Here is a 69,684-nt window from a genome sequence, read left to right on the forward strand (position 1 = left end):
ATTATTAATCTAACTTTTTATTCATTAACTTTACTCCATTTATTTTATATTAATTTAACTTCATTTATTAACTTTATTGTATTTTATTTTAACTTTATTTTATTTATTTAATTTACCTTTACAGTAATTTAGATTTATTTTATTTTATTTTATTTATTTTTTTTTATTTTATTTTATTATTTAATTTAATTTCATTATTTTATTAAGTAAAATTTATTTTATTACTATTTTATTTTATTATACTTTATTTTACTTTATTTTTATTTTATTGTACATTATTTTACATTATTTTTATTTTATTTTACATTTTATTTTATTTTATTTTATTTTATATATTCATTTCTTTTATTTTCTATTATTTAATTTTATCTCATATTAATTTTTTTTTTCCGGAATTTTTGGAGGACTTTCCGTGTTATTTATTGAATTTATTTTTACAAAACTGGTTTTTTTTTAATTTTAAAACATTTAAATATCTATTTATGTATTTATTTATTTGGGGGATTTTATTTGGGAGTTTATAAAAAAATTTTTGGGGAGTTTTTTTTTTTTGTGAGGAATTTTTTTAAAATTTCTTTTGGGCAATTTAAAACTTTTTTTTTTTTTGGAAATTTTTTTGGAATTTTGGGGGGATTTTTTCAAAGTTTGGTGTTTTTTGGGTTTTTTTTTGGTTTTTTTGGTTTTCCCGGCGTTGGATCCGAGACTTTTTTTGGTAAAAAAACAAAAAAAAGACAAAATAACAAGAAAAAAAAAGAGAAAAATCCCGGGAAATTTTTTGTTTCTGAATCCAGCTGGGAACCCCCTCAGGATCCTGGGATTCCCTAAAAAAACCAAAAACAAAAACAAAGCTGGAATTCTTCATCGCTCCGAGGATTTGTTATAAAAATTCTTAATTTCGCAATTCCGAGTGGATTTCTGGGGGGGTTTGGGGTGGGGAGTTCTGAGAGGTCCTGAAATCAAAATGGGAGTGGGGAAAATGGGGAAAAATTGGGGGAAAATTTTGGGAAAACTGAGAAAAAAAATGGGGAAAATTGGGGAAAAATGAGGGAAAAATGGAGGGGGACACCCAGGGTGGCACCAGGGACCCCAAAGGTGACACCAGGGCCAGGTAAAGTGGCACAGGGACACCAAAGGTGACACTGGGGACACCCAGGGTGGCACTGGGGATATCAAAGGTGACACTGGGGACACCAAAGGTGACATTGGAGACACTCTGAGTGGTACAGGCACCCCAAAGGTGGCACAGGGACCCCAAAGATGGTACCAGGGACCCCAAAGGTGGCACAGGGACCCCAGAGGTGACACAGGGACCCAAAAGGTGGCACAGGGACCCCAAAGATGGTACCAGGGACCCCAAAGGTGGCACAGGGACCTTAAGGGTGGCACAGGGACCCCAAGGGTGACACAGGGACCCAAAAGGTGACACAGGGACCCCAAAGGTGACACAGGGACACCAAGGGTGGCACTGGGACACCAAAGGTGACATTGGGACACCAAAGGTGGCACAGGGACCCCAAAGGTGACATTGGGACCCCAAGGGTGGCACAGGGACCCCAAAGGTGACACAGGGACCCAAAAGGTGGCACAGGGACACCAGAGGTGACACAGGGACCCAAAAGGTGGCACAGGGCCAGTTAAAGTGGCACAGGGACCCCAAGGGTGACACCAAGGGTGACACAGATGTCACCGTGCGGTTTTATTGCCCACGTCCTGCGCCAACCTCCTGACGCCGGGGTTGGGGTACTCGGGGTTCTCGATGGCCCCGGGGGTGGCACAGGGACCCCAAAGGTGACACAGGGACCCCAAAGGTGACATTGGGACACCAAAGGTGACACAGGGACCCAAAAGGTGACACAGGGACCCCAAGGGTGGCACAGGGACACCAATGGTGGCACAGGGACCCCAAAGGTGACATTGGGACACCAAGGGTGACATTGGGACACCAGAGGTGACACAGGGACCCCAAGGGTGGCACAGGGACCCCAAAGGTGACACAGGGACCCCAAAGGTGGCACAGGGCCAGGTAAAGTGGCACAGGGATCCCAAGGGTGGCACAGGGACCCAAAAGGTGGCACTAGAACCAGGTAAGGTGGCACAGGGACCCCAAAGGTGACACCAGGGCCAGTTAAAGTGGCACTGGGACTTCAAAGGTGACATTGGGACCCCAAAGGTGGCACAGGGACCCAAAAGGTGGCACAGGGACCCCAGAGGTGACAGAGGAACCCCAAAGGTGACACCAGGGCCAGTTAAAGTGGCACAGGGACCCCAAGGGTGACATCAAGGGTGACACAGATGTCACCGTGCGGTTTTATTGCCCACGTCCTGCGCCAACCTCCTGACGCCGGGGTTGGGGTACTCGGGGTTCTCGATGGCCCCGGGGGTGGCACAGGGACCCCAAAGGTGACATTGGGACACCAATGGTGGCACAGGGACCCCAGAGGTGACACCAGGGCCAGGTAAAGTGGCACAGGGACCCCAAGGGTGACATCAAGGGTGACACAGATGTCACCGTGCGGTTTTATTGCCCACGTCCTGCGCCAACCTCCTGACGCCGGGGTTGGGGTACTCGGGGTTCTCAATGGCCCCGGGCCCGAATTTGAGCTCCAGGAAGGCCCGGGGGTCGTTGGGCGCTTTGGCCAGCACGCCGGCGAAGGGCACCGTGCCCAGGGGCACCAGGAAGCTCTCGGGGAACTCCACGTCCTGCCGGTGGCCCAGCCACGTGTCCTTGGTCATGACGGCCGAGCCGGGCCGCACGTAGAACGGCCACAGGTCCACGTGCAGCCGGTTGGCGCGGCTGAAGTGGACGCGGAAGAATTCCCCCTCGGCCGCTTTCTCCCAGAGGAAGCCCTGGGGATCCTCCACGGGCCCGCCCGAGGCCACCACCTCGGCCAGCCAGCGGCACATGGGGACGTCCTCGCGGTAGAGCCCCACGTCCACGTCGTAGTCCCAGGGGATGAGGTCCCCGAGGCGCACGGCGCCCAGGAGCGTCCCTCCCTCCAGCCAGTGGCGGATGCCGGCGCTCTCCAGCTGCGCCAGGACGTGGCGGGCGGTGGCGCGGAGCGCCCGCAGGCAGCACGGCGGCGTCCAGCGCCCGGCCAGCAGGTACTCGGGGGTTTGCCAGCGCACGGTGCCGAAGCAGCGCGGCGTGTCCTTGGCGCAGCCGTGCCAGCGCCGCGAGCCGTCGGGCAGCACCTCCAGCTTGACGCCGAAGCGCTCCAGCAGCGCCCGGCGCTGCGCGTCCCAAGCGCTCTGGGCTCTCCACAGGGCGTGAGGGGACAGAGGCGGCCGCGGGGACGAGGGGAAGGCGGCGGGGAGGAGGAGGAGGCGCCAACCGCGCGCGGCGGCCTGGAGGGACAGCGAGGTGACGATGGGGCGGGCGAGCGGGAAGGGGAGCGCGAAGAGGTCGCGTGTGCGGAGGAGGAGCACGGCCGGGGCGCCGTCCAGAGCGCCGCAGCGGTCACCGTGATGGTCACCGTGCTGGTCATTCCTCTGGTCACTCTGCTGGTCAGCGTGGCCGTAGCGCGCCGTCCACGCTTTGATGTCCACCTCCAAGGTCAAACAGCGCGGCCGCCGCTGCCCCACGGCCGCCGCCACCACCTTGATGGTGGCATCTGAGGTGGCTTCCAGGACGTCCCTCATGCGCCTCAGCAGGCCGGGCACGGCGCGGGCGCCGTCCGGCACCAAGGCCACGTGGCGAGTGCGCACGGCCAGCTCCGGCCGCGGGGGCGGCCGGTGAGGCTCCGGCCGCAGGGACAGCACGGTGACACCGGCGGGGAGCGGCACCGGCGGGTACGGGGACACCTCGGCGGCCACCAGCACGGGGACGCCGGGCAGGGCGGAGAAGGAGCGGGCGGTGGCGGCCACGTCGTGGTCAGGGCCGTCAAAATCGCGGAGGATGACGGTGACACCGGGGACGGCCTCGGGGACAGCGCCGCGCCGGGGGTGGTGGCACTGAGGGGACGCGCCGGGGAGCAGGCGGGAGCAGAGGAGCAGGAGGAGGTTGAGGGCGATGGCGGCGGCCAGGGCGGCCTGGCAGGGGGTGATCCTCATGGTGTGGGTTAATAATTCATGAATTAAGTGGTTAGTTAGTTCATTGGGTGGTTAATTAGTTAATTGGTTGGGTAATTAGTTCATTCGGAGGCGTTGCTGCGCTCGGTTCTTTGGCGGTGGTGGCGATACCAGCGGTGACCACGCGGTGGCGCTGTGGGGGTGGAATTGTTAATGAGGGGTTGTTAATTAATTCCCGATAATTAAATCCCCTCTAATCTTCCAAACACCCCCCGCAAAGTCCTAAAACCCCCCAAAATCTCTTCTAACCCCAAAAAGAACCCTAAATCACTCAAGATTCCCTATAAATCCCCAATGACCACCCCTAAAAATGTCTGAAACTGCCCGAAATCCCCTCTAATCTTCCAAACACGCCCCGAAAAATCCTAAAACCCCCCCAAAATCTCCCAGAACCCCCAAAGACCCCCCGGAAAAAACCTAAAACCCTCCAAAAAAGCCCAAAATCCCCTCTAACCCCACAAAAAACCCAACCCCCCCCCAAAACCCCCTCTAACCTTACAAAGACCCGCGGAAAAACCCTAAAACCATCAAAAAAAACCCCAAATCCCCGAAGATCCCCCAAAAGACCCCCACAACTCCCAAAGACCGCCTCAAAAAATCTTAACCCCCCAAAAAAACTCCCTCTAACCTTCCAAAGACCCCCGGAAAAACCCTAAACCCCCCCAAAAATACCCTCTAACCCCACAAAAAAAACCAAAACCCCAAAAATTCCCCAAAAAACCCCCAAATTCCTCCACAGCTCCCCCCCGTTGTCACGGCAACAACGCCTCCTCTTGGCCCCGCCCCTTCCCGCTAACTCCGCCCACTTTCGCATCACCACGCCCCTCTCGTTGAAACCACGCCCCTTTCTCCGCCCCCTTGCCGGCTCCCTTTGTGGCAGGAAGCCGCTGCCGCCTGTGGCTCCCTTTGTGGCAGCCGCCATGGCGGCCGAGCGGGCTCCGCCGGTCCGGGCCCAACCTCCGCCCCCCGGCCCCGTCCCCGGCCCCTCTCCGGGCCCCGCTCCGGGCCCCGAGCCCGCGGCACGAACCGGCCTCAGCCTGCCGGGCATCCTGCACTTCATCCAGCACGAGTGGGCGCGGTTCGAGGCGGAGAAAGGGCGCTGGGAAGCGGAGAGGGCCGAGCTGCAGGTAATGGCGGCGGCGCTGCCCTCATGAGGGGAGGGAGGCTGAGGGGACACTGAGGGGACACTGAGGGGACACTGAGGGGACAGCGGGGGTCACCGGGGTGGGGTGGCCGCCGCTGGCGCCATCTTGGGAGGAAATGGCGGCCGGGGCGGCGGGGAGGGGGTGGGGACACCGGGAGGGGGCGGGGGAGGCACCGGGACGCGGCACCGGGGATACTGGGGGGGCACTGGGAGCGTACTGGGGATACTGGGGGGGCCTGGGAGGGCACTGGGGATACTGGGATGGGCACTGGGGATACTGGGGGGGCCTGGGAGGGCACTGGGGATACTGGGATGGGCACCGCTGGGGATACTGGGGGGCACCGGGGATACTGGGATGGCACCGGGGATCGCACTGGGATGGCACCGGGGATACTGGGGGGGCACTGGGAGCGTACTGGGATGGGCACCGCGGATACTGGGGGGCACCGGGGATACTGGGATGGCACCGGGGATACTGGGGGGGGCTGGGGATACTGGGATGGGCACCGGGGATACTGGGGGGGGCTGGGGATACTGGGATGGGCATCGCGGATACTGGGGGGCCTGGGAGGGGTACTGGGGATACTGGGGGGGCCTGGGAGGGCACTGGGGATACTGGGATGGGCACTGGGGATACTGGGGGGCACTGGGGATACTGGGGGACTGGGGCACTGGGGATACTGGGATGGCACCGGGGATACTGGGATGGGCACTGGGAGGGCACTGGGGATACTGGGATGGGCACTGGGGATACTGGGATGGGCACTGGGAGGGGACTGGGGATACTGGGATGGGCACTGGGGATACTGGGATGGGCACTGGGAGGGCACTGGGGATACTGGGGGGCACTGGGGATACTGGGGGGCCTGGGAGGGCACTGGGGATACTGGGATGGGCACTGGGGATACTGGGGGCACTGGGGATACTGGGGGGGCACTGGGGATACTGGGATGGCACCGGGGATACTGGGATGGGCACTGGGAGGGCACTGGGGATACTGGGATGGGCACTGGGGATACTGGGGGGGCCTGGGAGGGCACTGGGATGGCACTGGGACACGTACTGGGGATACTGGGATGGCACTGGGGACACTGGGAGGATTATTGGGGACCCCCCTGGTGCCACCTCCTTGTCACCGCCAGGGCTGGGGACACTCGCTGGCTGTCCCCAAGGGTCCCTGCGTGTCCCTGTCACTGACGCCACCCCCATGTCACCCTCCGTGTCCCCAAGGCACAGGTGGCCTTTGTCCAGGGCAGGAGAGCCTGGGGGTGTCCCTGGTGTCCCCAATGTCCCCAATGTCCCCGATGTCCCCAGTGTCCCCTCTGATGTCCCCAATGTCCCTTTCGGTGTCCCCAAGGCGCAGGTGGCGTTCCTGCAGGGCGAGCGCCAGGGCCAGGAGAGCCTCAGGGACCCCGAATGTCCCCAGTGTCCCCGATGTCCCCAATGTCCCCAATGTCCCCAATGTCCCTGATGTCCCTGAGTGTCCCCAGTGTCCCCAATGTCCCCAATGTCCCCAATGTCCCTGATGTCTCCAATGTCCCCGATGTCCCCAATGTCCCCAGTGTCCCCGATGTCCCCAATGTCCCCGAATGTCCCCAGTGTCCCCAATGTCGCTTTTGGTGTCCCCAAGGCGCAGGTGGCGTTCCTGCAGGGCGAGCGCCAGGGCCAGGAGAGCCTCAGGGCTCTGAGTGTCCCCGATGTCCCCAATGTCCCCAGTGTCCCCAGTGTCCCCAATGTCCCCAACGTCCCCAGTGTCCCCAATGTCCCCAGTGTCCCCAATGTCCCTGATGTCTCCAATGTCCCCAGTGTCCCCAGTGTCCCATCTGATGTCCCCTCTGATGTCCCCAAGGCGCAGGTGACGTTCCTGCAGGGCGAGCGCCAGGGCCAGGAGAGCCTCAGGGCTCTGAGTGTCCCCAATGTCCCCTGATGTCCCTGATGTCCCCAATGTCCCCAGTGTCCCCAATGTCCCCAAGTGTCCCTGATGTCCCCAGTGTCCCCAGTGTCCCCAATGTCCCTGATGTCCCCAATGTCCACGATGTCCCCTCTGATGTCCCCAATGTCCCTTTCGGTGTCCCCAAGGCGCAGGTGGCGTTCCTGCAGGGCGAGCGCCAGGGCCAGGAGAGCCTCAGGGACCCCGAATGTCCCTGATGTCCCCAACGTCCCCAGTGTCCCCAATGTCCCCGAATGTCCCCAGTGTCCCCAATGTCCCCTGATGTCCCCAATGTCCCCGACGTCCCCAATGTCCCCAATGTCCCCTCTGATGTCCCCCATGTCCCCAAGGCACAGGTGACGTTCCTGCAGGGCGAGCGCCAGGGCCAGGAGAGCCTCAGGGCTCTGAGTGTCCCCAGTGTCCCCAATGTCCCCAATGTCCCCGATGTCCCCAATGTCCCTGATGTCCCCAACGTCCCCAATGTCCCCAGTGTCCCCTCTGATGTCCCCGATGTCCCCAAGGCGCAGGTGGCGTTCCTGCAGGGCGAGCGCCAGGGCCAGGAGAGCCTCAGGGACCCCCAATGTCCCCAGTGTCCCCAATGTCCCCGATGTCCCCAATGTCCCCGAATGTCCCCGATGTCCCCAACGTCCCCAGTGTCCCCGATGTCCCCAATGTCCCCGATGTCCCTAGTGTCCCCAATGTCCCCGATGTCCCCAATGTCCCCAATGTCCCCGATGTCCCCAAGTGTCCCCAATGTCCCTTTCGGTGTCCCCAAGGCGCAGGTGGCGTTCCTGCAGGGCGAGCGCCAGGGCCAGGAGAGCCTCAAGCTGGACCTGGTGCGCCGGATCCGGATGTTGGAGTTCGCCCTCAAGCAGGAGAGGTGCGGGAGGGAAAAACAAACCCGAGAAAAGATCGGGAAATAATCAAAAATCCCCCAAACTACCCAAAAATCATCCCCCCCACAAAAATCTCCCAAAAATCTTCAAAAAACCTGCCTCAAAAACCTCAAAAATCACCCCCAAAAAATTCTTAAAAACATCAAGCTCTGCCCCAGAACCCCCGAAAAAACCCCAAAAATCACCCCGAAACCTTAAAAACCTGCCCCCAAAACGTAAAAATCACCCCCCAAATAATCCTAAAAATACCAAACCCTCGCCCAGAAGCCCAAAAATTCCCCAAAAATCCCCCCCAAACCCCCAAATCACCCAATGAACTCGCAAAAATCGCCCCAAAAACGCCCAAAACCTTAAAAACCCCTCCCCAAACCCCTCAAAAATCACCCCCAAAAAAATTCCTAAAAACCCAAAACCTTCTCCCAAGACCCCCACATCCTCCCCAAAAATCACTCAAAAACCCCCAAAAATAATAATAAAAAACCCCCAAAAACCAAACCCCAAAACCTTTAAAACTTTGTCCCAAACTCCTCCAAAATCACCCCCAAAAATTCCCCTAAAAACCCCAAATCCCAAAAAAAACCCCAAAAAGCCCCAAAAATCCCCAAATTTTCCCTGCCAGGTCCAAGTACCACAAGCTGAAGTTCGGGACGGAGGCGGCGCCGGGGGAGAAGCGCCCGGAGGAGGCGGGTGAGAGCCCAAAATTGGGGATTTTGGGGGATTTTGGGGGATTTTGGGGGATTTTTGGGATTTGGGGTTTTTGAGGGGGATTTTGGGGGGGATTTTGGGGTTTTTGGGGTTTTTTTGGGGGGGATTTTGGGCTCTTCTGCGTTTCTTTTGGGGGGATTTTGGGGTTTTTTAGGGGGGGAATTTTGGGGATTTTTGGGGGGAAAATTCCAATTTTTTTGGGAATTTTGGGGATTTTTGGGGGGATTTTGGGCTGGTTTTGGGGTATTTTGGGGTTGTTTTTGGGGTTGTTTTTGGGGTTCTTTTTGGGGTGGTTTTGGGATATTTTTGGGTTGGTTTTGGGGTATTTTTGGGCTGGATGTGGGGTATTTTTTGGGTATTTTTGGGCTGGTTTTGGGGTATTTTTGGGCTGGTTTTGGGGTATTTTTGGGCTGGTTTTGGGGTATTTTTGAGTTATTTTGGGGGGTATTTTTAGGTTGGTTTTGGGTTATTTTTGGGCTGGTTTTGGGGTATTTTTTGGGTATTTTTTGGGCTGGTTTTGGGGTATTTTTTTGGTTATTTTTGGGCTGGTTTTGGGGTTATTTTTGAGTTATTTTGGGGGGTATTTTTAGGTTGGTTTTGGGGTATTTTTGGGGTATTTTTGGGCTGGTTTTGGGGTCATTTTTGGGGTATTTTCAGGTTGGTTTTGGGGTTATTTTTTGGTTATTTTTTGGGGTATTTTTGGGCTGGTTTTGGGGTATTTTTTGGGTATTTTTGGGGTTTTGGGGTTTTTTTGGGGGTTTTTGGGGTTATTTTTTGGGTATTTTTTGGGGTATTTTTTGGGCTGGTTTTGGGGTATTTTTTGGGTATTTTTGGGCTGGTTTTGGGGTTATTTTTGGGGTATTTTTTGGGTATTTTTGGGCTGGTTTTGGGGTTATTTTTGGGGTATTTTTGGGCTGGTTTTGGGGTTATTTTTGGGGTTATTTTTTGGGGTATTTTTGGGCTGGTTTTGGGGTTATTTTTGGGGTATTTTTGGGTATTTTTGGGCTGGTTTTGGGGTTATTTTTGGGGTATTTTTTGGGTATTTTTGGGCTGGTTTTGGGGTTATTTTTGGGGTATTTTTGTGCTGGTTTTGGGGTTATTTTTTGGGTATTTTTGGGCTGGTTTGGGGTTATTTTTGGGGTATTTTTGTGCTGGTTTTGGGGTTATTTTTTGGGTATTTCTGGGCTGGTTTTGGGGTTATTTTTGGGTTATTTTTGGGCTGGTTTGCGGTTATTTTTGGGTTATTTTTGGGTTGGTTTTGGGGTATTTTTGGGTTGGTTTTTGGGTATTTTTGGGGTATTTTTGGGGTATTTTTGGGCTGGTTTTGGGGTTATTTTTGAGTTATTTTGGGGGGTATTTTTAGGTTGGTTTTGGGTTATTTTTGGGCTGGTTTTGGGTTATTTTTGGGCTGGTTTTGGGGTTATTTTGGGGTATTTTTGGGGGTTTTTTGGGTTATTTTTGGGGTATTTTTGGGCTGGTTTTGGGGTTATTTTTGGGGTATTTTTGTGCTGGTTTTGGGATTATTTTTGGGGTATTTTTGGGTTGGTTTTGGGGTTATTTTTGGGTTATTTTTGGGTTGGTTTTGGGGTTATTTTTGGGTTATTTTTGGGTTGGTTTTGGGGTTATTTTTGGGTTATTTTTGGGTTGGTTTTGGGGTTATTTTTGGGTTATTTTTGGGTTGGTTTTGGGGTTATTTTTGGGGTATTTTTTGGTATTTTTGGGCTGGTTTTGGGGTTATTTTTGGGGTATTTTTGTGCTGGTTTTGGGGTTATTTTTGGGGTATTTTGGGCTGGTTTTGGGGTTATTTTTGGGGTTATTTTTGGGGTGTTTTTGGGGTTATTTTTGGGGTTATTTTTGGGGTGTTTTTTGTGCTGGTTTTGGGGTTATTTTTTGGGGTATTTTGGGCTGGTTTTGGGGTTATTTTTGGGGTATTTTTGGGCTGGTTTTGGGGTTATTTTTGGGGTATTTTTGGGGTTTCTCACCCCCATTTCCCCGCAGTGTCCAACGGCCCCGTGGAGCTGGAGGGAGCCTGGAAGGAGGGGAGGCAGCTCCTGCGCCAGTGAGTGACGGAAATTTTGGGGTTTTTGGGGTTTTTTGGGGGGGGATTTGGGGACAGGGAGGGTTTGGGGTTTTTTGGGCAATTTTTGAGATATTTTGGAGTGATTTTGGGGGAATTTTTGTGGAATTTTTGCGGGATTTTTCCAGGAATTTTGTGGGATTTTGCAGGATTTTTGTGGGATTTTTGCTGAATTTTTCCATGATTTTTTGGGGGGATTTTTGGGGGATTTTCCCCAGATTTTCCAGGATTTTTGTGGGGATTTTCCAGGATTTTTGTGAAGATTTTTTGTAATATTTTTAGAGGATTTTTGTGGAATTTTTTTCAGGATTTTAATGGAATTTTTGTAGGATTGTAGCTAAATTTTCCCATTATTTTTGTGGGATTTTTTGCAGGGTTTTCCAGGATTTTTGTGGGAATTTTTGGCCAATCATCATGGACGATTTTGGGGATTTTCAGAGAGGATTTTTACACAATTTTGAGCTTTTTTGGACCATTCTCACAGAAATTTTTCACATTTCCACAGAAATTTTTAAAATTTACACCCCAAGATGATTCTTTAGGATTTTCCACCCCCAATAATCCCATTTTTGGGGGATTTTTTGGGGGATTTTTTTGGGAATTTTTGCAGGAATTTTTTGGGACTTTTTAGAATTTTCCACCCCCAATAATCCCATTTTTTGGGGGATTTTTTCGGGATTTTTTGGGAATTTTCTCAGGAATTTTTAGGGGATTTTTAGGATTTTCCAGCCCCAATAATCCCATTTTTTGGGGGATTTTTTGGGAATTTTTTTGGAATTTTTGGAGAATTTTTAGGATTTCCACCCTGAGACAATTTTTTAGGATTTTCCACCCCCAATAATCCCATTTTTTGGGGGATTTTTTTGGGATTTTTTGGGAATTTTCGCAGGAATTTTTTTGGAATTTTTAGGATTTTCCACCCCCAATAATCCCATGTTTTGGGGAATTTTTTTGGAATTTTTAGGATTTCCACCCCGAGATTATTTTTTAGGATTTTCCAGCCCCAATAATCCCATTTTTGGGGGGATTTTTAGGGGGATGTTTTGGGAATTTTCGCAGGAATTTTTGGGGAATTTTTAGGATTTTCCAGCCCCAATAATCCCATTTTTAGGGGGATTTTTAGGGGATTTTTTGGGAATTTTTTTGGAATTTTTAGGATTTCCAGCCCAAGATTATTCTTTAGAATTTTCCACCCCCAATAATCCCATTTCTGGGGGATTTTTTTAGGGGATTTATTGGGAATTTTTCGCAGGAATTTTTGGGGAATTTTTAGGATTTTCCACCCCCAATAATCCCATTTTTTGGGGGATTTTTTGGGGATTTTTGGGGTATTTTCACAGGAATTTTTGGGATTAGGATTGCACCCGGATAATTTAGGATTCAGCCCATAATCCCTTGGCAGGGTTTTTGGAATTTTTGCAGGAATTTTTAGGGGATTTTTTGGGAATTTTCACAGGAATTTTTTGGGGAATTTTTAGGATTTCCACCCCAAGATGATTCTTTAGGATTTTCCAGCCCCACTAACCCCATTTTTGGGGGGATTTTTTGGGGGATGTTTTGGGAATTTTCACAGGAATTTTTTAGGAATTTTTAGGATTTTCCATCCTCAATAATCCCATTTTTGGGGGTTTTAGAGATTGGGATCTCAGGAATTTTTGGGGTTAGCGGAATTTTTGGGGAATTTTGGGATTCCAGCCAATAATCCCATTTTTAGGGGGATTTTTTGGGGAATTTTCGCAGGAATTTTTTAGGAATTTTTAGGATTTCCACCCCAAGATGATTCTTTAGGATTTTCCAGCCCCAATAATCCCATTTTTGGGGGATTTTTTGGGAATTTTTTGGGGAATTTTTGCAGGAATTTTTGGGGAATTTTTAGGATTTTCCACCCCCAATAATCCCATTTTTGGGGGATTTTTTTGGGATTTTTTGGGAATTTTTGCAGGAATTTTTTGGGAATTTTTTGGGAATTTTCGCAGGAATTTTTTGGGAATTTTTAGGATTTTCCAGCCCCAATAATCCCATTTTTTTGGGGGATTTCACCCCAACTCAGGTACCTGGAGGAGGTCGGCTACAGCGACACCATCCTGGACATGAGGCTCCCAGAATCCCATTTTTGGGGATTTTTGGGGATTTTTTTGGGAATTTTTGGGGAATTTTTAGGATTTGCACCCCGAGATGATTCTTTAGGATTTTCTACCCCCAATAATCCCATTTTTAGGGGATTTTTGGAAATTTTCGCAGGAATTTTTTGGGAATTTTTGCAGGAATTTTTAGGGGATTTTTTGGGAATTTTCAGCCCCAGGAATCCTTTTTGGGAATTTTAGGATTTCCACGCCCGAGATGATTCTTTAGGATTTCCCAGCCCCAATAATCCCATTTTTTGGGGGATTTTTGGGGGATTTTTTTTGAATTTTCACAGGAATTTTTTAGGAATTTTTAGGATTTTCCATCCTCAATAATCCCATTTTTGGGGGGATTTTTAGGAGATTTTTTGGGGAATTTTCTCAGGAATTTTTGGGGAATTTTCGCAGGAATTTTTGGGGAATTTTTAGGATTTCCCAGCCCCAATAATCCCATTTTTGGGGGATTTTTAGGGGATTTTTTGGGATTTTTTGGGGAATTTTTAGGATTTCCACCCCGAGATGATTCTTTAGGATTTCCCAGCCCCAATAATCCCATTTTTTTGGGGATTTCACCCCAATATCAGGTACCTGGAGGAGGTCGGCTACAGCGACACCATCCTGGACATGAGGCTCCCAGAATCCCAGTTTTTGGGGGATTTTTGGGGATTTTTTTGGGAATTTTTGGGGAATTTTTAGGATTTCCACCCCGAGATTATTTTTTAGGATTTTCTACCCCCAATAATCCCATTTTTAGGGGATTTTTTGGGAAATTTTCGCAGGAATTTTTTGGGAATTTTTGCAGGAATTTTTAGGGAATTTTTTGGGAATTTTCGCAGGAATTTTTGGGGAATTTTTAGGATTTCCACCCCGAGATGAATTTTTAGGATTTTCCAGCCCCAATAACCCCATTTTTGGGGGTATTTTTGGGGGATTTTTTTTGAATTTTCACAGGAATTTTTTAGGAATTTTTAGGATTTCCCATCCTCAATAATCCCATTTTTGGGGGGTTTTTTAGGAGATTTTTTGGGAATTTTTCACAGGAATTTTTGGAGAATTTTTAGGATTTCCACTCTGCCATTATTCTTTAGGATTTCCCAGCCCCAATAATCCCATTTTTGGGGGATTTTTAGGGAATTTTTTGGGATTTTTTGGGGAATTTTTAGGATTTCCACCCCGAGATGATTCTTTAGGATTTCCCAGCCCCAATAATCCCATTTTTTTGGGGATTTCCCCAATATCAGGTACCTGGAGGAGGTCGGCTACAGCGACACCATCCTGGACATGAGGCTCCCAGAATCCCAGTTTTGGGGGATTTTTGGGGATTTTTGGGGAATTTTTGGGGGTTTTGGGAATTTTCAGAATTTTTTAGGATTTCTAGCCCAACATTTTGGGTTTTTGGGAAATTTTGGGGTTTTTGGGGATTTTGGGTTTTCCCCCAATAATCCCATTTTTTGGGGGATTTTGTTTTGGGTTTGAGGATTTTTTTTAAGGGGAATTTTTGGGGGAATTTTGGGGATTTTTTTGATTTTTCGAGCCCCAATAATCCCATTTTTGGGGATTTTGGGGATTTTGGGGAAAATCAGGGATTTTTGGGAATTTTGGGGAAATTTTGGGGATTTTGGGGATTTTTGGGGGAATTTTAGGATTTTGGGGACCCTGGGGATTTTTGGGAATTTTGGGGCAAATCCAATTTTTGGGGAATTTTTGGGGATTTTTTGGGGATTTTCGGGGAATTTTGGGGGAAATTTTGGCGGGAAATTCTGGGAATTTTGGGGAAATTCTGGGGATTTTTGGGAATTTTGGGGGTTTGGGTTTTCACAGGAATTTTGGGGAATTTTGGGGGGATTTTCACTTTGGGGTATTTTTGGGGATTTCGAATTTTGGGGATTTTTAGGGGCATTTTGGGGGATTTTTGGGGAATTTTGAGGAATTTTTGGGGCCAATTTGGGATTTTTTTTAGCCAATTTCCATTTTGGGGGGATTTCCCATTTTTGGGGGAAATTTTTGGGGAATTTTGGGGAATTTTGGGGGATTTTTTGGGATTTCCGGGGATTTTGGGGAATTTTGGGGGAAATTTTGGGGATTTTGGGGGAATTTTGGTTGGGAGGATTTTGGAATCGATTTTGGGGATTTTGGGGAAAATTTTGGGGATTTTGGGGGAAATTTGGGGATTTTGGGCCCGGGGGATTTTGGGGATTTTTTGGGGGGAATTTTGGGGAATTTTGGGGGTTTTTGGGGGAATTTGGGGGGTTTGGGGATTTTGGGCAGGGAATTTTGGGGGAAATTTTGGGGAATTTTTGGGGATTTTGGGGGGGAATTTTGGGGATTTTGGGGAATTTCTGGGGATTTGGGGAATTTTGGGGGAAATTTGGGGATTTTGGGATTTTGGAAATTTTTGGGGGGAATTTTGGGGGATTTTTTGGGGTTTTTGTGGGGAATTTTGGGGATTTTGGTTTGGGGGGGGGGGAAATTTTGGGGATTTTGGGGAAATTTTTGGGGAAATTTGGGGATTTTGGGAATTTTGGGGAAATTCTGGGGATTTGGGGAATTTTGGGGGAAATTCTGGGGATTTTGGGGAATTTTGGGGGAAATTCTGGGGATTTTGGGGAATTTTGGGGAAATTTGGGATTTGGGGAATTTTGGGGAAATTTGGGGATTTTTTTGGGGGATTTTTTGGGGAATTTTGGGGGATTTTGGGGAAATTCTGGGATTTTGGGGGATTTTTGGGGGAAATTTGGGGATTTTTGGAATTTTTGGGGATTTTGGGGATTTTTGCGGGGGAATTTGGGGATTTGGGGATTTTGGGGATTTGGGGAATTTTGGGGATTTTGGGGGGGAATTTTGGGGGAATTTTGGGGGATTTTTGGGGAAATTTCTGGGGATTTTGGGGGAATTTTGGGGAAATTTTTGGGAATTTTGGGGAAATTCTGGGGGGTGGGAATTTTGGGCAAATCCTTTTTGGGGGATTTTGGGGAAATTCAGGGGGATTTTGGGGATTTTGGGGAAATTTTGGGGATTTTGGGGAATTTTGGGGATTTTGAGGGGGAATTTTGGGATTTTGGGGATTTTGGGGAGGGGGAATTTTGGGGAAATTTTGGGGATTTTGGGGAATTTTGGGGAAATTCTGGGGGATTTGGGGAATTTTGGGGGAAATTCTGGGGATTTTGGGGATTTTGGGGGATTTTTGGGGATTTTGGGGGGGAAATTTTGGGGAATTTTGGGGGAATTTTGGGGGAAATTCTGGGGATTTTTGGGGAATTTTGGGGGAATTCTGGGGATTTTGGGGAATTTTGGGGGAAATTCTGGGGATTTTTGGGGGTTTGGGGGGATTTGGGGATTTTGGGGGGGGGGAATTTTGGGGGAATTTTGGGGATTTTTGGGGAAAATTTCTGGGGATTTTGGGGGAATTTTGGGGCAAATTTTGGGGATTTTGGGGATTTTTGGGGCAAAGTTTGGGGATTTTGGGGAATTTTGGGGGAAATTTTGGGGGATTTTGGGGAATTTTTGGGGGATTTTGGGGAATTTTGGGGCAAATTCTGGGGATTTTGGGGAATTTTGGGGAAATTTGGGGATTTTGGGAATTTTGGGGGAAATTCTGGGGATTTTGGGGAATTTTTGGGGGTTTGGGATTTTGGGGGGATTTTTGGGGAAATTTTTGGGGAATTTTGGGGAATTTTGGGGGAATTTGGGGATTTTGGGGGAAATTTGGGGATTTTGGGGAATTTTGGGGGAAAATCTTGGGATTTTGGGGAATTTTGGGGAAATTCTGGGGTTTGGGGAATTTTGGGGAATTTTGGGGATTTTGGGGGATTTTTGGGGGGAAATTTTTGGGGGATTTTGGGGGATTTTGGGGGAATTTTGGGGATTTTGGGGGATTTTGGGGGAAATTTTGGGGATTTTGGGGAATTTTGGGGCAAATCCCGGGGATTTTGGGATTTTGGGGCAAATTCTGGGGATTTTGGGGAATTTTGGGGGAAATCCTGGGGATTTTTAGGGGAAATTTTGGGGAAATTTTGGGGATTTTGGGGGGGAATTTTGGGGAAATTTTGGGGATTTTGGGATTTTTTGTTTTGGGGGAATTTTGGGGAATTTTGGGGATTTTGGGGGAATTTTGGGGGATTTTTCAGGAATTTTGGGAATTTGGGGGCGGGAAATTTGGGGATTTTGGGGAATTTTGGGGGAAATTCTGGGGATTTTGTTTTGGGGAAATTTGGGGGATTTTGGGGATTTTTGGGGGAATTCTGGGGATTTGGGGAATTTTGGGGGTTTGGTTTTGGGGATTTGGGGGATTTTTGGGGAATTTTGGGGGGAAATTTTGGGGAATTTTGGGGGAATTTTGGGGAAATTTGGGGATTTGGGGAATTTTTGGGGGGGAAATTCTGGGGATTTTGGGGTTTTAGTTTTGGGGATTTTGGGGGTTTTGGGGGAATTTTAGGGAATTTTTGGGAAATTTTTGGGGATTTTTGGGGAATTTTGGGGGGATTTTTAGGGATTTTGTGGAATTTTTTTGGGAAATTTGGGGGCAAATTCGGGGATTTTGGGGATTTTGGGGGATTTGGTTTGTGGGTGGCATTTTGGGGGATTTTGGTGGAGAATTTTAGGGAATTTTTTGGGGATTTTATGGGGAATTGAAGATTTTTCAGGAATTTTTGGGGAATTTTGGGGAATATTTCTGGGGATTTGGGGAATTTTGGGGGAAATTCTGGGGATTTGGGGAATTTTGGGGCAAATTCCGGGGATTTTGGGGGGATTTTGGGGGAAATTTTGGGGGGATTTGGGGTTTTTGGGGAAATCCTTTTGGGGAATTTTGGGGAAATTGGGGATTTTGGGGAATTTTGGGGGAAATTCTGGGGATTTTGGGGATTTTTAGGGGGATTTTTGTGGGGATTTGGGGGAATTTTGTGTGGGGATTTTTAGGGAATTTTTGGGGAATTTTGGGGAATTTTGGGGAATTTTTGGGGAAATTCTGGGGATTTTTAGGGAATTTTGGGGGTTTGGGATTTTTGGGAATTTTGGGGCAAATTCCCAGGGGAATTTGGGGTTTTTTTTGGGGGAAAATTTAGGGATTTTGGGGGGGGAATTTTAGGGATTTTGGGGGATTTTTGGGGGAAATTTTTCAGGGGGAATTTTTGGGGGATTTTTGGGGAATTGGGGATTTTTGGGGGATTTTGGGGAATTTTGGGGGAAATTCTGGGGATTTTGGGGAATTTTGGGGAAATTCTTTGGGGGATTTGGGGGAATTTTGGGGGATTTTTGGGGGATTTTGGGGGGATTTTGGGGGAAAATTTTAGGGATTTTTTGGGAATTTTGGGGATTTGGTTTTTGGGGGAGGGATTTTGGGGAAATTTTGGGGATTTTGGGGGAATTTTTGGGGGAAAATTTTGGGGGGATTTTTGGGGAATTGGGATTTTGGGGAATTTTGGGGAAATTTGGGGATTTTGGGGAATTTTGGGGGAATTTTGGGGAATTTTGGGGAATTTTTGGGAATTTTGGGGGAAATTTTTTTGGGGAAATTTTGGGGAAATTGTGGGATTTTGGGGAATTTTGGGGGAAATTCTGGGGATTTTGGTTGGGGGAAATTTGGGATTTTGGGGAATTTTGGGGTTTGGGGAATTTTGGGGGAATTTTTAGGGATTTTATTTTGGGGGAATTTGGGGGATTTTGGGGAATTTTTGGGGAATTTTTTTTGGGGGAATTTTGGGGGGAATTTTGGGATTTTGGGGAATTGAAGATTTTTTGGGGATTTTTTTGGGGATTTTTGGAATTTTGGGGATTTTTGGGGGATTTTGGGGATTTTTCGGAATTTTGGGGGAATTTTTGGGGGAATTTTGGGGCAAATTCTGGGGATTTTGGGGAATTTTGGGGGAAATTCTGGGGATTTTGGGAATTTTGGGGGAAATTCTGGGGATTTTGGGGATTTTGGGGGGCAAATTCTGGGGATTTTGGGGAATTTTGGGGGTTTGGTTTGTGGGGATTTGGGCATTTTAGGGGATTTTGGTGGAGGGGGAATTTTAGGGAATTTTTGGGGGATTTTCTGGGGAATTGAAGATTTTTCAGGAATTTTTTGGGGATTTTTAGGGAATATTTATGGGGATTTGGGATTTTTTGGGAATTTTTGGGGGAAATTCGGGGATTTTGGGAATTTTGGGGGTTTTATTTGTGGGGATTTGGGAATTTTAGGGGATTTGGGGGATTTTTGGGGAATTTTTGGGGATTTTTAGGGAATATTTCTGGGGATTTGGGATTTTTTGGGAATTTTCGGGGGAAATCCCGGGGATTTTGGGGATTTTTGGGGAAATTCTGGGGATTTTGGGGAATTTTGGGGGAAATTCTGGGGATTTTGGGGAATTTTGGGGGTTTGGTTTGTGGGGATTTGGGAATTTTATGGGATTTTGGTGGAGGAGGAATTTTAGGGAATTTTTGTGGGATTTTTAGGGAATATTTCTGGGGATTTGGGATTTTGTGGGAATTTTTGGGGGAAATCCCGGGGATTTTGGGGATTTTTGGGGGAAATTCTGGGGATTTGGGGATTTTTGGGGGGAAATTCTGGGGATTTTGGGGAATTTTGGGGCAAATCCCGGGGATTTTGGGGAATTTTGGGGGAAATCCTGGGGATTTTGGGGAATTTGGGGGGAAATTCTGGGGATTTTGGGGAATTTTGGGGGTTTGGTTTGTGGGATTTGGGAATTTTAGGGGATTTTGGGTGGGGGGGATTTTTGGGGGAATTTTTGGGGGATTTTTAGGGAATATTTCTGGGGATTTGGGGGAATTTTGGGGCAAATTCTGGGGATTTTGGGGAATTTTGGGGGGCAATCCGGGGATTTTGGGAATTTTGGGGGAAATTCTGGGGATTTTGGGGAATTTTGGGGGAAATTCTGGGGGATTTGGGGAATTTTGGGGCAAATCCCGGGGATTTTGGGGAATTTTGGGGGAAATTCTGGGGATTTTGGGGAATTTTGGGGGTTTGGTTTGTGGGGATTTGGGCATTTTAGGGGATTTTGGTGGAGGGGAATTTTAGGGAATTTTTTGGGGATTTTCTGGGGAATTGAAGATTTTTCAGGAATTTTTGGGGGATTTTTAGGGAATATTTATGGGGATTTGGGATTTTTTGGGAATTTTTGGGGGAAATTCCAGGGATTTGGGGATTTTTGGGGGTTTGGTTTGTGGGATTTGGGAATTTTAAGGGGATTTTGGAGGGGATTTTTAGGGAATTTTTGGGGGATTTTTAAGGGAATTTGGGAGCGGTTGGGCAGTTTTAGGGATTTTTGGGTGGCTTTTTGTGGAATTTGGGGTTTTGGAGGAATTTCCCGTGGGATTTTGGCGCTTTGGGCGTTTTCTGGCCGTTCTCAATGGGATTTTTGGTGGGTTCGGTTTGGGGTTTTTGGGTTTTTTTTTTTTTTTTTTTCATTTTTTTGGGAATTTTTCCCCCCCCAGGAACGCCGGGAAGGAGCTGAGCCCCTCCCCCCCCGAGGATGACAGCGATGAGGAAGAGGAGCCCGAGAGCCCCTCCCCCACCCCCCGCAGGAGGGGAAAGGTCGGGACCCAAATCCGGGAATTTTGGGGCATTTTGGGGCGGATTTTGGGGGATTTTTTGGGGATTTTTAGGGGATTTGGGGGGATTTTTAGGGGATTTTAGAGGATTTTTAGGGAGTTTTGGGGGATTTTGGGAGGGGTTTTCAGGATTTTTAGGGGATTTTGGGAGGATTTTTAGGGGATTTTGGGGGATTTTTTTTGAATTTTAGGGGATTTGGGGGGATTTTTGGATGATTTCCGGAAATTTTGGGGGAATTTTTTGGTGTCCCCACTCCGGTGCCATCAGGGTGTCCCCAGCCTTTGTCCCTTTTTAGTTCCCTTTTTGTCCCTTTTTGTCCCTTTTTTGTGTCCCTTTCTGGTGTCTCTTTTTGTCCATTTGTGTCATTTTTTGTCCCTTTTTTTTCCTCCGTTTTCCCCCCATTTTTGTCCCGTTTTTTGTCCCTCTTTGTCCCCACCCTGACCTTTGTCTCTTTTTTGTTCGTTTTTTGTGTCTCTTTTTGTCCCTTTTTGTCCCTTTTTTGTCGTTTCTTGTCCCTTTTTTTCCCCCTGTTTTTTCCCCCATTTTTGTCCCTTTTTTGTCATTTTTTGTCCCTTTTTTGTGTCTGTTTTTGTGCCTTTTTTGTCCCTTTTTTGTGTCTCTTTTTGTCCATCTTTGTCCCTTTTTTGTCCTTTTTTGTCCCTTTCTTGTGTCTCTTTTTGTCCCTTTTTTGTCATTTTTTGTCCCTTTTTTGTCCTTTTTTGTCCCTTTTTTTCCCCGTTTTTCCCCCATTCTTGTCCCGTTTTTGTCCCTCTTTGTCCCCACCCTGACCTTTGTCCCTTTGTCCCCAGGGTGTCCCCAAGGTCCCCGAGGAGGACGAGGACGAGGATGAAGATGAGGAGGACTCCGAGGACGCCCTGGGCGAGTTCGACTTCCTGGGGACACCTGGGGACACCTTGGGGACACCTGGGGACATCAGAGGTGAGCTCGGGGACACCTGGGGACACTGGGGGACATTTGGGGACACCTTGGGGACACCTGGGGACATCAGAGGTGAGGTCGGGGACACCTTGGGGACACCTTGGGGACACCTTGGGGACATCAGAGGTGAGCCTGGGGACACTGGGGGACATTTGGGGACATCAGAGGTGAGCTCAGGGACACCTGGGGACACCCTGGGGACATTTGGGGACACCTTGGGGACACCTTGGGGACACCTTGGGGACACCTTGGGGACATTTGGGGACACCTTGGGGACACTGGGGGACATTTGGGGACACCTTGGGGACATTTGGGGACACCTTGGGGACACTGGGGACATGTCCTGACTCCTCCTGACCCCCATTGTCACAGAGAGCCACCGGTGCCACCTGCGGGACGGGGACCTCGGGCCACCGCGGCCACCTGAAGGTGAGGACACGGCTGTCACCTGTGTCACTTCTGTGTCACCTCTGTGTCCCCGGGGGGGTCCCTGTGTCCCCAGGGCCACCCCAATGGCCCTGTCCCCATTGTCCTCTTTGTCCCCAGGGTGTCCCCAAGGCCACCTCTGATGTCCCCGTTGTCCCCATTGTCCCCTTTGTCCCCAGGGTGTCCCCAAGGCCACCTCTGATGTCCCCGTTGTCCCCATTGTCCCCTCTGTCCCCAGGGTGTTCTCAAGGCCACCCTGATGTCCCCATTGTCCCCATTGTCCCCATTGTCCCCAGGGTCCCTGAGTGTCCCCAAGGCCACCCTGATGTCCCTGTCCCCATTGTCCCCTCTGTCCCCTGGGTGTCCCCAAGGCCATCCAATGTCCCTGTCCCCATTGTCCCCAGGGTCCCTGGGTGTCCCCGAGGCCACCCTGATGTCCCCATTGTCCCCAGGGTCCCTGGGTGTCCCCAAGGCCGAGGCGCTGGCCCTGGATGGCCTCGGGGACCTGGCGGAGCTGACAGTGACAAATGACAACGACGGCGGGGACGTGAGTGCCACCCGTGCCTGTCCTGAATGTCCCCAAGGGCCACCTGTGCCTGTCCTGAATGTCCCCAAGGGCCACCCCTGCCTGTCCTCAGTGTCCCCAAGTGCCACCCGTGCCTGTCCTCAGTGTCCCCAAGTGCCACCCGTGCCTGTCCTGAATGTCCCCAAGGGCCACCCCTGCCTGTCCTCAGTGTCCCCAAGTGCCACCCCTGCCTGTCCTGAATGTCCCCAAGGGCCACCCCTGCCTGTCCTCAGTGTCCCCAAGTGCCACCCCTGCCTGTCCTGAATGTCCCCAAGTGCCACCGCGTGCCTGTCCTGAATGTCCCCAAGTGCCACCCGTGCCTGTCCTCAGTGTCCCCAAGTGCCACCCCTGCCTGTCCTGAATGTCCCCAAGGGCCACCCCTGCCTGTCCTGAATGTCCCCAAGGGCCACCCGTGCCTGTCCTCAGTGTCCCCAAGTGCCACCCCTGCCTGTCCTGAATGTCCCCAAGGGCCACCCCTGCCTGTCCTGAATGTCCCCAAGGGCCACCCGTGCCTGTCCTCAGTGTCCCCAAGGGCCACCCCTGCCTGTCCTGAATGTCCCCAAGGGCCACCCCTGCCTGTCCTCAGTGTCCCCAAGTGCCACCCCTGCCTGTCCTGAATGTCCCCAAGGGCCACCTCTGCCTGTCCTCAGTGTCCCCAAGTGCCACCCCTGCCTGTCCTGAATGTCCCCAAGGGCCACCCCTGCCTGTCCTCAGTGTCCCCAAGTGCCACCCCTGCCTGTCCTGAATGTCCCCAAGTGCCACCCCTGCCTGTCCTCAGTGTCCCCAAGGGCCACCCCTGCCTGTCCTGAATGTCCCCAAGGGCCACCCCTGCCTGTCCTCAGTGTCCCCAAGGCCACCCGTGCCTGTCCTCAGTGTCCCCAAGTGCCACCGTGGCCCTGCTGTCCCCAGAGTGTCCCCAGCGTCCCCAGGTGCCGCTGTCCCCGCGGCGCAGCTGGAGCTGTCCCCATGTCCCCAATTTCCCAAGTGCCACCACGTCCCCAATGCCACCAAACCCCAATTGTGCTGTGTCCCCAAGTGTCCCCAAGTGCCACTGCTGTCCCCAGGTGCCACCACGTGTCCCCAGGTGCCACCGCTGTCCCCAGGTGCCCGTGCCCAACATCAATGTCCCCAATGTCCCCAAGTGCCACCATAACCCAATATCCCCGAGTGTCACCACGTGTCCCCAATGTCCCCAAGTGTCCCCGCTGTCCCCAGGTGCCCGTGCCCAAAATCAATGTCCCCAATGTCCCCAAGTGCCACCATAACCCAATGTCCCCAATGTCCCCAAGTGCCACCACGTGTCCCCAGGTGCCCGCGCTGTCCCCGCGGCGCAGCTGGAGCGCGCGCCTGACATCAATGTCCCCATGTCCCCAAGTGCCACCATAACCCCATGTCCCCAAGTGCCACCATAACCCAGTGTCCCCAATGTCCCCAAGTGCCACCGCGTGTCCCCAATGTCCCCGCGTGTCCCCGCTGTCCCCAGGTGCCCGCGCCTGACATCAATGTCCCCATGTCCCCAAGTGCCACCATAACCCAATATCCCCGAGTGTCACCATGTGTCCCCAATGTCCCCAGGTGCCCGCGCTGTCCCCAGGTGCCCGCGCCTGACATCAATGTCCCCATGTCCCCAAGTGCCACCATAACCCAGTGTCCCCAAGTGCCACCGCGTGTCCCCAATGTCCCCAAGTGCCACCGCGTGTCCCCAACGTCCCCATTGTCCCCGCTGTCCCCAGGTGCCCGCGCTGTCCCCGCGGCGCAGCTGGAGCCCGCGCCTGACGCTGCGCAGCCACTACGACGCCGTGCGGGCGCTGGCCTTTGTCCCTTGTCACCCGGCGCTGGTGACGGCCTCCGAGGACGCCACCCTCAAGCTCTGGAACCTGCAGAAGCCGCTTGTCCCCAAGAAGTGGGTGACAGCCGGGTGACAGCGGGGGCGGCGGCGCCGTTTGTCACCGGCTTTGTCACCGGCTTTGTCACCGTTGTCCCCTCAGGAGCGCGGCGCTGGACGTGGAGCCGGTGTACGCCTTCCGCGGGCACAGGTTTGTCACTTTGTCACCTCTGCGTCACCTCGTTGTCACCTCTGTGTCACCTCACTGTCGCCTTCGTTGTCACAGCAGTGGCTGTGGCTTTATTCCTGTGGTTTGTCACTTTGTCACCTCTCTGCCACCTCGTTGTCACTCTCGGTGTCATCCCGTTGTTACCTCAGTGTCATCTTGTTGTCACCTCTCTGTCACCTCGATGTCGCATCTGTGTCATCTCAGTGTCAGCTCTTCGTCACCTCCTTGTCACCTGGTTTGTCACCTTGTCACCTCTGTGTCACCTCATTGTCACATCTGTGTCACCTCATTGTCACCTCGGTGCCACCTCATTGTCACATCTGTGTCGGCTCTTTGTCACCTCATTGTCACCTGGTTTGTCACCTTGTCACCTCTGTGTCACCTCATTGTCACATCGGTGTCACCTCATTGTCACAGCTGTGTTGGCTCTTTGTCACCTCATTGTCACCTGGTTTGTCACCTTGTCACCTCTGTGTCACTTCATTGTCACATCGGTGTCACCTCATTGTCACATCTGTGTCACCTCATTGTCACCTCAGTGCCACCTCATTGTCACATCTGTGTCACCTCATTGTCACATCTGTGTCGGCTCTTTGTCACCTTAGTGCCACCTCATTGTCACATCTGTGTCACCTCATTGTCACAGCTGTGTTGGCTCTTTGTCACCTCATTGTCACCTGGTTTGTCACCTTGTCACCTCTGTGTCACTTCATTGTCACATCGGTGCTACCTCATTGTCACATCTGTGTTGGCTCTTTGTCACCTCAGTGCCACCTCATTGTCACCTCTGTGTCACCTCATTGTCACATCTGTGTCACTTCATTGTCACCTCGGTGTCACCTCATTGTCACATCTGTGTCGGCTCTTTGTCACCTCATTGCCACCTCTTTGTCACCTCAACGCTTGCGCCTTTATTCTGTTTTTCTGTCACTTTGTCACCTCTTGGTCACCTCTTTGTCAGGGGCCCGGTGCTGGCGGTGGCACAGGTGGCACAAGTGACATTGGTGACACCGGTGTCATTTCTGTCACTCAGGGGCCCAGTGCTGGCAGTGGCACAGGTGACACAGATGGCACAGGTGACACAGGTGACACCGGTGTCATTTCTGTCCCTCTGTCCCCGTGCAGGGGCCCGGTGCTGGCGGTGGCACAGGTGACATTGGTGACACCGGTGTCATTTCTGTCCCCATGCAGGGGCCCCGTGCTGGCGGTGGCACAGGTGACACAGATGGCACAGGTGACACAGGTGACACCGGTGTCGTTTCTGTCCCTCTGTCCCCATGCAGGGGCCCGGTGCTGGCAGTGGCACAGGTGACATTGGTGACATTGGTGACACCGGTGTCATTTCTGTCCCTCTGTCCCCATGCAGGGGCCCCGTGCTGGCGGTGGCACAGGTGACACAGATGGCACAGGTGACACAGGTGACACCGGTGTCATTTCTGTCCCTCTGTCCCCATGCAGGGGCCCGGTGCTGGCGGTGGCACAGGTGACATTGGTGACACCGGTGTCATTTCTGTCCCTCTGTCCCCATGCAGGGGCCCAGTGCTGGCAGTGGCACAGGTGACACAGATGGCACAGGTGACATTGGTGACACCGGTGTCATTTCTGTCCCTCTGTCCCCATGCAGGGGCCCGGTGCTGGCGGTGGCGGTGGCGGCAGGTGATGCAGGTGATGCAGGTGACGCAGGTGACGCAGGTGACATCGGTGCCACCGGGCTGTGCTGCAGCGCCGGGGTGGACGCTCGGATTCGCTGCTGGCGCCTCCCGGGGCTGGACAGCGACCCCTACGATGGCTACGGTGGGTGGCACCTGGGGACACCTGGGGACACCTGGGGACACCTGGGCACATCGGGGCCGGGCTGCCACGTGGGGACAGCGGGGACACCTGGGCATATCGGGGTGTGGTGGCACTTGGGGACAATGCCATGCCCCCAGTGTCCCCCAATGTCCCCAAATGTCCCCGACACCCCCAATGTCCCCAAATGTGCCCAAATTCCCCAATTCCCCAATATCCTCAACGTCCCCCATGTCCCCAACGTCCCCAAGCGTCCCCAATGTTCCCAAATGTCGCAAATTCCCCAATGTCCCCAAATGTCCCCAATGTCCCCAACGCTCCCAATGTCCCCAATCACCCCAATGTCCCCAATCCACTCAGTGTCCCCAATGTCCCCAATGCCCCCAATGTCCCCAATCCCCTCAGTGTCCCCAATCCCCCAATGTCCCCAATCCCCCCAGTGTCCCCAATGTCCCCAATGTCCCCAATGTCCCCAATCCCCCAATGTCCCCAATCCCCCACTGTCCCCAATGTCCCCTCGATGTCCCCAATCCCCCCAGTGTCCCCAATCCCTCAGTGTCCCCAATGTCCCCCGTGTCCCCAATGTCCCCCAATGTCCCCAATCCCCCCAGTGTCCCCAGTGTCCCCAATGTCCCCAATGTCCCCAGTCCCCCCCAATGTCCCCAATGTCCCTCAGTGTCCCCAATGTCCCTCAATGTCCCCAATGTCCCCTCGATGTCCCCAATCCCCCCAATGTCCCCAATCCCCTCAGTGTCCCCAATGTCCCCTCGATGTCCCCAGACCCGCGGGTGCTGCGGGGGGTCCTCGACGGCCACTCGGACGCCGTCTGGGGCCTGGCCTTCGATGTCACCGGGCGTCACCTGGCCTCGTGCTCGGCCGATGGCACCGTGCGCCTCTGGGACCCCCGCGGGGACAGTGCCACCAGCGGGGGTGGCACCGCCACAGGCACCTGCCTCAGCGTGCTGGACGGGCACAAAGGTGAGCGCTGGGGACACACCTGTCCCTCACCTGTCCCCGTTTCAGATCACGGTGTCCCCACCTCGGTGGCGTTTGTCCCCAGTGTCACACACCTGTCCCCTCACCTGTCCCCTCACCTGTCCCCCAGGTGTCACACCTGTCCCCTCACCTGTCCCCGTTTCAGATCACGGTGTCCCCACCTCGGTGGCGTTTGTCCCCAGTGTGACACACCTGTCCCCTCACCTGTCCCCTCACCTGTCCCCCAGGTGTCACACCTGTCCCCTCACCTGTCCCCGTTTCAGATCACGGTGTCCCCACCTCGGTGGCGTTTGTCCCCAGTGTCACACACCTGTCCCCTCACCTGTCCCCTCACCTGTTGGTTTCAGATCACGGTGTCCCCACCTCGGTGGCGTTTGTCCCCACACAGGTGTCACACACCTGTCCCCTCACCTGTCCCCTCACCTGTCCCTGTTTCAGATCACGGTGTCCCCACCTCGGTGGCATTTGTCCCCAGTGTGACACAGTGTCACCACCTGTCCCCCTGTCCCCCACACAGGTGTGACACACCTGTCCCTTCACCTGTCCCTCACCTGTCCCTGTTTCAGATCACGGTGTCCCCACCTCGGTGGCATTTGTCCCCTCCCAGCCGGCCCACCTGGTGGCCGGGTTCCGCTCCGGTGCCACCGTCCTCTACGACCTCGAGGCCACCAAGGCCACCCTGGTGTCCCCAAACGGCGGTGAGTCACCCCCCCCACGTCCTCAATGTCCCCAAGGGTCACCTGAACCTCCCCATGGGTCACCTGAACCCCTCCCCATGTCCCCAAGGGTCACCTGAACCCCCCCCGATGTCCCCAAGGGTCACCTGGAGTCACTTGAACTCCTTCAATGTCCCCAAGGGTCACCTGAATCCCCTCAATGTCCCCAGGTGTCCCCAATGTCCCCGCAGGTGGCCGTGCCCAGGTGAACCAGGTGTCCCCAGGTGTCCCCAATGTCCCCAATGTCCCCAGGTGTCCCCAATGTCCCCAATGTCCCCAATGTCCCCGCAGGTGGCCGTGCCCAGGTGTCCCCAGGTGTCCCCAATGTCTCCAGGTGTCCCCAATGTCCCCATGTCCCCACAGGTGGCCGTGCCCAGGTGTCCCCAGGTGTCCCCAATGTCCCCAATGTCCCCGTGTCCCCGCAGGTGGCCGTGCCCAGGTGAACCAGGTGTCCCCAATGTCCCCAATGTCCCCAGGTGTCCCCAGGTGTCCCCAATGTCCCCAGGTGTCCACAATGTCCCCAATGTCCCCGTGTCCCCGGCAGGTGGCCGTGCCCAGGTGAACCAGGTGTCCCCAGGTGTCCCCAATGTCCCCAATGTCCCTGTGTCCCCGCAGGTGGCCGTGCCCAGGTGTCCCCAGGTGTCCCCAGGTGTCCCCAATGTCCCCGTGTCCCCGCAGGTGGCCGTGCCCAGGTGTCCCCAGGTGTCCCCAGGTGTCCCCAAGTGTCCCCAGGTGTCCCCGCAGGTGGCCGTGCCCAGGTGAACCAGGTGTCCCCAGGTGTCCCCAGTGTCCCCAATGTCCCCAATGTCCCCAGGTGTCCCCAGGTGTCCCCAGGTGTCCCCAATGTCCCCGTGTCCCCGCAGGTGGCCGTGCCCAGGTGAACCAGGTGTCCCAGTGTCCCCCCCTCCCCAATGTCCCCAGGTGTCACGTCCCCCAGGTGACCCCCGTCCTCCCTACCTGGACACCCGTGCCCAGGTGAACCAGGTGGTCGCTCACCCCCATCGTGGGGGTCATTAGGGGTAATTACCCGTTATGGGGTCATTAGGGGTCATTAGGGGTAATTAGGGGGTCATTACCCATTATGGGGTCATTAGGGGTCATTAGGGGGTCATTACCCGTTATAGGGTCATTAGGGGTCATTGGGGGTCATTAGGGGGTCATTACCCGTTATAGGGTCATTAGGGGTCATTAGGGGTATTACCCGTTATAGGGTCATTAGGGGTCATTAGGGGGTCATTAGGGGTCATTACCCGTTATAGGGTCATTAGGGTCATTAGGGGTCATTAGGGGTATTACCCGTTATAGGGTCATTAGGGGTCATTAGGGGTCATTAGGGGTAATTACCGTTATGGGGTCATTAGGGGGTAATTCGGGGGTCATTAGGGGTCATTCCCGTTATAGGGTCTTAGGGGTCATTAGGGTATTAGGGGTCGTTATAATTAGGGTTATTAGTTTGTCATTGGGGTTTATGGGTCAGGGTAATGGGGTTAGGTAAACGTGGGTTTGCATGGTAGCCCCTAGTCGATGTCGCTCACCTGGACGCCGTCCTGCTGGCCTGACCCCAGCCGAGTCTGTGTCCGGCAGTGAGTGACCAATGAGTGACCACTGAGTGACCAATGGGTGACCACTGACCGGCCGCTGAGTGACCAATGAGTGACTGCTGAGTGACCAATGAGTGACCAATGAGTGACCGCTGAGTGACCACTGAGTGACCAATGGGTGACTGCTGAGTGACCAATGAGTGACCAATGGGTGACCACTGAGTGACCAATGGGTGACTGCTGAGTGACCAATGAGTGACCAATGGGTGACTGCTGAGTGACCAATGAGTGACCAATGCTGAGTGACCAATGGGTGACCAATGAGTGACCGCTGACCGCTGAGTGACCAATGAGTGACCAATGAGTGACCAATGGGTGACCACTGAGTGACCAATGGGTGACTGCTGAGTGACCAATGAGTGACCAATGCTGAGTGACCAATGGGTGACCAATGGGTGACTGCTGAGTGACCAATGGGTGACCAATGCTGAGTGACCAATGGGTGACTACTGACCGGCCGCTGAGTGACCAATGAGTGACTGCTGAGTGACCAATGAGTGACCAATGAGTGACCAATGGGTGACCAATGGGTGACCAATGAGTGACTGCTGAGTGACCAATGAGTGACCAATGAGTGACCGCTGACCGCTGAGTGACCAATGAGTGACCAATGGGTGACCACTGAGTGACCAATGGGTGACCAATGAGTGACTGCTGAGTGACCACTGACCGCTGAGTGACCAATGGGTGACCACTGAGTGACCACTGACCGCTGAGTGACCACTGAGTGACCAATGCTGAGTGACCAATGGGTGACCAATGCGTGACCAATGTGTGACCAATGAGTGACCAGTCGGTGACCACTGAGTGACCAATGAGTGACCAATGAGTGACCAATGGGTGACCAATGAGTGACCACTGACCACTGAGTGACTGCTGAGTGACCACTGACCACTGAGTGACCAGTGGGTGACCAATGCTGAGTGACCACTGAGTGACCAATGAGTGACCACTGACCAGTGCTGAGTGACCAGTGAGTGACCAGTGAGTGACCACTGACCACTGAGTGACCACTGAGTGACCACTGACTGCTGAGTGACCAATGAGTGACCAATGAGAGACTGAGTGACCAATGAGTGACCAATGAGTGACCGTTGTCACTGTCACCTGTCCCTGTGTCCCCAGGTGTGTCCCCAGGTGTGTCACTCCTCTGTCCCCAGGTCACGACTGCTCTCTGCGCCTGTGGCACCTGTCGGACCACACCTGTGTGCAGGAGTTACCTGTGTCCCCTGTGTCACCTGTGTCCTCTTTGTGTCACCTCACCTGTGTCACCTGTGTCACCTGTGTCACCTGTCCCCTCTCTGTCCCCAGGTCACGACTGCTCTCTGCGCCTGTGGCACCTGTGTCACCTCACCTGTGTCACCTGTGTCACCTCACCTGTGTCCCCTGTGTCCTCTCTGTGTCACCTGTGTCCTCTCTGTGTGACCTCACCTGTGTCCCCTGTGTCACCTGTCCCCTTTGTGTCCCCCAGGTCACGACTGCTTGCTGCGCCTGTGGCACCTGTCCGACCACACCCGTGTGACCTCATCTGTGTCACCTGTGTGACCTCACCTGTGTCACCTGTCCCCCTCTCTCTATCCCCAGGTCACGATTGTTAGCTGCGCCTGTGGCACCTGTGTGACCTCACCTGTGTGCAGGAGTTACCTGTGTCACCTGTGTCCTCTCTGTGTCACCTCACCTGTGTCACCTGTGTGACCTGTGTCATCTGTGTCCTCTCTGTGTGACCTCACCTGTATCCCTTGTGTCACCTGTGTCACCTGTCCCCTTTGTGTCCCCCCAGGTCACGATTGTTCGCTGCGCCTGTGGCACCTGTCCGACAACACCTGTGTGCAGGAGTTACCTGTGTCACCTGTGTCCTCTTTGTGTCACCTCACCTGTGTCACCTGTGTGACCTCACCTGTGTCACCTGTGTCCCCTGTGTGACCTCACCTGTGTCCCCGTGTCCCCTGTGTCACCTGTCCTCTCTGTCCCCAGGTGAACTGCTCACGCACCTGTGCTGTGACACACACCGTGTGACCCCACCTGTGTCCCCTGTGTCACCTGTCCCTTTGTGTCCCCCAGGTCACGATTTTTTTACAGCCTGTGTGCACCCCGACAACACCTGTGTGCAGGAGTTACCTGTGTCACCTGTGTCCTCTTTGTGTCACCTCACCTGTGTCACCTGTGTGACCTCACCTGTGTCACCTGTGTCCCCTCTGTGTGACCTCACCTGTGTCCCCCGTGTCCCCTGTGTCACCTGTCCTCTCTCTGTCCCCAGGTCACGACTGCTCGCTGCACCTGTGGCACCTGTCGGACCACACCCGTGTGACCTCACCTGTGTCACCTGTGTCCTCTCTGTGTCACCTCACCTGTGTCACCTGTGTGACCTCACCTGTGTCCCCTGTGTCACCTGTCCCCTTTGTGTCCCCCCAGGTCACGACTGTTCCCTGCGCCTGTGGCACCTGTCCGATCACATCTGTGTGCAGGAGTCACCTGTGTCCTCTTTGTTTCACCTCACCTGTGTCACCTGTGTGACCTCACCTGTGTCCTCTGTGTCCCCTGTGTCCCCTGTGTCACCTGTGTCACCTGTCCCCTTTGTGTCCCCCCAGGTCACGACTGCTCTCTGCGCCTGTGGCACCTGTCCGATCACACCTGTGTGCAGGAGTTACCTGTGTCCCCTGTGTCCTCTTTGTGTCACCTCACCTGTGTCACCTGTGTCACCTGTGTCACCTGTGTCACCTGTCCTCTCTCTGTCCCCCAGGTCACGACTGCTCGCTGCGCCTGTGGCACCTGTCCGACCACACCTGTGTGCAGGAGCTCCCCGCCCATCGCCGCAAGCACCACGAGGCCGTGCTGGCCGTGGCCTTCCACCCCCGCCGCGCCCTCAGCGCCAGCGCCGGCGCCGACGCCCTGGCCAAGGTGTTCGTGTGACACCTGGGCACACCTGGGCACGCCTGGGGACACCTGGGCACACCTGGGCACGCCTGGGGACACCTGGGCACACCTGGGCACACACCTGGGCACGCCTGGGCACACCTGGGCACGCCTGGGCACACACCTGGGCACGCCTGGGGACACCTGGGGACACCTGGGCACACCTGGGGACACCTGGGGACGCCTGGGCACGCCTGGGCACACCTGGGGACGCCTGGGCACACCTGGGCACACACCTGGGCACACCTGGGCACACCTGGGGACACCTGGGCACGCTGTGTGTTGGTGGCACACTGCTGGGCACACACCTGGGCCCGCCCACAGGGCACGTGGGCACGCCTGGGCACACACCTGGGGACACCTGGGCACACCTGGGCACACCTGGGCACAGCACTGGAACCAAGCAGGAGGTGGCGCCCTTTGTTCCTCTGTGTGTTGGTGGCACCTGCTGGTCTCTGTCACCTCCCCCTGCCCACAGAGCAGGTGTGACACACCTGAGGTAGCACCTGGGCACAGCTGGACACACCTGGGCACACCTGGGGGACAGGACAGGAGGTGGGGCCGTTTGTTCCTCTTGTGTTGGTCATACCTGTGCTGGCACCTGTCACCTCCCCCTGAGCAGGGTGACACCTGGACACACCTGGACACAGCTGGGGACTCACCTGGTGGCACCTGGGGACACCTGGACACACCTGGTGGCACCAGGGCACACCTGGGGATAGCACCAGGCCAGGACAGGAGGTGGTGCCACTGTGTCAGTGGCACCTGGTGGCACCTGGACACACCTGGGGACACCTGGACACACCTGGTGGCACCTGGAGAACCGATCAGGAGGTGGCACCGTTTGTTTCTCCGTGTGTTGGTGGCACCTGTCACCTCCCCCATATTGGACTGGCACCTGGGCACACCTGGGCACACCTGGGCACACCTGGGCACACCTGGTGGCACCTGGGGACCTCACCACGGACCAGGAACAGGACAGGAGGTGGCACCACGGTGACATCATTCATTTCTCTGCCGGTGGCACCTGGACAGGTGAGGTGGCACCTGGGCACACCTGAGGTGGCACCTGGACAGGTGAGGTGGCACCTGCCATTGTCACCTGTCCCTGCCTGGGGCTGAAGGGCTCTGTCCCTTCCCCCCTCCCCTTAAATTCGGGAAATTTTCCCCCCAAATTTTTGGGATTTTTTTACCCAATTTTTAGGATTTTTCCCCCCAGTTTTTTTCATATTTTCCTCCATCAGAAAAATCCCAAATTTGGGGGATTTTTCCCTCCAGGTAAATCCCAAATTTTAGGGATTTTCCCCCAAATTTTTGGGATTTTCCCCTACAATTTTTGTATTTTCCCCCACCAGATAAATCCCAAATTTTGGGGATTTTTTTTTCTTCTGGATAAATCCCAAATTTTAGGGTTTTCCCCCCAATTTTAAAGATTTTTTTTTTCCCTAGATAATTCCCAAATTTTAGGGATTTTTTCCCCAAATTTTGGGGATTTTTTTTTCCTGCAAGTCAATCCCAAATTTTGACATTTTCTCCTCAATTTTTTTTGAGGATTTTTTCACCTGGAAAAATCCCAAATTTTTAGGATTTTTCCCAATTTTTAGGATTTTCCTCCCTAAATTTTTGGGACATTCCCTCCTACATAAAAATCCCGTATTTTTTTTATGTTTCCCTCTAATTTTTAGGACTTTTTTCCCTGGAAAAATCTAAAATTTTGGGATTTCACCCCTTGGATAAATCCCAAATTTTAGGGATTCCCCCCCCCAATTTTGGGGATTATTTCCTCAATTTTTGGGATTTTTTCCCCCACAAATTTTGGGATTTCCCCCCAGTTTTTGGGACTTTTCCCCCCCTGTTTTTGCGAATTCTTTCCCTAATTTTTGTGATTCCTCCCCTCAGTTTTTGGTATTCCCCCCCCCCCCCGGTTTTTGGGATTTTTTCCCCCAATTTTTTTATTTTTCCCCCAATTTTTGGGATTTTCCCCCCTTTGTAAATTTTGTACAGCCGAAAACTCCCCCAAATCCCCTAAAAATTCCCCAAATTCCTTTTGAAATTCCCAAAAATTCCCCCCAATCGGCCCCAGCCGGGGCTGTCAGCGCTGCCTTATCACCGTGTGATAATTGGGGAGCCCCAAAATTCCCCAAATTCCCCCCAAAAATCCCCGGAATTGCCCGAAATTCCCCTTTTTCACGGAATTTTCTTGGATATTTATTTGGTGTTTTTTGGGGGTTTGGGGATTTTGGGGTGGGGGAGGGGCGGCAATAAAAGATTTTGGCAAAAAGTGCGGTGGCCACTGGGGGGATAAAACAGGGGCGAAAATGGGGAAAAAAGGGGCAAAAATGGGGAAAAAAGGGACATTTCCAGTGTCAGCACCTCCTCATTGTCCCCAAATCCCCCAAATTGTCCCCAAATCCCTCAAGTTGTCCCCAAATTCCCTGAATTGTCCCCAAATCTGTCCCATTGTACCCAAATCTCTCAAATTGTCCCCAAATCCCTCTGAATTGTCCCCAAATTCTCCCCATTGTCCCCAAATCCCCCCATCATCCCCAAATCCCCTCCAGCGTCCCCAAATTGTCCCCAAATCCCTCCCATTGTCCCCAGATCTGTCCCATTGTCCCCAAATTGTCCCCAAATCCCTCCCATTGTCACCTCCTGTCACCAGTGGGACCCCCCCCCCGTGGGTTGGGGACATTGGGAACATTGGGGGGTGGCACTGAGGGGCACAGGGGACATTGGGGGACACGGGGAGGTGGCACCTGGGGACATTGGGGGGCACGGGGAGGTGGCACCTGGGGACACTGAGGAGTTCAAGGGACACTGGGGGGACAGGAACCGGGACGATGGGGACACAAACTGGGACAGGGACACCAACTGCAATGGTGACACAAACGGGATGGGGACAGCACCAGGGACACCGTGGGGACACCGTGGGGACAGGGACTGCGACAGGGACACCATGGGGACAAGAACCGGGACAGGGACTGGGTTGGGGACACCGTGGGGACAGGACCTGGGTTGGGGACCTGAACTAGGATTGGGGACAGGGACTGGGTTGGGGACACGATGGGGACATGAACCAGAATGGGGACACAGACTTCAGTGGGGACAAGAACCGTGATGGGGACAGGGACAGGGACAGGGACAGGATGGGGACACAGATTTCAGTGGGGACAGGAACTGGGACGGGGACAAGAACCAGAATGGGGACAGGAACCGGGATGGGGACACGATGGGGACACAGAATTCGATAGGGACAGGAACCGGGACAAGGACCTGAACTAGGACTGGGGACACAAACTGGGACGGTGACACGAAGGTGACACGAACTGGGACGGGGACACGAAGGTGACACGAACTCGGACGGGGACAAGAACCGGGACAGGGACTCGGGACACAAACTGGGACGGGGACACGACGGGGACACCATGGGGACAAGAACCAGGATGGGGACAACACCCTGTCCCCAGGGACACCAGACTGTCCCAGGCCGTCCCCAGCTGTCCCCAGGTGTCACACGCCGGCCCCGGGCCGCGCATGCGCAGCCAGCAGCAGCCGCAGGGGCGTGGCCGCGCTGTCGCTGTCGCCGTCGCTGTCGCTGCCGCGCTCCGGCCGCACCATCCGGTCGTGCTGGAGGCTGAAACGGCGCGCGCGCCGGCTGCGGGACCGGTACAAACCGGTATGGACCGGTACAGACCAGTATGGACTGGTACAAACCGGTACGGACCGGTACAAACCGGTATGGACCGGTACAGACCAGTATGGACTGGTACAAACCGGTACGGACCTGTACAGTCCAGTATGGACCTGGACCCGTATGGACCGGTACAAACCGGTACGGACCGGTACGGACCGGTATGGACTGGTACGGACCAGTATGGACCAATATGGACCCGTATGGACCGGTACAAACCGGTACGGACCAGTATAAACTGCTATGGACCAGTATAAACCACTATGGACCAGTATAAACCAGTACATCCGGTCGCGCTGGAGGCTGAAACGGCGTGCGCCAGCTGTGGGACCAGTATAAACCAGTATGGACCGGTATGGACTGGTATGGACTGGTATAAACCAGTATGGGCCAGTACAAACCACTATGGGCCAGTATGGACCAGTATGGAGTGGTATAAACCAGTACGGACCAATATGAACTGGGATAAACCAGTCCAAACCAGTATAAAGCTATCCAAACCAGTAAAAACCAACACAAACCAGTAAAAACCAGCACAAACCAGTCCAAACTATTCCAAACCAGTAAAAAACAAGCCAAACCCCTCCGAACCAGTCCAAACCAGTCCGAACCAGTGCAAACCAGTCCGAACCAGTGCAAACCAGTGCAAACCAGTCCAAACCAGTGCAAACCAGCCCAAACCAGCCCGAACCAGTACGAACCAGCCCGAACCAGTACGAACCAGTACGAACCAGTAAGTAGGGCGGCGCTCCTCGGGGCTGAGGCTGCGCCAGAGCTGGGCCAGGTCCCGCGTGGCCGCCGTGGAGGTGAGGCCGGGGATGGCGCTGTCACCTCAGTGTCACCTCAGTGCCACCAAAGTGCCACCAAAGTGCCACCAAAGTGCCACCGAGGTGTCACCGAGGTGTCACCAACCTCCCCCCCGCCCCATGTCACCGCAGTGTCACCGTGACGTCACTGCAGTGTCACCAACCTCCCCCCCACCGTGTCCCCTCCCCAGGGTCCTCAAGTGTCCCCAAGGTCCCCCCCCCCCACTGTCCCCGTGTCCCCAATGTCCCCATTTCCGTGACGTCCCCAATGTCCCTCCCTGCATCCCCCCAGTGTCCCCAAGTGTCCCAAATGACCCCAAACCCCCCATATCCCCCAATGTCCCCAACACCCCCATTGTCCCCAGTGTCCCCAATCCTCCCAACGTCCCCAATGTCCCCAGTGTCCCCAATGTCCCCAGTGTCCCCAATGTCCCCGATGTCCCCAGGTGTCACCTCATGTCGCCCTCCCGCGGAGAACATGATGAAGTTTCTGGATCCCTGTCCCTGTCCCTGTCCCTGTCCCTGTCCCTGTCCCTGTCCCTGTCCCTGTCCCCGGCCGCGGGTCCCCCCCCGGGTCCCATCGGGGCCACCGGAGGCCACCGGCTCCTGTGGGGACAGAGAGGTGGCACCGGGGGGACACTGGAGGGAGGAGGAGGGTGACAGTGAGGGTGACACTGAGGTGGCATCGAGGGCAGGGAGGTGACAATGGGGGTGGCACTGAGGTGGCAATGGGGAGGTGACAATGGGGAGGTGACAATGGAGGTGACAATGGGGGAGGTGACAGTGGGGGTGACAATGGGGGTGACATCGAGGTGACAAAGGGGAGGTGACAAAGGGGAGGTGACAGTGGGGAGGTGACAATGGGGGTGACAAAGGGGAGGTGACAATGGGGAGGTGACAATGGGGGAGGTGAAATGGGGGAGGTGACAATGGGGGAGGTGACAGTGGGGGTGACAATGGGGGTGACATCGAGGTGACAAAGGGGAGGTGACAAAGGGGAGGTGACAATGGGGGTGACAATGGGGAGGTGACAATGGGGAGGTGACAATGGGGGAGGTGACAATGGGGGTGACAATGGGGAAGTGACAATGGAGGTGACAATGGCGGAGGTGACAATGGGGAGGTGACACTGGGGGTGACATCGAGGTGACAAAGGGGAGGTGACAATGGGGGTGACAATGGGGAAGTGACAATGGAGGTGACATCGAGGTGACAATGGGGAGGTGACAATGGGGAGGTGACAATGGGGGAGGTGACAATGGGGGAGGTGACATCGAGGAGGTGACAATGGGGGAGGTGACACCGAGGGGGGGAGGGGACCCACCTGGGGGCTGAGCTGCGCATCTGGGAACAGCTCTGGGGGGGGGAGGGGACACAAAATGACACTGGGGGGAGGGGACATCCCCGGACCCCCCAAACCCCCCCAAAAATCCCGACAAAAATAACCCAAAAAATCTCCAACATCTCCCCAAAAATTCCCAATTCCCCCCCCAAAAAAATCTCAAATTTTTCCCCTTAAAATGCCCCCAAAAATAAAAAACAAAAAACAAAAACAAAAAAACCCCAAATTTTCCCCAAGCCCCCGAAAAATTCCTCAAAAAATGGAAAATAACCCCAAATCCTCCAATCCCCTCTTTAAAAAACCCCCAATTTTACCAAAATTTCCCCCCAAATTCCACAAAAAAACCATAAAACACACACAAAAAAATTTTTCCCCAACATCCCCGCAATCCCTCAAAAAAAAAACCCACCCCAAAAAGCCTCAGAATTTCACCAAACCTCCCCCAAAACCCACAAAAATAACCCCAAATTTCCCCCAAATTCCTCCCCAAAACCCCCAAAAAAATTAAAAAAAAACACAAAAAGGCCCCAAACCTCCAAATCTCATCAAAATCCCCCCCCCCAAAAAAAACCACAAAAAAACCAACTAAAAAAATCAATTTTTCCCCAAATATCCCCCCCCCAAAAAAATCACAAAAAATCCCCAAAAAATCCCCAAAAAATCCCGAATTTCGCCTCCCCCACCTCTGACGATGCCCTCGGGGGGCTCGGGGGGCTCGGGGGGGGTGAAGAGGGAGGGGCTGAGCCCCAGGACCCCCCCCCGGGGCTGGGGGGGGCTCAGGGGGGGGTCCCAGTCCGGCCCCGTTTGGCACAGCCAGGGACCGGGGTCCCCCTCCCCCTCCTCTTCCTCCTCCTCCTCCTCCTCTTCCTCCTCCTCCCTGGGGGGGCGATAAGGGGGTGGGGACACCCCCAAAATGACGTATTAAAAAAAAAAATAATAATTAAAAATTTCAGCTCAAAACCGCCCCCCCCCCAAAAAAAAATTTAAAAATCGAGATTTCGCAAAAACCGAAAAATAATTTCTGCCGCCGAAGTTTCGCCTCGAAAACCCCGAAATGTTCCCTCGAAAAACACAACGAAATCTCTGTTTTACCAAAAAAAAAAACCCAAAAAACAAATAAGGTGAAAGTTCCCCCCAAAACCGCCACGAAATCCGCCCAAAACTTCGCCTCGAAAACACAAAAAAAATCTCAAAATTTTACAAAAAAAAAAACCCCAAATAATTTGAAATATTCTCCCCAAAACCTCCACAAAATCCCCCCACAAAACCCCAAATTTCCCCTCAAAACCCCCCAAATTCTCCCCAAAATTCACCCAAATTTTCCCCCCAAAATTTCCCATCAAAACCTCCCCCAACCCCCACATTTCACCCCAAAAACCCGAAAATTTCCCCTCCAAAAACCTCCCCAACCTTCCCTTAAAAACCACAAAACCTTTCGCCAGAACCGCCCAAATTTCAGCCCCAGAAACTCCAAAATTTCCCCTCAAAACCCCCCAGATTTAACCCCTAAAACCCCAAATTTCCCCTAAGCCCCCCCAAAAAAAGCCCTAAAATATCCCCAACCCCCCAAAATGTCCCCAAACTCCAAAATGCCCCAAAATGTCCCCAAAATGTCCCCAAAAAGTCCCCAAACCCCAAAATGCCCCCAAAATGCCCTGAAATGTCCCCAAAATGCCCCAAAATGTCCCCCAAAATGTCCCCAAATGTCCCCAAATGTCCCCAAAATGTCCCCAAATGTCCCCAAAATGTCCCCCCAAATGTCCCCAAATGTCCCCCAAATGCCCCCAAATGTCCCCAAAATGCCCCCAAAATGCCCTGAAATGTCCCCAAAATGCCCCCAAATGTCCCCAAATGTCCCCAAATGTCCCCAAATGTCCCCAAATGCCCCCAAATGTCCCCAGTGTCCCCACCTGGGCTCGGGGTCCCCAAGGCTGGGGGGGGGCGGCTCTGTGTCCCCACAGGGGGAGAGACCTGGGGGGGATTTTGGGGGCTCAAAGGAGATTTTGGGGATTTTGGGGTTTTTTTTGGGGGGGGATTGGGATAATTTGGGGAGGGGTCTGGGGGGGATGAAGGGGATTTTTTGGGGAGGTTTTGGGGGAGGGTTTGGGATAATTTGGGGAGGGGTCTGGGTGCCAGAATTTGGGGAGGAGTCCCAGAATTGGGGAGGGGGTCTCTAAACTGGGGAGGGGTCCCAGAATTTTGGGAGGAGTCCCTAAACTGGAAAGGGGTCCCTGATTTGGGGGGATCCTTGATTTGGGGAGGGGTCCCTGATTTGAGGAGGGGTCCCTGATTTGGGGAGGGGTCCCCAATATGGGGGGGGGTCCCCGATTTGGGGAGGGGTCCCTGATTTGGGGGGGGTCCATTGGGGGGGCTTTTGGGGGGGTCCCTGATTGAGGAGGGGTCCCCGATGTGGGGGATGTCCCCAATTTGGGGGAGGGGTCCCCAATTTGGGGGAGGGGTCCCCGATTTGGGGGGGGTCCCCGATTTGGGGGGGGTCCCCGATGTGGGGGTCCCCGTTTTGGGGGGTCCGTGATTTGGGGAGGGGTCCCTGATTTGGCGGGGGGTCCCCAATTTGAGGAGGGGTCCCTGATTGGGGAGGGGTCCCCGATGTGGGGGGGTCCCTGATTTGGGGAGGGGTCCCGATGTGGGGGTCCCCGATTTGGGGAGGGGTCCCTGATTTGGGGAGGGGTCCCCAATTTGGGGAGGGGTCCCCGATGTGGGGGATGTCCCCGATTTGAGGAGGGGTCCCTGATGTGGGGGGGTCCCCGATGTGGGGGGGTCCCTGATTTGGGGAGGGGTCCCCGATGTGGGGAGGGGTCCCCGTTTTGGGGGGGGTCCCGCGCTGTCACCCGCGGCCGCCCGCGCCGCCCGCACGCGCTCCTGCAGGAACTCCAGGTAGCCCAGAACGTTCTGCAGCACCTGCACCTGCCGGGGGGGGGACACGGGGACAGCGGTGTCACCTCTGACCCCGGGGTCACCTCACGGTGTCACCTCACCGTGTCACCTCTGACCCCAGTGTCACCTCTGACCCCGGGGTCACCTCACAGTGTCACCTCTGACCTCGGTGTCACCTCTGACCTCAGTGTCACCTCACAGTGTCACCTCTGACCCCGGTGTCACCTCTGACCCCGGGGTCACCTCACAGTGTCACCTCTGACCCCGGTGTCACCTCCCTCCGGTGTCCCCATGTCCCCTCAACGTCCCCTCGATGTCCCCCCACCATGTCCCCAAGGTGTCCCCAAGGTGTCCCCAAGGTGTCCCTTCAGTGTCCCTTCTGTGTCCCCAAGGTGTCCCCTCGATGTCCCCTCAATATCCCCTCAATGTCCCCTCAATGTCCCCTCGATGTCCCCTCAATGTCCCCAAGGTGTCCCCTCGATGTCCCCAAGGTGTCCCCGCGATGTCCCCTCAATGTCCCCTCCATGTCCCCTCCATGTCCCCTCGATGTCCCCTCGATGTCCCAAGGTGTCCCCCCCGTCCCTCACCATGTCCCCCATGCCCCTCCATGTGGCCCCAGGGCACCATCTGGGCCAACTCGGGAGCAGCCCCAAAGTGTCCCCCCGCCCCCGGACCTCGGGAAGCGCCGCCTCCCCGTGGGGACAGGGGCACCATTTGGGGCCAACTCGGGGAGCAGCGAGCACCAGCGCCGGGGGGACCTGGGGACAGCGGGGGGACATTGGGGACATTGGGGACATTGGGGACACTGAGGGGACAGTGGGGACATTGGGGACATTGGGGACAGCGGGGACAGCGGGGGGACATTGAGGGGACAGCAGGGACAGCAGGGGGACATTGGGGACATTGGGGACATTGGGGACAGCGGGGGGACAGCGGGGACAGCGGGGGGACAGCGGGGACATTGGGGACATTGAGGGGACAGCGGGGGGACATTGGGGACATTGGGGACAGTGGGGACATTGAGGGGACAGCGGGGACAGCGGGGACAGCGGGGGGGATTGGGGACAGCGGGGACATTGGGGACACTGAGGGGACAGTGGGGACATTGGGGACATTGGGGACAGCGGGGACAGCGGGGACAGCAGGGACATTGGGGACATTGGGGACAGGGGGGACATTGGGGACATTGGGGACATTGGGGACAGCGGGGGGACAGCGGGGACATTGAGGGGACATTGGGGACACTGGGGACAGCAGGGGGATTGGGGACATTGGGGACATTGGGGACATTGGGGACATTGGGGACAGCGGGGGGACAGCGGGGACATTGAGGGGACATTGGGGACATTGGGGACACTGGGGACAGCAGGGGGATTGGAGACATTGGGGACATTGGGGACAGCGGGGACACTGAGGGGACAGTGGGGGGACATTGGGGGGATTGGGGACACTGGGGGACACTTAAGGGATTGGAGACATTGGGGACATTGGGGAAATTGGGGACTCTGGGGGGATTGGGGACATCGGGGGGACATCAGGGACATTGGAGGCATTGGGGGGATTGGGGACACTGCGGACATTGGGGACAATGGGGACACTGAGGGGACACTGGGGACATTGGGGACATCGGGGGGACATCGGGGGGACATTGGGGGTGTTGGGGACATCGGGGTGTCCCCCCCTCACCGGTGACACTCTCCGGGGCTGCCGCAGGTCGGGGGCTCCATCCTGGGGGGGTCCCGACCCCTTTTTTGGGGAGGGGTCCTGAACCTGCAGTGAGATCCGAGACCCCGCAGATCCCAACCCCAGGGGTCTGGGGGGGTCCCAATTTTGGGTTGGGGGTCCCAGTTTAGGGCGGGTTCCTAATTGTGGGGTGGGGTCCCAATTTTGGGGAGATCCCAATTTTGGGGTGAGGGCCCAATTTGGGGTGGGGGTCCCAATTGTGGGGTGGGGTCCCAATTTGGGGTGGGGTCCCAGTTTTGAGGAGGGGTCCCAGTTTTTGGGTGGGGTCCCAATATTGGGGAGGGGTCCCAGATTTGTGGAGGGGATCCCAGTTTTGGGTGGGGGTCCCAATTTGGGGTGAGTGGTCCCAATTTTGGGGTGGGGGTCCAATACTGGGGAGAGGTCCCACTTTTGGGGTGGGGTCCCACTTTTGGGCAGGGGGTCCCAGTTTTGCAGTGAAGGCCCAATTTAGGGTGGGGGTCCCACTTTTAGGATGGGGATCCCAATTTTGGGGTGGGGTCCAATATTGAGGAGGGGTCCCCATTTTGGGAGGGGGTCCCATTTTTGGGGCCATTCCCAGGCCTTGGAATTGGGGCGGTCCCAGGCCTTGGGGGCTTTTTGGGGGTCCCAATTTTGAGGCGGGGGTCCCAATTGTGGGGTGCGGACCCAATTTAGGGTGAGGGTCCCAATTTTGGGGAGGAGGTCCCAGTTTTTGGGGAGGGGTCTCAATTTTGGGGGGTCCCGGGGCTCCCCCCCCCCCGCCCCTTCGCACCTCGCGGCCTGCGCCTCGCGCGGGGGGCGTGGCCAGAGGAAGGGGCTGCGCTGATTGGACGAGGCTCCAAACGGGGCGTGGCTTGGACCGTACCATGTTCGGGGAGAGCGCGGGGGGACACAGGGGATCTCGGTATTTTGAGGGGGGGTCTCAGAGTCTGAGGGGAGATTTTTGGGGGGTGGTCCCGATACTTTGTGGGGGGTCTCCGTGTTTGGGGGGTCTCAGGGTCCGTGGGAGGATTTTTGGGGGTGGTCCCGATACTTTTGGGGGATCTCGGTGTTTTGGGGGGGGTGTCAGGGATATGGAAAGGTTTTTGGGGTGGTCCCGATATTTTGGAGGATCTCGGTGTTTTGAGGGGGTCTCAGGGTGTATGGGAGGGTTTTTGGGGGGTGGTCCCGATACTTTGGGGGGATCTCGGTATTTTGGGGGGGGGGTCTCAGGGATATGGGAAGGTTTTTGGGGGGAGTCTCGGTATTTTGGGAGGGGGGTCTCAAGGTCCATGGGAGGATTTTTGGGGGTGGTCCCGGTATTTTGAGGGGGGGGGCCCGCTATTTTGGGGCGGTTCGGAGTCTGTGGGAAGGGTTTTTTTGGGGGCGTTCCCGATATTTTGGGGGCGTTCCCGATATTTTGGGCGTTCCCCCTCGCCACGTCGATCCCGCCCGGTCTCCCTCTCCAGTGACGTAACGAGAGGGGCGGTACCAAGCGGGGAAGCCACGCCCCTTTCCTGGTGCGGCGCGCGGCGGTGACGTCAGCGGCGCGCGGGAGCGGCGTGAGGGGAGGCGCGGGGAGCGCGGGAGCGGTGAGGGGGGGCGATCGATAAGGGATCGATAAGGGATCGATAGGGGGAAATAGGGGGCTCTAGGGGATCCATAGGGGGGAAATAGGGGTGGGGAGGGGGCTCGGGGCCCGCAGGGGCGGGGCGGCGGCGAGAGGGGGCCTGGGGAGGGCGGCGAGAGAGCGCGGCTGGGGGGGATGGGGATCGATAGGGGATCGATAGGGGATCGATGGGGGGCTATAGGGGATCGATGGGGTCTCTGTGGGATCTCCTTGGGGTCTCTATAGGGTCTGGGGTCGCTATGGAGTCTTTATGGGGTCGCTGTGGGGTCTCTGTGGGGTTCTTTTTGGGTCTGGGGTCTCTATGGGATCTGTATAGGGTTTGTTCTGGGTCTGGGGTCTCCGTAGGGTCTGGGGTCTCCATGGGGTCTCTCTCCATAGGTTCTGTTTTGGGTCTGGGGTCTCTATAGGGTCTGCTTTTGAGTTTGGGGTCTCTCTCTAGGGGAGGTTCCGTTTTGGGTCTGGGGTCTCTCTCTGGGGGGTCTCTATAGGGTCTGGGGTCTCCATAGGGTCGCTTTTGGGTCTGGGGTCTCTCTCTGTGGGGTCTCTGTTGGGTTTGTTTTGGGTCTGGGGTCTCTATGTGGTCTCAAAGGGATCCCATTTGGGTCTGGGGTCTCTATGGGGTCCCATTTGGGTCTGGGGTCTCTCCTTAGAGTCCCATTTGGGTCTGGGGTCTCAATGGGGTCCCATTTGGGTCTGGGGTCTCTATGGGGTCCCATTTGGGTCTGGGGTCTCTCCTCAGGGTCCCATTTGGGTCTGGGGTCTCTATGGGGTCCCATTTGGGTCTGGGGTCTCTCCTCAGGGTCCCATTCGGGTCTGGGGTCTCTATGGGGTCCCATTCGGGTCTGGGGTCTCTATGGGGTCCCATTTGGGTCTGGGGTCTCTATGGGGTCCCATTTGGGTCTGGGGTCTCTGTGGGGTCCCATTTGGGTCTGGGGTCTCTCCTCAGGGTCCCATTTGGGTCTGGGGTCTCTGTGGGGTCCCATTTGGGTCTGGGGTCTCAAAGGGATCCCATTTGGGTCTGGGGTCTCTATGGGGTCCCAATTGGGTCTGGGGTCTCTGTGGGGTCCCAATTGGGTCTGGGGTCTCTGTGGGGTCCCATTTGGGTCTGGGGTCTCTCCTCAGGGTCCCATTTGGGTCTGGGGTCCGGCCGGGGCCATGGCCGGGGGTCAGGAGGGGCCGAGCCCGGGCCCGGGGGCGCTCCCAGGAGCCCGGCAGCGGCGGGGCTCATGGGGCACCTCGGGTCAGGGGTGACTCCGCGGGGAAAACGGGAAAAATGGGGAAAAATGGAAAAAATGGGGAAAATGGGGAAAAATAGGGACGGGAGGAGCACCTCGGAACGGGTGAGAAAACGGGGAAAATGGGGAAAATGGGGAAAAATGGGGAAAAATGGGGAAAAATGAGAGAAAATGGGAAAAATAGGGACGGGAGGAGCGCCTTGGAACGGGTGAGAAAACGGGGAAATAGGGGAAAAATGGGGAAAAATGGGGGAAAAATGGGGAAAATGGGGGAAAATGGGGAAAAATAGGGACGGGAGGAGCGCCTTGGAACAGGTGAGAAACCGGGGAAATAGGGGAAAAAATGGGGAAAAATGGGGAAAAATGGGGAAAATGGGGAAAATGGGGAAAAATGGGAAAATGGGAAAAATGGGGAAAAATGGGGAAAATGGGGAAAAATGGGGAAAAATGGGGAAAAATGGGGACGGGAGGAGCACCTTGGAACGGGGTGGGAAAATGGGAAAAAATGGGAAAAAATGAGAGAAAATGGGAAAAATAGGGACGGGAGGAGCACCTCGGAATGGGTGAGAAAACGGGGAAAATGGGGAAAAATGGGAAAAATGGGAAAAATAGGGAAAAATCGGAAAAATAGTGATGGGAGGAGCACCTTGGAACGGGTGAGGAAATGGGGAAAATGGGAAAAATGGGGAAAAAACAAGAGAAAATGGGAAAAATGGGGACGGGAGGAGCACCTCGGAATGGGCGAGAAAACGGGGAAAATGGGGAAAAATGGGTGAAAAAAACGGAAAAAATGGGGGAAAAAGTGAAAAAAACAAGAGAAAATGGGAAAAATAGGGACAGGAGGAGCACCTTGGAATGGGTGGGAAAATGGGAAAAATGGGAAAAATTAGAAAAAACTGGGGAAATGGGTAAAAAAAGCTGAAAAAAGCCAGGAAAAATGGGGAAAAAATGGGGGAAAATGGGGATGGGAGGAATGGGAGGAGCGCCTTGGAATGGGTGAGAAATGGGAAAAAATGGGGGGAAAATGGGAAAAAAAGGGGAAAATTAGAAAAAATGAGAAAAATGGGATAAAAATGGGGTAAAAAACAGGGAAAAAAGGGAAAAAAGCTGAAAAAACCCAAGAAAAGTGGGAAAATGGGGATGGGAGGGGTGGGAGGAGCACCTCAGAATGGGTAAAATTGGGGGAAAAAATAGAAAAAATGAAAAAATTTCCGTTTGCAGGTGGTGGATCTGCTGAACCAGGCGGCGCTGATCGGGAGCGAGGGGAAAATCACCATCCTGAAACAGGTGAGATGGGGCAAAAATGGGAAAAAATGGGATTTTTTGGGGAAAAATATGGGATTTTGGGGGGAAAATGGGATTTTGAGGGGAAAATTGGGATTTTGGGTGGAATGGCTGGGATTTTGGGGGGAAAATGGGATTTTGGGGGAGAAAAAATGGAATTTTGGGGGAGGAAAGGAAATTTTTTTGGGGGAAAAATGGGATTATTTTTGGTGGGGGGATTGGGATTATGGGTGGGATTTGGGGAAAAAATGGGATTTTGGGGGAGAAAAAATGGAATTTGGGGGGAAATTGGGATTTCAGGGGGAAAATTGGGATTTTGGGTGGAATGGGTGGGATTTGGGGTGGGAAATGGGATTTGAAGTGGAAAAAAAGAGGATTTGGGTGGGAAAAGGTGGAATTTGGGTGGGAAAATTGGGATTTGGGAGGAGGTGGCTCTGTCCCCACGATGTCCCCACCTGTCCCCAGGTGCAGGAGCTGATCATCAACAAGGACCCCACGCTGCTGGACAACTTCCTGGATGTGAGTGGGAATTGGGGGAATTTGGGGGAATTGGGGGGAATTTGGGGAATTTGGGGGAATTTGGGATGGATCTTGGGGTGAATTTGGGGGAATTTGGGATGGATTTGGGGTGAATTTGGGGGAATTTGGAGTGAATTTGGGGGAGTTTGGGATGAGTAAGGGGATGGATTTGGGGTGAATTTGGGATGATTTGGGGTGAATTTGGGGCAAGTTTGGGGTGAATTTGGGGGAGTTTGGGATGGATTTAGGATCTGGGGATGGATTTGGGGGAATTTGGGATGGGTTCAATGATGGATTTGGGATGGATTTGGGGAAATTTGGGAATAGGTTTGGGGTGAAATGGGGATGGATTTGGGGATGTGTTTGGGGTGAATTAGGGGCAGGTTTGGGGTGAATTTGGGATGGATTTGGGGTGAATTTGGGATGAATTAGGGGCAGGTTTGGGGTGAATTTGGGATGGATTTGGGGTGAATTTGGGATGGATTCAGGAACTGGGGATGGATTTGGGGAAATTGGGGGTGGATTTGGGGTGAATTCGGGATGAACTAGGGGCAGGTTTGGGGTGAATTTGGGATGGATTTGGGGCAGGTTTGGGGTGGATTTGGGGTGGATTTGGGGCGCCCCACCCCTCTCTGACCCCCCATGTTTCCCCCCCAGGAAATCATCGCCTTCCAGGCCGACAAATCCATCGAGGTGCGGAAATTCGTGGTGGGGTTCATCGAGGAGGCCTGGTGAGATCTGGGGCAAAAAACGGGGATTTTGGGGCCATTTTGGGGCCATTTTGGTGTGGGGTTTTTTGGCTGCTTTGGGGCCATTTTGGGGCTGTTTGGTGGAATTTTTTGGCTTTTTTGGTGCCGCTTTAGAGGAATTTTTGGGCTGTTTTGGTGGGAATTTTTGGGCTGTTTCAGGGCTATTTTTGAGGCCTTTTAGTGGGAATTTTGGGGTATTTTGGGACCATTTTTCAGACTGTTTCGGTGGGAATTTTTGGGCTTTTTTGGGATCATTTTGGGGCTGTTTTAGTAGGAGTTTTGGGCTGTTTTGGGGTTGTTTTGGTGCCATTTCCATGGGAATTTTGGGCCATTTTGGTGGGAATTTTTGGGCCATTTCCATGGAAACTTTGGGCCATTTCCGTTGGAATTTTTGGGCCATTTTGTTGGCAACTTTGGGCCATTTCCATGGAAATTTTGGGCCGTTTTGGTGGGAACTTCGGACCATTTTGGTGGGAATCTTTGGGCATTTCGTAAATTTTTGCCATTGTTGGTTTTCCATTTCCTGGGAATTTTTGGGCCATTTTGGTAATTTTGGGCCATTTCATTTTTTGGCCATTTCCATGTTTGGGCCATTTTGATGGGCCATTTCCGTTGGAATTTTGGGTCATTTTTGGTTAGGGCCATTTCATGAAATTTTGCCTTTATTTGGACCATTTTGGTGGGAATCTTTGGGCCATTTTATTTTGGGCATTTTGGGGCCATTTCCAGGAAATTTTGGCCATTTTGGTGGGAATTTTGCTTTCCATGGAAACTTTGGCATTTCGTTGGAATTTTGGGTATTTCATGGAAACTTTGGGAACTTTTGGGCCTTTTGGTGGAACTTTTGGGCCATTTCGTGGAAATTTTGGGCCATTTTGGTGGAAATTTTGGGCCATTTTGGTGGGAATTTTTGGGCCATTTCCATGGAAACTTTGGGCCATTTCCGTTGGAATTTTTGGGTCATTTGTTGGCAACTTTGGGCCATTTCCATGGGAATTTTGGGCCATTTTGTTGGCAACTTTGGGCCATTTCCATGGGAATTTTGGGCCATTTTGTTGGCAACTTTGGGCCATTTCCATGGAAATTTTGGGCCGTTTTGGTGGGAATTTTTGGGCCGTTTCCATGGGAATTTTGGGCTGTTTTGGTGGGAACTTTGGACCATTTTGGTGGGAATTTTTGGGCCATTTCCGTGGAAATTTTGGGCCATTTTGGTGGGAATCTTTGGGCCATTTCCATGGAAACTTTGGGCCATTTTGGTGGGAATTTTTGGGCTGTTTTGGTGGTAATTTTTAGGCCATTTCCATGCGGATTTTGAGCCATTTTGTTGGCAATTTTGGCCCATTTTGGTGGGAATTTTTTCCGCCGTTTTGCTGGGAATTTTGGGCCGTTTCTGCGTCTTTGGAGTGACCCAACCGTAAAACCAATAAATCCGATTTTTTGCGGCGCCCAGCAAGAGGGACATCGAGCTGCTGCTGAAGCTGGTGGCCAACCTGAACATGCTGCTCAAGGACGAGAACGTCAACGTGGTCAAAAAGGCCATCCTGACCATGACCCAGCTCTACAAGGTGGCCCTGCAGGTGAGGCCACCTGGGGGGGACACCTGGGGACACCACGGGGGGCTCAGATGGGGCCACAATGCAAAAAACGCGAGTTCCTACTCAAAACCAGAGAGAAAAAATCGCATTTTTGGTTAAATGGGGGGTTTTGGAAAGGGGGATGCTGAGCAAATTAATGTTTATTAATTAATTGCTTATTGGTAATACTGATGTTAAATATTATAATTTTATTATGTGTGCTTAATAAGTATTAAATTGAATTATTTATTTGTGCATTATTATTTAGTTACGTGGCATTATGGATTTATATTATAAATTAAAAATAGTTATTTAGTATACTACAGTTACGAGTATATTAAGTTTCTTAACATGCTAAAAATTGTGTATTGAGTGTTAGTGCCGTAATTGCAGAAAAAAATTGCTGTAATATTTCATAAAATTTACCATAAATACACATAAAATTTGCCTTAATATTCAATACCAATTACTATAATTACACATAAAAATGGCATTAATATTTGATACCAATTACCATAATTACACTTTAAAAATTCTGTCATATCCAACACAATTATTGTAATTACCTGTAAAAATCACCTTACAATTTCCATGACAATAGTTGATACCAATTACTGTAGTTACAGATAAAAATTGGTTTAATATTTGATACCAATTACCTTAAGTGCACATAAAACTGACCTTAATATTTGATACCAATTACCGTAATTAAACCTAAAACTGGCCCTAATATTATACCAATTACCGTAATTATTAATCATCCAAAGTTTAAAACTGAGCCCTACCATATTCACATATATGGCTTTTCCAATTACCATAATTCCATGTAAGTTATTAAAATCTAATATACCAATACCGTAATTCATGTAAGAATCATCCTAACAGTTGATACCAATTACTGTAATTATAGATATAAATTGCTTTAATATTTGGTGCCAATTACCCTAATTGCACATATAAATGGCAGTAATATTTGATACCAATTACCATAATTACCCATAAAAGTGGCCTTAATATTGGGTGCCAATTACCGTAATTAAACCTAAAACTGGCCTTAATAGTCAGTACCAATTACCGTAATTCATGTAAGAATCATCCTAACAGTTGATACCAATTACTGTAATTATAGTTATAAATTGCTTTAATATTTGGGTGCCAATTACCCTAATTGCACATAAAAATGGCCGTAATATTTGATACCAATTACCATAATTACCCATAAAAATCATCTTACGATATTGCGTGCCAATTACCATAATTAAACCTAAAACTGCCCATAAAAGTCCAATTACAATTTCCATGATAGTAATCTAAGTTGATACCAATTAGTGTAATTATAGATAAAATTGCTTTAATATTTGATCCCAATTACCATAATTACACATAAAAATCTTTAATACCCAATACCAATTACCGTAATTACCCATAAAAACCCCATTAAAATTTTCATGATAGTAGTTGATACCAATTACCCTAATTGCACATAAAAATGGCCTTAATATGCAGTACCAATTACCATAATTACACATAAAAATCACCTTTAATTCCCCAACGCAATTACCGTAATTACCCATAAAAATCCCACATTAACATTTCCATGATAGTAGTTGATACCAATTACTGTAATTACAGATAAAAATTGCTTTAATATTTGATCCCAATTACCATAATTACACATAAAAAAATCTTTAATACCCAACGCAATTACCGTAATTACCCATAAAAGTTTCCTTACAATTTCCATGACGCGATAACCGTAATTACCCGCAAAAAATAGGTGGGGTTTTTTTTTTGTTTGGTTGGTTTTTTTTCCCAATTTCCCCGTTTTTTGTGGGGTTGTTTTTTTTTTTGGGGGGGCATCCCGTCAGTGGATGGTGAAGTCCAAGGTGATCAGCGAGCTGCAGGAGGCCTGCTGGGAGATGATGTCCTCCATGGCCAGCGACATCATCCTGCTGCTGGACTCGGACAACGACGGCGTCCGCACGCACGCCATCAAGTTCGTGGAGGGGCTGATCGTGACGCTGTCGCCGCGCACGGCCGACTCGGACGTGCCCAAGCGTCACGAGAACGACGTCAGCCTGGAGCGCATCCCGCGCGACCACCCCGTCATCAAGTACAGTGAGTCTGGAGGGGGTTTGGGGTTTGGGATTGGGGTTTGGGGTTTGGGATCACCCTGTCATCAAGTACAGTGAGTCTGAGGGGGGTTGGGGTTTGGGGTTTGGGTTTGGGGTTTGGGATTGGGGTCACCCCATCTAGTGGTTTGAAGGGGGTTTGGGGTTTGGGGTCACCCTGTCATCAAGTACAGTGAGTCTGGAGTGGGGTTTGGGTTTGGGGTTTCCCCATCATCAAGTACAGTGAGTCTGAGGGGGGTTTGGGGTTTGGGTACCCCGTTGAAGTCAGTGAGTTGAGGGGTTTGGGGTTTGGGGTGTTCCATCATAGTGAGTTTGGGGTTTGGGGTTTGGGGTCACCCCGTCATCAAGTACAGTGAGTCTGGAGGGGGTTTGGGTTTGGGGATTGGGGTTTGGGGTTTGGGTTTGGGGTTTGGGGTTTGGGGTCACCCCGTCATCAAGTACAGTGAGTCTGAGGGGGGTTTGGGATTGGGGTTTTGGGGTTTGGGGTTTGGGATCACCCCGTCATCAAGTACAGTGAGTCTGAGGGGGTTTGGGGTTTGGGATTGGGTTTTGGGATTGGCATTGGGGTTTGGGGTCACCCCGTCATCAAGTACAGTGAGTCTGGAGTGGGTTTGGGGTTTGGGGTTTGGGGTTGGGGTTTGGGGTTTGGGATTGGGATTGGGATCACCCCGTCATCAAGTACAGTGAGTCTGAGGGGTGGGGTTTGGGATTGGGGTTTGGGATTGGGGTTTGGGGTTTGGGGTTTGGGATCACCCCGTCATCAAGTACAGTGAGTCTGAGGGGGTTGGGGGTTTGGGATTGGGGTTTGGGGTTTGGGTTTGGGATTGGGGTTTGGGGTTTGGGGGTTTGGGGTCACCCTGTCATCAAGTACAGTGAGTCTGAGTGGGTTTGGGGTTTGGGGTTTGGGGTTTGGGGTTAGGAGGTTTGGGATTTGGGATTTGTGATTAGGATAGTGACCCCCATGATGGAGTTTGGGTTTGGGGTTTGGGATTGGGGTTTGGGATTGGCATTGGGGTTTGGGGTCACCCCGTCATCAAGTACAGTGGGTCTGGAGTAGGGTTTGGGGTTTGGGGTTTGGGGTTTGGGTTTGGGGTTTGGGATCACCCTGTCATCAAGTACAGTGAGTCTGGTGACTCCCCATGGTTTGGGGTTTGGGGTTTTGGGTTTGGGGTTTGGGATCACCCTGTCATCAAGTACAGTGAGTCTGAGGGGGGTTTGGGGTTTGGGATTGGGATCACCCCGTCATCAAGTACAGTGAGTCTGGAGTGGGGTTTGGGTTTGGGATTGGGGTTTGGGGTTTGGGGTTTGGGATCACCCCGTCATCAAGTGAGTCTGGAGCAGGGTTTGGGGTTTGGGGTTTGGGGGTTTGGGGTTTGGGGTCACCCCGTCATCAAGTACAGTGAGTCTGAGGGGGTTTGGGTTTTGGGGATTGGGGTTTGGGGTTTGGGTTTGGGGTTTCGGGTCCCCCGTTGTCCCTTTGTGTCAGTCTGGAGTGGGGTTTGGGATTGTCGTTTGGGGTTTGGGGTTTTGGGGTCCCCCCGTCATCACAGTACAGTGAGTCTGAGGGCGGTTTGGGATTGGGGTTTGGGGTTGGGGTTTGGGGTCAGGAATGGGATTTGGGATTGGGATTGGGACCACCCCATCATCGAGTACTTGGTGTCCTTGGGTTTTGGGATCCGGATGGGATTGTCATCAGGTTATGGGCAAGGTCGCCCCATCATCAAGTGAGGGGGATTTGGGGTGGGGTGACCCCACTGACCCCTTGAGTTGGTGACCCCAGTGACGCCCCATGGGTCGGTGACCCTGGTGACCTCCCCATGGCTTGGTGACCTTGGTGACCTCCTTGTGGGTCAGTGACCTTGGTGACCTCCCGATGGCTTGGTGACCTCACTGATCCCTGGCGTGGGTGACCCCAGTGACCTTCTCTTTGGGTCCGTTGACCCCTGCTGTCCCCTGGCGTCGGTGTCCCCGGTGTCCCCCTGGTGTCCCCAGGCGTGCTGTTGGTGTCCCCGGAGGGCAAGCGGTGCCCCTGGAGCGCTGCTCAACGTTCATGGTGGTCACCCAGGCCATCCTCCAGCATCACCAGTGGCCGCAGCTGCCCCAGGGCCCTAACGCCCTGGCCCCTCGCCACGCCAGCGGCCCATGTTCATGGCCGAGGTCATCCAGGCCTACGGGACCCTCCATGGTAACGTCCCCAGTGTCCCCTGGTGTCCCTTTGTGTCCCTTTGGTGTCCCTGTTGTCCCCTGGTGTCCCCTGGTGTCCCCTGGTGTCCCCTTGGTGTCCCCTGGTGTCCCCTTGGTGTCCCCCTGGTGTCCCTTGGTGTCCCCTTGTGTCCCTTGGTGTCCCCTGGTCACCTCATATTCATGGCCAAGGTCATCCAGGCCTATGAGACCCTCCATGGTAACGTCCCCAGGTGTCCCCAGCTGTCCCCAGGTGTCCCCAACCTGTCCCCTGTCCCCGCAGCCAACCTGCCGCCCACGCTGACCAAGTCCCAGCTGTCCCCAGCTGTCCCCAGGTGTCCCCAGCTGTCCCCAGCTGTCCCCAGGTGTCCCTAACCTGTCCCCTGTCCCCATAGCCAACCTGCCGCCCACGCTGACCAAGTCCCAGCTGTCCCCAGCTGTCCCCAGCTGTCCCCAGGTGTCCCCAGCTGTCCCCAGGTGTCCCCAGGTGTCCCCAACCTGTCCCCTGTCCCCGTAGCCAACCTGCCGCCCACGCTGGCCAAGTCCCAGGTGAGCAGCGTGCGGAAGAACCTGAAGCTGCACCTGCTGAGCGTGCTGCGCCACCCGTCCCCAGGTGTCCCCACCGCCCCTCCCCCCTGCTGGTGGACCTGGGCACGCTGGCCAAGTCCCAGGTGAGCATGCCCAGCCGCGGAAGCCAACCTGAAGCCGCACCTGCTGAGCGGCGGCGCCACCGCCCTCAAGAGATTCCAGACCGGTGAGTGGCAGCAGTGTCACCTTCTCATGGTGGTGCCAGGTGTGGTGGGTTCAGGGTGGGTGGTGGTGGCCGTCAGAAATGGCATTGGGATGAGCCCAACGCTGCCCTCAAGAAGATGAAGATCGGTGAGTGACAGCAGTGTCACCTTCTCGTGGTGGTGGTGGCCATGAGGGGTGGGTGGTGGTGGCCATGGTGGCCATCAGGGGGTTCTGGAAATGGCCCCAGGACGAGCCCGACGCCGTCCTCAAGAAGATGAAGATCGGTGAGTGACAGCAGTGTCACCTTCTCATGGTGGTGTCGGGTGTGGTGGGTTCAGGGTGGGTGGTGGTGGCCATGGTGGCCATCAGGGTTCGGGGTGGGTGGTGGTGGCCATCAGGGTTCAGGGTGGGTGGTGGTGGCCGTCAGAAATGGCATCGGGATGAGCCCAACGCTGCCTTCAAGAAGATGAAGATCGGTGAGTGACAGCAGTGTCACCTTCTCGTGGTGGTGGTGGCCATGAGGGGTGGGTGGTGGTGGCCATGGTGGCCATCAAGGTTCAGGGTGGGTGGTGGTGGCCATGGTGGCCATCAGGGTTCAGGGTGGGTGCTGGTGGCCATGGTGCCCATCAAGGTTCAGGGTGGGTGGTGGTGGCCATGGTGGCCATCAGGGCTCAGGGTGGGTGCTGGTGGCCATGGTGGCCATCAGGGCTCAGGGTGGGTGCTGGTGGCCATGGTGGCCATCAGGGGGTTGTGGAGATGGCCCCAGGACAACCCTGATGCCACCCTCAAACTCTGGTGGCATTGGCATTGTCACCTCCCCTGTGGTGGCATCATTGTCACCTCTCCCACGGTGGTGGTGGTGGTTCCTGGTGGCCTCATGGGGACACCGGGGACAGGTGGTGACATTGAACCCCCCCAGCTCCCCCTGAGAACCTCCCAGTCCCACCTGCTGACACCTGAGGACAGGTGGCATTAAATGTCCCTCAGGTCCTCCAGGAGGCCACCACCAATGACCCTCCGGTGTCCCCAACACCTGCTGGTGGCCCCTTGGGGACACTCAGGGCGCCTCCCGTGTCCCCTCAGAGCCGCCCCTGGGCGAGGATGACGAGGACAAAGACCTGGAGGCGCCGGCGGTGGCCGTGGCCAAAGTGGCCGGAGCGGTCACTGTCCCCTCGGACACCGACATCACGGCCGAGTTCCTGCAGCCGCTGCTGACCCCTGAGAACGTGGCCAACCTGGTCAGGAGGGGACATCGGCCTTGGGGACACTTTGGGGGGGTGTCACCTGTCCTGCTGACCCCCGAGAACGTGGCCAACCTGGTCAGGAGGGGACATCGGCCTTGGGGACACTTTGGGGGGGTGTCACCTGTCCTGCTGACCCCCAGGAATGTCCCCAGCCTGGTCAGGGAGGGGACATCGGCCTTGGGGACGCTTTGGGGGGGCTCTGAGGGGTGTTGAGGACACTCTGGTGGACCTGAGGTGGTTTTGGGTTCCCTGAAGTGTTTTTGGGTCCCTGAGGTGGTTTTAGGGTTCTCCAAGGTGCTTCTGGGCTCCTGGAGGTGGTTTTGGATTCCCTGAGCTGGTTTTGGGTTCCCTGAGGTGATTTTGGGTTCTCTGAGGCAGTTCTGGAGTCCCTGAGCTGTTTTCGGGTTCCCTGAGGTGTTTTTGGGTTCCCTGAGATGATTTCAGGGTCCCTGAGCTGTTTTTGGGTTCCCTGAGGTGTTTTTAGGTTCCCTGGGATGTTTTTGGGTTCCCTGAGGCGATTTCGGGCTCCCTGAGATGATTTCAGGGTCCCTGAGCTGTTTTTTGGTTCCCTGAGGTATTCTGGGTGTTTTGGGTTCCCTGAGGTGATTTTGGGTTCCCTGAGATGATTTCAGGGTCCCTGAGCTGTTTTTTGGTTCCCTGAGGCAATTCTGGAGTCCCTGAGCTGTTTTTGGGTTCCCTGAGGTGATTTTGGGTTCCCTGAGATGATTTCAGGGTCCCTGAGGTGTTTTTGGGTTCCTTGAGCTGTTTTTGGGTTCCCTGAGGTGATTTTGGGTTCTCTGAGGCAATTCTGGAGTCCCTGAGGTGTTTTTGGGTTCCCTGAGATGATTTCAGGGTCCCTGAGCTGTTTTTGGGTTCCTTGAGGTGTTTTTGGGTTCCCTGAGATGTTTTTGGGTTCCCTGAGGCAATTCTGGAGTCCCTGAGCTGTTTTTGGGTTCCCTGAGGCAATTCTGGAGTCCCTGAGCTGTTTTTGGGTTCCCTGAGGTGATTTTGGGTTCTCTGAGGCAATTCTGGAGTCCCTGAGGTGTTTTTGGGTTCCCTGAGATGATTTCAGGGTCCCTGAGCTGTTTTTGGGTTCCTTGAGGTGTTTTTGGGTTCCCTGAGCTGTTTTTGGGTTCCCTGAGGCAATTCTGGAGTCCCTGAGGTGTTTTTGGGTTCCCTGAGATGATTTCAGGGTCCCTGAGGTGTTTTTGGGTTCCCTGAGGCAATTCTGGAGTCCCTGAGCTGGTTTTTGGTTCCCTGAGGCAATTCTGGAGTCCCTGAGCTGTTTTTGGGTTCCCTGAGGCGATTTCGGGCTCCCTGAGCTGTTTTCGGGGTCGCGTCTCCCCGCAGGTGCTGATCAGCATGGTGTACCTGCCCGAGGCCATGCCCGCCTCCTTCCAGGCCACCTACACGCCCGTGGAGTCGGCCGGCACCGAGGCGCAGATCAAGCACCTGGCCCGGCTCATGGCCACCCAGATGACCGCAGCCGGCCTGGGGCCAGGTCAGGGGACACCCCCGGCCCCAGAAATCGGGGTGGATTTGGGAGAAATCGGGATCGGGGTGGAATTTGCAGAGGTTGGGTGTGGTCGGGTGGGTTTTGGGGTTCTCCTGTTCGGGGGAATTTGGGGGTTTGGCTCCGAGGAAGGGCAAAAATTGGGGTGGGGTGAGGATTTGGGAGGTGTTGGGTGGAATCCGAGGTTGGAACGTGGATTTGGGAAGATTTGGGTGGAATTCACCCGGGTTGGAGAAGTCTCCTTGGGGTTCACCTGTCCCTCATGAGTTTGTGAGTGGCCAAAGCGTTGTCCTGGTGGCCACCCACAATCCCTGGACCCCTACCCCGTTCCCACCCGATTTTGACCATTCCACCCTGTTCTGACCATTCCCACCCCATCCTGACCATTCCCACCCCATCCTGACCATTCCCACCCCATCCTGACCAATCCCACCCCATTCTGACCATCCCCACCTCAATTTGACCGCTTCCATGCCTTTGAAATGGTGACACCAGATTGGGTTGGTGCCACCAACCCATTTTGACTGTTCCCATCCCATTCTGACCATCCCCACCCCATTTTGACCATCCCCATCCCAATTTGACCACCTCCATGCCTTTGGAATGGGGACGTCAGATTAGGATGGGGACACCAGATTGGGTTGGTGCCACCAACCCCATTTTGACCATTCCCACCCCGTTCTCACCATCCCCACCCCATTCTCACCATCCCCATCCCAATTTGGACCGTTCTCACCCCATCCCCACCCCATTCTCACCATCCGCACCCCATTTTCACCATCCCCACCCCAATTTGACCGTTCTTACCCCATCCCACCCCATTTTCACCATTCCCCCATCCCCACCCCAATTTCACCATCCCCACCCCATTCTCACCATCCCCACCCCATTTGACCCCCACCCCATCCCCACCCCAATTTCACCATTCCCACCCCAATTTCACCATTCCCACCCCATCCCCACCCCACTTTCCACCCCATCCCCACCCCAATTTCACCATCCCCACCCCATTTTGACCATCCTCACACCATCCCTACCCCATCCCCACCCCATTTTCACCATCCCCCCCACCTCCCCCCCCCATTTCACCATCCCCACCCCATTCTCACCATCCCGACCCCAGCCTTCAGGATCCCAGCAGGTCCCAGCCCGGGCGCTCCTACCATCCCCGCCACCCCATTGTCACCATTCGCCCCCATTTTCACCATCCCCACCCCAATTTTCACCATGCTCACAGCATTCCCCCCATCCGCGACCCCCCAGCCATCCCCGGCCCCCTATCATGCCCCCACCCCATTTTCACCATCCCCGCCCCGCACCAGCTTCCCCCGTGGGCTGTGCGTGGGGCCCTGGTGGGGTTTGGGGTTGGTTACCGTTGGAATGTGGGGTGGGACCGTGGAGGGGTTTGGGGTGGGGTCCCACTGGAATGCAGGGTGGGATCTCTGTGGGGTTTGGGGTCGGATCATGGTGGGGTTTGGGGTGGCCTGGTGAGGTTTGGGGTGGGGTTGTGGAGCGGGGGGTCTCTGTGGGGTTTGGGGTGATCTGGTGGTTTGGGGGTGGTCCTGGTGTGGGGCTCTGTGGGGTGGGGTGGTCCTGGGAGGTGGGGGTGGGGTCCCACTGGAGCGGGGTGGTCTCTGTGGGGTTTGGGGTTGGTCATGGTGGGGTTTGGGGTTGGATTATGAAGGAGGTTTGGGGTGGGACCCTGGTGAGGTTTGGGGGTGGGGTCCCAGTGGAATGCGGGGTGGGATCTCTGTGGGGTTTGGGGTCGGATCATGGTGGGGTTTGGGGTGGGATCCTGGTGAGGTTTGGGGTGGGGTCCCACTGGAACGTGGGGTGGGATCTCTGTGGGGTTTGGGGTTGGATCATGGTGGGGTTTGGGGTTGGTTACCATTGGAATGTGGGGTGGGATCTCTGTGGGGTTTGGGGTTGGATCATGGTGGGGTTTGGGGTTGGATTATGAAGAGGTTTGGGGTGGGATCCTGGTGAGGTTTGGGGTGGGGTCCCAGTGGAATGTGGGGTGGGATCTCTGTGCGGTTTGGGGGTCTGGTGGTGGTTGGGGTTTTTGGTGGGTGGGATCCTGGTGAGGTTTGGGGTGGGGTCCCACTGGAACGTGGGGTGGGATCTCTGTGGGGTTTGGGGTTGGATCATGGTGGGGTTTGGGGTTGGTTACCATTGGTATTGGGGTGGGATCTCTGTGGGGTTTGGGGTTGGATCATGGTGGGGTTTGGTGTTGGATTATGAAGGGGTTTGGGGTGGGATCCTGGTGGGATTTGGGTGGGGTCATGGAAGGGTTTGGATTGAGATCATGAAGGGGTTTTGGGGTGGGGTCCCACTGGAATGCGGGGTGGGATCCTGGCGGGGTTTGGATCATGGCAGGGTTTTAGTTGGGATCACAGAGGGGTTTGGGGTGGGATCCTGGCGGGGTTTGGATCATGGCAGGGTTTTGGTTGGGATCACAGAGGGGTTTGAGGTGGGAGCGGGGTTTGGATCATGGCAGGGTTTTGGTTGGGATCACAGAGGGGTTTGGGGTGGGATCCTGGCGGGGTTTGGGGTGGGATCGTACTGGGGTTTGGGGTGGGGTGTCAGAGGAGTTCGGGATGGGGTCAATGCTGCTCAACGTGTGGGGTTTGGGTGGATCCTACTGCTATTCCCAATGATCCCAATCCCGATGATCCTGTTCCTAATGATCCCGTTCCCATGGATGACCCCATTCCCCTGGATGACCCCGGATGATCCCAATGACCCCATTCCCCTGGATGACCTCGATGATCCCAATGACCCCATTCCCCTGGATGACCCCAATGACCCCATTGCCCTGGATGACCCCACTGACCCTGATGATCCCACTGACCCCATTCCCCTGGATGACCCCACTGACCCCATTCCCCTGGATGACCCCACTGACCCCATTCCCCTGGATGACCCCACTGACCCCATTCCCCTGGATGACCCCGATGATCCCAATGACCCCGTTCCCCTGGATGACCCCACTGACCCCATTCCCCTGGATGACCCCGCTGACCCCGCTGACCCCGCTGTCCCCGTTCCCCGGGCAGGCTGGCGGGCGCCGGGGGCCGTAAGAAGGTGTTCCGCCTCAGCGACGTGGTGAAGCCGCTCAGCGAGGTGCAGGTGGAGAAGCTGAAGCTCGGCGCCGTGCGCCGCATCCTGCACTCCGAGAGGGCCGTGGCGGCCAGCGGGGCCGCGAAGGTACGCGCCGCGCACCTGGGCACACCTGGGATACACCTGGGCACAGCTGGGCACACCTGGGATACACCTGGGCACACCTGGGCACACCTGGGATATACCTGGGCACAGCTGGGCACACCTGGGATACACCTGGGCACACCTGGGCACACCTGGGCACACCTGGGATATACCTGGGCACAGCTGGGCACACCTGGGATACACCTGGGCACAGCTGGGATACACTGGTGCACCTGGGATATACCTGGGATACACCTGGGATATACCTGGGCACAGCTGGGCACACCTGGGCACAGCTGGGATATACCTGGGCACACCTGGGCACAGCTGGGATAACCCTGGGATAACCCTGGGCACAGCTGGGATACAGCTGGGTGCACCTGGGATGCAGTTGGGCACAGCTGGGCACACCTGGGCACAGCTGGGATACAGCTGAGTGCGCCTGGGCACACCTGGGATATACCTGGGCACACCTGGGCACACCTGGCATAACCCTGGGATGCACCTGGGCACACCTGGGATACAGCTGGGCACACGCTGGGACGCAGTTGGGCACAGCTGGGCACACCTGGCATAACCCTGGGATGCACCTGGGCACACCTGGGATATACCTGGGCACAGCTGGGCACACCTGGGATACACCTGGGCACACCTGGGATATACCTGGGCACAGCTGGGCACACCTGGGATATACCTGGGCACAGCTGGGCACACCTGGGATATACCTGGGCACAGCTGGGATATACCTGGGATATACCTGGGCACACCTGGGATATACCTGGGCATACCTGGGCACAGCTGGGATAACCCTGGGATATACCTGGGCACAGCTGGGTGCACCTGGGATGCAGTTGGGCACACCTGGGCACACCTGGGCACAGCTGGGATACAGCTGAGTGCGCCTGGGCACACCTGGGATATACCTGGGCACACCTGGGCACACCTGGCATAACCCTGGGATGCACCTGGGCACACCTGGGATACAGCTGGGCACACCTGGGACGCAGTTGGGCGCAGCTGGGCACACCTGGCATAACCCTGGGATGCCCCCAGAATTCCCCTGGAAATACCCCCAGGGAACCCTTGAGTGACCATGGAATGACCATAGAGTGACCATAGAGTGACCATTGGCTAATCCCTGAGCGACCCTTGATTAACCATTGATTAACCATTGAATGACCCTTTCAAATGGCCATGGAATGACCACTGAGTGACCACTGGGTGCCCCCACAGGCCTGAGTGAAGATCCTGGCCTCGCTGGTGACACAGTTCGAGTAGCCCTTGACTAATGCCTTGAGTGACCATTGAATGACCCCTTTAAATGACCATTAAATGGCCATGGAATGACCACTGAATGACCACTTGGTGTCCCCACAGGCCTGAGTGAAGGTCCTGGCCTCGTAATTCCAGTAACCCTTGAGAGACCCTTGACTAATTCCTTGAGAGACCCTTCAGTGACCATTCAAATGACCATTGACTGACCATGGAATGACCACTGAGTGACCACTGAGTGACCCCCCCCCAGGCCCATGTGAAGATCCTGGCCTCGCTGGTGACACATTTCAGTGACCGTTGACTAATCCCTTGATCAACCATTGAATGACCCTTTCAAATGACCATGGAGTGACCATGGAGTGACCACTGAGTGCCTCCACAGGCCCGTGTGAAGATCCTGGCCTCGCTGGTGACACATTTCAGTGACCGTTGACTAATCCCTTGATCAGCCATTGAATGACCCTTTCAAATGACCATGGAGTGACCACTGAGTGCCTCCACAGGCCCGTGTGAAGATCCTGGCCTCGCTGGTGACACATTTCAGTGACCATTGACTAATCCCTGATCAGCCATTGAATGACCCTTCAAATCCATGGTGACCACTGAGTGCCTCCACAGGCCCGTGTGAAGATCCTGGCCTCGCTGGTGACCCAGTTTGAGATTCCCATCAAGGGCGAGATGCTCTCCTTCATCCTGGACGACGTGCGGGGCCGCCTGGACCTGGCCTTCGCCTGGCTCTTCCACGAGTACAACGCGTACCTGGAGCGCGGCGGCGGCGGCCTGGAGCGCTCTACGACGAGTGCCTGATCGGGCTGCTGGCCGGGCTGCAGGAGAAACCCGACCAGAAGGACGGGTACGGACACCAGGGTGGGACACCGGGGATGGAGACACCACGGTTGGGTTGGGGACATCAGGGTTGAATTGGTGTCACCAAGGTTGGGTTGATGTCATTTGGATTGGGTTGGAGCCACCAGATTGGATTGGTGTCACCGGAGTTGGGTTGGGGACACCAGGGATGGGTTGGGGACATCAGGGTTGAGTTGGTGTCACCAAGGTTGGGTTGATGTCATTTGGATTGGGTTGGAGCCACCAGATTGGATTGGTGTCACCGGAGTTGGGTTGGGGACACCAGGGTTGGGTTGGGGACACCAGGGATGGGTTGGGGACATCAGGGTTGAGTTGGTGTCACCAAGGTTGGGTTGATGTCATTTGGATTGGGATGGAGCCACCGGATTGGGTTGGTGTCACCGAAGTTGGGTTGGGGACACCAGGGTTGGGTTGGGGACACCAGGGATGGGTTGGGGACATCAGGGTTGAGTTGGTGTCACCAAGGTTGGGTTGATGTCATTTGGATTGGGTTGGAGCCACCAGATTGGATTGGTGTCACCGAAGTTGGGTTGGGGACACCAGAGATGGGTTGGGGACACCACGGTTGGGTTGGGGACATCAGGGTTGAGTTGGTGTCACCAAGGTTGGGTTGATGTCATTTGGATTGGGTTGGAGCCACCAGATTGGATTGGTGTCACCGGAGTTGGGTTGGGGACACCAGGGTTGGGTTGGGGACACCAGGGATGGGTTGGGGACATCAGGGTTGAGTTGGTGTCACCAAGGTTGGGTTGATGTCATTTGGATTGGGATGGAGCCACTGGATTGGGTTGGTGTCACCGAAGTTGGGTTGGGGACACCAGGGTTGGGTTGGGGACACCAGGGATGGGTTGGGGACATCAGGGTTGAGTTGGTGTCACCAAGGTTGGGTTGATGTCATTTGGATTGGGATGGAGCCACTGGATTGGGTTGGTGTCACCGAAGTTGGGTTGGGGACACCAGGGTTGGGTTGGGGACACCAGGGATGGGCTGGGGACATCAGGGTTGGGTTGGTGTCACCAAGGTTGGGTTGATGTCATTTGGATTGGGTTGGAGCCACGGATTGGGTTGGGGACACCAGGGTTGGGTTGGGGACACCAGGGATGGGTTGGGGACATCAGGGTTGAGTTGGTGTCACCAAGTTGGGTTGATGTCATTTGGATTGGGATGGAGCCACTTTTCGTGATTGGGTTGGGGACACCAGGGTTGGGTTGGGGACACCAGGGATGGGTTGGGGACATCAGGGTTGAATTGGTGTCACCAAGGTTGGGTTATGTCATTTGGTTGGGTTGGAGCCCACGGATTGGGTTGGTGTCACGGGGTTGGGTTGGGGACACCAGGGTTGGGTTGGGGACACCAGGGATGGGTTGGGGACATCAGGGTTGAATTGGTGTCACCGAAGGAGGGGTTGGGTTGATGTCATTTGGATTGGGTTGGAGCCACTGGATTGGGTTGGTGTCACCGGAGTTGGGTTGGGGACACCAGGGTTGGGTTGGGGACACCAGGGATGGGTTGGGGACACCAAGGTTGGGTTGGGGACACCAGATTGGGATGGGGACACCAAATTGGGCTGCTGTCACCTAGATTGGGTTGGCGCCATTGGGATGGAGCCACCGGATTGGGTTGGTGTCACTGAAGTTGGGTTGGAGATACCAGGGTTGGGTTGGGGACACTGGGGTTGGGTTGGGGACACTGGGGTTGGATTGGTGCCATTGGGATGGGGACACCAGGGTTGGGGATACCAGGGTTGGGTTGGGGACACCAAGGTTGGGTTGGGGACACCGGGGTTGGGTTGGTGTCATTGGGATGGGGACACCAGGGTTGGGGATGCCAGGATTGGGTTGGGGTCACCTAGGTTGGGTTGGTACTATTGGGATTGGGTTGGGGACACCAAGGTTGGGTTGGGGACACCAGATTGGGATGGGGACACCAAATTGGGCTGCTGTCACCTAGATTGGGTTGGTGCCATTGGGCTGGGGACACCAGGGTTGGGCTGGGGACACCAGGGTTGGGTTGGTGCCATTGGAATGGGGATAGGGATGGGGACACCAGATTGGGATGGGGACACCAGATTGGGATGGGGACACACCAGAGTTGGATTGGTGCCGTTGGGTTGGGGACACCAAGGTTGGGTTGGGGACACCAGAGTTGGATTGGTGCCGTTGGGTTGGGGACACCGGCACTGTCCCTGTCCCCAGGATCTTCACCAAGCTGGTGCTGGAGGCGCCGCTGATCACCGAGAGCGCCCTGGAGGTGATCCGCAAGTACTGCGAGGACGAGGTGGGGACACCTGGGGGACATCGGGGGGGACACCTGGGGACACCAGGGGGACATCGGGAGGGACACACGGAGGTGGCACACAAAGGTGACACAGCCAGGGTGGGTGGGGAGGTGACACCTGCAGGTGACACATAGAGATGACCCCAGGTGGGGAGGTGGAGGTGACAAGGGGGAGGTGACGCCTGGAGATGGTACCTGGAGGTGACACCAGGTGGGGAGATAACACCTGGAGATGACACACTGAGGTGACACAAGGAGACGTGGAGATGAGACGGGGGAGGTGACACCTGGAGATGACACCTGGAGATGGCACCTGGAGATGACACATAGAGATGACCCCAGGTGGGGAGGTGAAGGTGACAAGGGGGAGGTGACGCCTGGAGATGGCGCCTGGAGGTGACACCAGGTGGGGAGATAACACCTGGAGATGACACACTGAGGTGACACAAGGAGACGTGGAGATGACACAGGGGAGGTGACAACTGGAGATGACACATAGAGGTGACACCAGGTGGGGAGGTGGAGGTGACACCTGGAGATGACACCTGGAGATGGCACCTGGAGGTGACACATAGAGATGACCCCAGGTGGGGAGGTGGAGGTGACAAGGGGGAGGTGACGCTGGAGATGGCACCTGGAGGTGACACCAGGTGGGGAGATAACACCAGGAGATGACACACCGAGGTGACACAAGGAGACGTGGAGATGACACAGGGGAGGTGACACCTGGGGACACACGTAGGCGCCACGGGGCAGGTGCCTCCCAGAGGTGCCACCCAGAGGTGCCACCTGTGTCCCCTCAGAGCCGCACCTACCTGGGCATGTCCACCCTGAGGGACCTGATCTTCAAACGGCCAGCGCGCAAGTTCCAGTACCTGCACGTGCTGCTGGACCTCAGCTCCCACGAGAAGGACAAGGTGGGGACACCTGGGGACACCTGGGGGGGTTTTGGGGGGGATTTTGAGGGGGTTTTGGGAAGGTTTGGGGGGATTTTGGGGAGATTTTAGAGAGGTTTGCTGGGATTAGATAGAGGTGCCCCAGGTGATGGAGGTGCCCCAGGTGGCACACAGAGGTGACACCCAGGCGATGCAGGTGGCACAGGTGACACACAGGTGGCAGAGGTGCCCCAGGTGACACACAGAGGTGCCCAAATGGCACACAGGTGACACAGGTGGCACAGGTGACACACTACAGGTGTTCATCACAGTGCGAGTGCCCAGGTGGCACACAGGTGTCCCAGTACACAGGTGGCACACAGGTGAGACAGGTGACACAGGTGACACACACATGCACACAGGCGGTCCCAGTTCATCAAGGTGGCACAGGTGACACACACAGGTGGCACACAGAGTGTCCCAGGTGGCAGCAGGTGGCAGTCATCAAGTGTACGAAAGGAGCAGGTGGCACACACAGTGTCCCAGGTGGCACAGGTGGCACACAGGTGCCGCAGCAAGCGTGGCAGTTCATCAAGTGCATGTACGAGAAGGAGCAGGTGGCACACAGAGTGTCCCAGGTGACACAGGTGGCACACAGGTGACACAGGTGGCACAGGTGACACACACAGGTGGCACACAGCGTGTCCCAGGTGGCCCAGGTGGCACAGGTGGCACACACAGGTGGCACACAGGTGACACAGGTGTCGCACAGGTGCGGCAGCAGGCACTGCAGTTCATCAAGCGCATGTACGAGAAGGAGCAGGTGGCACACAGGTGTGCCCAGGTGGCACACAGAGTGTCCCAGGTGACACAGGTGGCACACACAGGTGTGCCCAGGTGACACAGGTGGCACACAGGTGACACAGGTGTCGCACAGGTGCGGCAGCAGGCGCTGCAGTTCATCAAGCGCATGTACGAGAAGGAGCAGGTGGCACACAGGAGAAGTTCGCCCTCAATTACCTGCAGCTCCTGGTGCACCCCAACCCCCCCTCCGTGCTCTTCGGGGCCGACAAGGACACAGGTGAGGGCCCCGAACCCCAAATGTTCCGTGGGAATCCCGAAATGTTCCGCGGGGGATCTGTGGGGATGGGAAATGTTCCTCGGGAAATCCCAGATGTTCCACGGAAATGCCAGATGTTTGATGGGGAACGTCAAAGGGAAATCCCAAATGTTTTATGGGAAACGTCAAACGGAAATCCCAAATGTTTGATGGGGAACGTCAAAGGGAAATCCCAAATGTTTTATGGGAAATGTCAAACGTTCCATGGAAAATCCCAAATGTTTTATGGGAAATGTCAAACGGAAATCCCAAAGGTTTTATGGGAAATGTCAAACGGAAATCCCAAATGTTTTATGGGAACATCAAACGGAAATCCCAAATGTTTTATGGGGAACGTCAAAGGGAAATCCCAAATGTTTTATGGGAAACGTCAAACGTTCCATGGAAAATCCCAAATGTTTTATGGGGAACGTCAAACGGAAATCCCAAATGTTTTATGGGAAATGTCAAACGGAAATCCCAAATGTTTTATGGGGAACGTCAAAGGAAATCCCAAATGTTTTATGGGGAACGTCAAAGGGAAATCCGAAATGTTTTATGGGAAACGTCAAACGTTCCATGGAAAATCCCAAATGTTTTATGGGAAACGTAAAACGGAAATCCCAAATGTTTTATGGGAAATATCAAACGGAAATCCCAGATGTTTTATGGGAAACGTCAAACGGAAATCCCAAATGTTTTATGGGAAACGTCAAAGGGAAATCCGAAATGTTTTATGGGAAACGTCAAACGTTCCATGGAAAATCCCAAATGTTTTATGGGAAACGTAAAACGGAACTCCCAAATGTTTTATGGGAAATGTCAAACGGAAATCCCAGATGTTTTATGGGAAACGTAAAACGGAAATCCCAAATGTTTTATGGGAAATGTCAAAGGGAAATCCCAAATGTTTTATGGGAAACGTCAAGCGGAAATCCCAAATGTTTTATGGGAAACGTCAAACGGAAAATCCCAAATGTTTTATGGGGAACGTCAAACGGAAATCCCAAATGTTTTATGGGGAATGTTAAATGGAAATCCCAAATGTTTTATGGGAAACGTCAAGCGGAAATCCCAAATGTTTTATGGGAAACGTCAAACGGAAATCCCAAATGTTTTATGGGGAACGTCAAACGGAAATCCCAAATGTTTTATGGGGAATGTTAAATGGAAATCCCAAATGTTTTATGGGGAAGGTTAAATGGAAATCCCAAATGTTTTATGGGAAATGTCAAACGTTCCATGGAAAATCCCAAATGTTTTATGGGAAACGTCAAACGGAAATCCCAAATGTTTTATGGGAAATGTCAAACAGAAATCCCAAATGTTTTATGGGAAATGTCAAACAGAAATCCCAAATGTTTTATGGGGAACGTCAAACGGAAATCCCAAATGTTTTATGGGAAATGTCTAACGTTTAATGGAAATCCCAAATGTTTTATGGGAAATGTCAAACATCAAACGTTAAATGGAAATCCCAGATGTTTTACGGGGAACGTCAAACGTTAAATGGAAATCCCAAATGTTTTATGGGAAATCCTAAATATTTTATGGGAAACATCGAATGTTCCATGGAAATCCCAAATGTTTCACGGGAAATCCTGCGTCCCCCAGAGGTGACACCATTAATTGGGTCCTTATCACCCCGTTTTTGCTCACTGTAACCCCATTTTTGGTCATTATCACCCCGTTTTTGCTCATTGTAACCCCATTTTTGGTCATTATTGCACCATTTTTGCTCACTGTAACCCCATTTTTGGTCATTATCACCCCATTTTTGCTCACTGTAACCCCATTTTTTGTCACTCTCACCCCGTTTTTGTGTCCCCAGAGGTGGCGGCACCATGGACCGAGGAGACCATCAAGCAGTGCCTGTACCTGTACCTGGCCCGTTTTGGGTCATTAATCCCATTTTTGCTCACTATAATCCCATTTTTGCTCACTATAATCCCATAATCCCATTTTTGCTCACTATAATCCCATTTTTTCTCACTATAACCCCGTTTTTGTCACTCTCACCCCATTTTTGTGTCCCCAGAGGTGGCAGCACCATGGACCAAGGAGACCATCAAGCAGTGCCTGTACATGTACCTAGCCCGTTTTGGGTCATTAATCCCATTTTTGCTCACTATAATCCCATTTTTGCTCCCTGTAATCCCATAATCCCATTTTTGCTCACTATAATCCCATTTTTTCTCATTATAACCCCATTTTTACTCATTCTCACCCCATTTTTGTGTCCCCAGAGGTGGCAGCACCATGGACGGAGGAGACCATCAAGCAGTGCCTGTACCTGTACCTGGCCCGTTTTGGGTCATTAATCCCATTTTTGCTCACTATAATCCCATTTTTTCTCATTATAA

At 53.8% G+C, this 69,684-nt stretch overlaps 3 protein-coding genes across 3 annotated transcripts in view; 2 read left to right on the top strand and 1 right to left on the bottom strand.

Annotated features, from left to right (window-relative positions):
• Positions 1-2,386: 2,386 nt before the first annotated feature.
• FKRP (fukutin related protein) lies at positions 2,387-5,317 on the bottom strand. The gene is made up of 2 exons (XM_030970224.1): positions 5,096-5,317; positions 2,387-4,201 (listed from the first exon to the last, which is right to left on the bottom strand). Exon 2 carries the CDS (start codon positions 4,048-4,050, stop codon positions 2,506-2,508), a length of 1,545 nt encoding a protein of 514 aa, XP_030826084.1. The 5' UTR covers positions 4,051-4,201; positions 5,096-5,317; the 3' UTR covers positions 2,387-2,505.
• STRN4 (striatin 4) lies at positions 4,943-32,586 on the top strand. The gene is made up of 22 exons (XM_030970208.1): positions 4,943-5,195; positions 7,919-8,022; positions 8,658-8,725; positions 10,742-10,802; positions 12,871-12,915; positions 20,378-20,477; positions 21,305-21,434; positions 21,807-21,863; positions 22,313-22,407; positions 24,159-24,328; positions 24,414-24,461; positions 26,104-26,273; positions 27,051-27,248; positions 27,833-27,964; positions 28,174-28,187; positions 28,958-28,985; positions 31,055-31,099; positions 31,364-31,468; positions 31,841-31,885; positions 31,996-32,091; positions 32,172-32,242; positions 32,320-32,586. The coding sequence occupies exons 1-22, from the start codon at positions 4,989-4,991 to the stop codon at positions 32,491-32,493; spliced, it is 2,163 nt and encodes a 720-aa protein (XP_030826068.1). The 5' UTR covers positions 4,943-4,988; the 3' UTR covers positions 32,494-32,586.
• Positions 32,587-45,880: 13,294 nt separating this feature from the next.
• Positions 45,881-69,684, top strand: part of SYMPK (symplekin) — a 32,937-nt gene continuing 9,133 nt past the window's right edge. The window contains 19 exon segments of the mRNA XM_030970209.1: positions 45,881-45,901; positions 47,018-47,083; positions 47,546-47,599; positions 48,257-48,330; positions 49,799-49,925; positions 51,791-52,040; positions 54,165-54,239; positions 54,753-54,842; positions 54,845-54,934; positions 55,201-55,251; positions 56,051-56,205; positions 57,562-57,791; positions 60,781-60,931; positions 62,822-62,992; positions 62,995-63,056; positions 65,266-65,347; positions 66,151-66,264; positions 66,995-67,060; positions 67,222-67,303. Of these exon segments, the coding sequence (XP_030826069.1) occupies positions 49,845-49,925; positions 51,791-52,040; positions 54,165-54,239; positions 54,753-54,842; positions 54,845-54,934; positions 55,201-55,251; positions 56,051-56,205; positions 57,562-57,791; positions 60,781-60,931; positions 62,822-62,992; positions 62,995-63,056; positions 65,266-65,347; positions 66,151-66,264; positions 66,995-67,060; positions 67,222-67,303 (1,750 nt within the window). The 5' untranslated portion in view covers positions 45,881-45,901; positions 47,018-47,083; positions 47,546-47,599; positions 48,257-48,330; positions 49,799-49,844.

This window comes from Camarhynchus parvulus, unplaced genomic scaffold, assembly GCF_901933205.1.
Source record: "Camarhynchus parvulus unplaced genomic scaffold, STF_HiC, whole genome shotgun sequence".
Lineage (NCBI taxonomy): Eukaryota > Metazoa > Chordata > Aves > Passeriformes > Thraupidae > Camarhynchus > Camarhynchus parvulus.

Coding starts and splice junctions, on each gene's coding strand:
- FKRP (XM_030970224.1), bottom strand. CDS start 4,050: ATGAGGATCACCCCCTGCCAGGCCGCCCTGGCCGCCGCCATCGCCCTC.
- STRN4 (XM_030970208.1), top strand. CDS start 4,989: ATGGCGGCCGAGCGGGCTCCGCCGGTCCGGGCCCAACCTCCGCCCCCC. Junction 20,478..21,304: donor CCCCCCGCAGGAGGGGAAAG/GTCGGGACCCAA, acceptor CTTTGTCCCCAG/GGTGTCCCCAAGGTCCCCGA. Junction 24,329..24,413: donor AAGCCGCTTGTCCCCAAGAA/GTGGGTGACAGC, acceptor TTGTCCCCTCAG/GAGCGCGGCGCTGGACGTGG.